General features: G+C 39.8%; 1 protein-coding gene across 1 annotated transcript; it reads right to left on the bottom strand.

Moving 5' to 3' along the window:
• Window positions 1–385: 385 nt before the first annotated feature.
• Window positions 386–27,265, bottom strand: SGMS2 (sphingomyelin synthase 2). The gene is made up of 6 exons (XM_009821711.2): window positions 27,231–27,265; window positions 7,473–8,134; window positions 6,577–6,694; window positions 4,583–4,736; window positions 1,616–1,782; window positions 386–787 (listed from the first exon to the last, which is right to left on the bottom strand). The coding sequence occupies exons 2-6, from the start codon at window positions 7,925–7,927 to the stop codon at window positions 584–586; spliced, it is 1,098 nt and encodes a 365-aa protein (XP_009820013.1). The 5' UTR covers window positions 7,928–8,134; window positions 27,231–27,265; the 3' UTR covers window positions 386–583.
• Window positions 27,266–52,088: the final 24,823 nt, after the last annotated feature.

Raw genomic sequence — 52,088 nt, 5'->3', positions numbered from 1 at the left:
GTAGTATTTTAGGGTCATAAGATATTCATACCCACAGAGTGTAAAAAAAGTCAAGACTTGCTTCCAGCTGTACCAGTCACGCAAAGGCCTTACCTTCATTAGCAAGAATAATGCAACAAACCACTTCCCACAACTGTGTTTTGTTTTGTTTTTTTTTTTATATACCTCAATACGCCGATATCGTGCCTTTACATTTTAGCATGTTTTTGCCCTTACGCACTCCAGAACTCTGAAGATGAGATTTTTGGGTGCTTCTGTGGATGAGTGATAGTAATGAAAGTGTTAATGTGGTCTTTGGCACCTCTATCTCATTAGTAAAGCAAAGTCCTGCTCCATTTTTTCTTTAATAAAAACCCATCAGTGGTGCATTTTATTAGCACTGAAGAGTAGAATAGGTCTGTACAGCCTGCTGATAGGAAAATATATGAAATGGCAATATATGTGTGTCTAGAATTGTCTTTCCAATCAATTGCACAGAAGCTTGGTCCACTCCTTCAGTTACAGTGTAGTCCTCTTAAGAGCTTTGGTTACAGCATTAATGTTTTGGTAGAAAAAAACAGAGCAGATGCTTTCCTTCTTTTCTTCAGGTAGATTTTTCATTGTCCTCTCCTGTCTTCTGAACCCGTGAATACTTTTTGCATGAAGATTTGAAGCAGCTGGGAGGCCAAGATATCGGCCAGGAAAAGCTGCAAGGAACAGAGCCTTGCACATTCTTCTCAAAGAAATAAAATATTGGATACCACCATGCTCGAGAGAGAAAATTTGTCTGCGAAGAGACCTTTAAAGTCTGTATAGGCACAAGCAGGTAAAGAGGAAAAGGAAACAGACAATCAGTTTAAAGCATTATAATCAATTGTGCTGAGTCAAGACAACTACAAAAATGCAATATATTTGCATGCATTTCCACAAAGACTAGGTGCATTTAGCCTAGAAAAATCAGAGTGTTGAGATAGTGTATATATCAGTCCAAATGTATACTATAAACTGAACTACTTTAACACAAAGGGATGCTTTGTTGCTGTACAAAATTTAGGGAGACAAAAAAACTCAAGTCTTTTTCGAACGCAAGTCCTTTCAGGCATGTCATGTCTCCATTGATGACTAATAGTTGAAAACTAGATTAAAATGGCTTGAGAGTGTTATTGAAACAACAACTGCAGCAGACACCTTCTGAACAATGTACTTTTAGTGACATTTACAGAAGAACTGCCACTAGAATTTTAGTATGGTCTCGGTAATTTAGGTTGGTCAGAAATTTTATCACTCAACTACTGTTTATTCATAAGCTTCAAACAAACAAGGGCTATTCTATACATCCCCTACAGCAATAAAACCTTGAAGTTCAAACAAATGTTTTTAAGCCAAAATATCAGGAATTTCAAAAAATAACTTTTGTAAAAAAGAAATTTCTAAATAACTTAACAGGCACAGATCAAAAAACATCTTAATCCATTAAATACTTAAACCACAGGAAAGTGAAACTCCTTGCCCAATTTGTTTAAACTTCAATGTGGAACCTCTATTTTTATTTCCAAGTTAAGAACTAATTTTCACCTTTGAGCAGTATTAACAAATGCAGGCTATACATTGATTCTGAAAGGTATTTGCCACTCACCTTTTCATTAGCCATCGAGTGGTACCACCAGAAAAGCCGTGTGGTGATGTAGTACGCAATGATGACATCTATGGTATAGTGTTCATGAGCAACAAGGATACAAATTATGCCAGCAGCACTCATTAGCCAGCAGATTAAGTGATACCACCAGAAATGACGTGGTGAATCTGTGAAACAGGGAGGTGATGGGGAAAAAACACACACACAAAAAAGCCATATTCATTATTATAGCAATCCACAAAGGGAAGGGGAAAAGATTAAGTAATCTTTTTTTAATTAAGTAAGGCTACTAAAGTTTAAAACTAACTCCTTTATACCACACTGGTACAAGAACCCTGTTTTGACACAGAAAACAAGACTGAAGAATTATGCAAACTTACTGAGGTGTTCATACTTTGTAAAATTAATGGAAGATGAGGTTGCAGTTAGAGATAAACAGCAGCATCACATATTTTCTAGTCAAATTAAGTAAGTTTTCCAGTTAAATCACTTTAGGGTGTGAGGTGCAGGGGAAGGGACAGAATCGAGGCAAGACATACACTTTGATTATTTTACTTGGGTGTATTGAATCTCTGCTCCTTTTACAGTCTATGCTCAAGTAAGCTTACACTCAAGTAAGGTGCCTAGCATTGATTTAACCTGAGCAGAGATCACACATTAAACAGGAAAAGACACTCTTATTTTAATACCTAGGTTTTAACTACTCTGCATGAAACCTCTGTTCTGTGAACCAGAATACACTTTACGGGGAAGTACAGTATGTGAATTGATACCCTTTCATTAAAGATTAACAAATGGGAGTGAAACTATTCTTCAAAATGCATTTAAGCCACTTCAGTGGAAAAGTTCCTCTCCCCTTCTTTCCCCATTGAGAAATGCCTTGGGTGTCACAATGACCATTCATAACTTCTGACAGGCTAATGGGCTTCATTTCACTCGCAGTGGGAGGTTCTGGCACCCTTTGCCTGCTGGGGCAATGGTCAGCCTTTACTTTCACACAATACCGGCAGAAAAGTTACTGATCTCAACAAGCCTACCCAGTAGTAGTTTGAGAGGCCTGTGCAAAATAGTTACTGGAGGAGGACTTAAAAATTTTGGTGCAAGTGTCAAAACAGGAAATTCTCTTAACTCTCCCCAAAACATTACAGACAAATCTGATTTATATCCACTGATTATAAGTATCTACTGATTTCAAAAAAATAAGGAGCCAAGTCATCTCAAGAAGTTGATGAAAACAGCCCCAAGCAAGACAGACATACCGAGGCTAAAAATGTAAATAACTATTCCAGGCAAAAAAGCTGGAGTGTGAGGGCATAAGTGAAGTAGCAGCAAAGGATGAGAAGAAGAGAAGAGCAGAGCAAAAAATCCACTAAGCCAGAAATAATAAAAACCTCAGAATGCCTCTTGTACTGAAGATGTGTCATCAGAAGCGCAGAAAAGAATACCATAAGCAACCTCTAATTCAGAGCAATTATAGGGCTTAAGCCCTTGCTCAGACAACATTTTGCTAATTATATGGGAGGCAGAAAAAGGAAAGCTATGCATTTCTCATTTATAGAGCACAACTCCACTGAAACATATGTGTAAAAATTAGGCAGCCAAAGGGCTTCTTATAAGAATCTGTACAATACAATTTCTCCAACCCCTCAGGATAAAAGTACATGAGTTATACTAGCCCCAGAAATAATGGGTTATCTGCATATTTCCTGGTACTAAGATATTAAAGAGTATGTGACCAGCATTAAGCTGCAATAACATACACAAAACAAGGCAAACAACAAAACTGTTATTAGGTTATTTTCCCAATACTGTTCTGGTAACTTTGATGAGTTACACATGCCATTCCCCCAGTAACGTTCACTTTACACCAAGGATCTAGGCCTAAGAATCAGCAGACTATAATCAGCATCTTAAATCACTGTTTGAAGAAGCAGCTCTTGCATCCACAGATTTCAAGTCTGTCATATTAAACAGGCGTTTTTATATTGTGTTTTTTGTTTAAGGCAGAACGTAGCACTGCAACACTTCCCTCAACATTTTAATAAAAGGCAGGCATTCAGCTGATGCTGGCTAGTCTTACTTTTGTTTCAGTGAGAATTACACATTCCCATGAGCCAAGCTAGCATTTGCATAGTTTGCGATGCGACCGTAGGAGAGAAGATTCCCATTCCAAACATGTGACCTGGAAAGGGAACTCCCCACTACACATATGTGAGTGGCCAAGCTCCCAGGGTAGAAGCATTGCTTACTATGTATCAGATTCAGAAGTCTGTGCTCAGTTCTCTAAAGCTTCAATCGATGCTCTGTGTACAGCACAGATAGATTTCCCCGCCCCCCCCCCCCCCATGCCCCCTTGCAATGTAAAGCAAAGGGGGAAACCATAACCCCAACTGTATCTTCTGTGCACTTGCCAAATTCTTACCAACTTCAAAAGGCTTAAGTAGGAAACTCTAGCAGAAGACGTCCACGGAGCATGAATCAACTTTGCATTGTTTGGAGTACCTGATGTACAGCACACTTAAAAGAAATAATATTGCTTCTGGATGTAGTACAAGCATGTAATGGCGCTGTGCTTAAGCCACAAATTCTTTAACATCTAACGTATCTCCACCAAGCTGCACAGAGCTAATCTACGTAATTAACTACAGTATGTTTTACCCAAAATTTGAATAACCTGTCAGTGAATAATGAAAAGCTAGCATGCTTCAATCAACTGACAAAGACAGAAGTGACACGTCTAGTCATATTAAGCCCTTAAAGCCCACACCACTTTTACTATACCCGCGTTCCATTTTCGCTCAGCAATCAAAGTAATGTTTTGTATTTCAAACCCATACATGTACAGTCTATGTATAGCTGACCAGTAACTTTTGGAGGGCAATAGGTTTTTTACATGCACTTTTATCATGTGTTTTCCCGGTACAGCAGATTTGAACAAGAAAAGTGCACTGAAATACCATCACTTACACTCTTTGATGAACAAGTAGATCAGCGTTAATACCACAGTGTGACCACTAAACAGGAAGTCTCCGCATAGGATGTGTGATCCAGTTATGGATAGACCACCACCAGAAATTAGTCGTAGGATCCTCTGAACCTTTGCCTGAGAATCTCCGTTCAACTAGAACACCAGAAATAAGTACAAAAAGAAGATTAAGATACACCATAAGTGACTTGAGTAAGCTTCTTACCCAAACATAGGTGGATTCAGGGAGATAGGGAGAAGAATACACAAGTTATCTTCATTTTCTTTGGCTTTCTTTCACATATTCTTAAACAAATAAGCACGCGTATCAATGTTGACAGGTGCCGAAGATCAGCTTGATAACACCAGAATTCTGTCTATGTTTTCCCAGGCTATTTTAAAATACGCATTGTATGAGAATGAGATGCAGAATATACTGGAAAGGTAAACATTAAGAATTTGTAAGGTCAGGTATCTCATGATAGCCATTGACGGAACGGATAAAACCCATTCAAAACCAGTTCCAATACTGTACAGCCTTGCGTACCGCTTCTGCCATTCTGTTCAGAGCTGAGCAGTGTTTCTACAGGACAAAAACTTCAAACTCGCTTAATTTTAGATTTGGTTCCAAACTCAGTCAGGACTTATTCAGGTTTAGAGGATTTATTTTTTTTTTAAAACATGCATTAGGATCAGCTTTTGATTTCTCATAGATACTAGGCAAACACTCGGTTTCACCTAGCTGTTTAAAGATTAACTCTGGTAAAAGAACCAAACAAGATGAAGGGATAACTGAGTTTTTCATAATCAGAAAAATATTCACGTAGTTTGTGTGGACAAAGAAAAAAACAACCAGAAGAGTTATCAGGTTTTTCCAGAGTTCAAGTAATTCATCCTGTTTTAATGCTAGCAAAATGCACTTTCAAAGACATTTAAGTTTCCCTTTGCTCACCCCTTCCATTCCTCAATACACAGTCTACTACACACAAAGTCACTCCCCAAGCTACTAGAACAGAACAGTTCAGTCTTTACAATAGTGGTAGGTAAATAAAACTTTTTCAAATAGATACTGATTCATAAGAAAAGTAGTTCATCCACTATGTTGCTAAGCTGTCCCAATGTGAAAGAGTAAGACTGAACAGACATGATGCTGTACCTCAAGACCGATGAGATCCTACACAAGTGACAAATTTATCCCCCAAGCAAATTGGCAATATTTTTAGGTTTCAAAATGCTTATCTTCTCAATGCAAAACCAAACTGTTTCTTACTCTCAAGTGCACTGTTCTTTCAGTGCAGCCAACATGATACAATTTGTTCCAAGGCAATTATATGTCTACAACTTTTTATTAGTAACCTAAAATGGCAGTAACAGAATTCTTTTGCGTCACCACCTAACTACACTGTCACAAAATTTTTTCAATAGTCTTTTAGAAATATTAGCATGTACATGTTTCTATATGTATCAGCTCATTTAATTAGCTGAACTTGTTTTAGTCACATTTATATACACATTTTGCAGGTTGGAAGCCAGGACAGACAGCTGACCAGGTATTGCGACAGCTCTTGACAAAATAGTGGGAGAAACAGGAGAAAGCATATGGTAACACTGTGGGTTTTTTAAACGATACTGCACCACAAAGCTTGTTTATGAGCCTGTGAATTACAATATTGACCTTCGGTATCCCACCATGTAAGAAAAAATATTGCTGCAGTATTAGAGCGATTAGCTTGAGCCTCAGAAGCAAGTTTATTTGGTAGCAACACTATTTCAACATAGGTACTCTCCTTTAAAGCATCTTCACTGCAGCAACGGCTTGAGGCTCTTTCTGTATCACACAACTTTTGGTTTATCGCTATCTATGGTCCTGCAGACATCAGCTGAAAGTAATTTGTGTTATTTAATAACACCTGGAACATTATCTTCTATTTGCTCTGAAAAGCCATAAGGACTTAGGCATAGACTAAAGCAAGAATTAGGGAGCAAAGGCTCTTACCTTTGGCGCACACTGAAAATGCATTCCAGGCACAGGTAAGGTGGTAACGTACATAGTAACACAGCGGTACAGATACAAAGTTCCTATTATAAAAAAGAACCTGCGTCCCACTATTGATCTGAAAGCAAGGGAAGGGGGAGAAAAAGATTGAGTACAAAGTTCACATGCAGGATATACATATAACAGCTATGGAGCTCTAGCTTTATTATATAGCTAAATCCCTAGAAATGAAAGGGCAGCTCCACCCCCTGCTCTTCACCACACACTTCTCTAAATCAAATATTAAAAAAGTCTTTCTTCAGGTTTTAGTCTTGCTAGCTCATAACGGTAGGTAGCCTTGGTGGGAGCTTTGTGGTAGTTATTAACCAATTTAATGTGGCCTCAGTCTAACTTAAGTGTGCAGTCAGGCACAGTTTTTCTCAACTCAGTGACCGTCTCTTTTTAGTCCCGTATTATAACCACGTACTTGACTTAAATATGTCTAGTTTAAGCAAATGAAGACAAAGGAAAAAGCTTCTAGTCTAGCTGTAAAGCACAGTGGGTTCCCTCCTCAAATTTGGATCAGTTTTTACATCATTATTTCTTCTGTTTAAAACATCTCCATGTCAGTAAACACACTTAGAAAAGCCCAACCCCAGAATAAATTTGACTTGTACTACGTAGGTGTCAGAAATACAGATTTAAAAAACATTATTCAATAATCAGGAGAAGCCTGTGTTTCCGTATCCGGCATGGACACTGGAACATTTTCTAAAGAAGTCATCCCTTTGCCATTTCCCTGCCAGCCCTATCCTACAATATTGCTACAGATGCTACCATAAGATTTCTTCTACCCAAAGTGAAGAAGGGAAACCAACGTTCTGAAAACATAAAACAGAAAAAACATAGCTACTTACTTGTATCTAAGAAACAGCCACTGGAATATCCATAACCCAACTAGTATCATTCCATTGATTTCTGATACAGAAAAAGCCCATTTCACACGATCAATGTAATCAAAAAATTTGTCAGGCAAGGGAGGGCTTAGCTCCTTTGGAGGTACTCTCTCATGGACCACAGTGATCATGACAGTTGTTAGAATCAAGTTGAAAAGAGCGTAGACAAAGGCAATGCCTGTTTTCCACCATTCCAGAGGAAATTTGTTCCTAGACTCAGCAGGCATAGCAATCTGGATGTAATCAGGATATTTCTTTGTTGTTTTCCGCAAGCCATTAGACAAGCCCTTTGGTTTGCTAGTGCCATTTTTGTTCTCTTCACTGACTGAGAGAGTAGGTCGTGAGTAACCATTAGAAGTGTCATTGTTTTGACCCTCCATATGCTCTTCAAGCTTTGCTGTCTCAATGGTATTCATTCCCAAGCTGTATGGCCAAATCGGGTTTATCAGTGACCAATTTCTGGGCTCTCTAAAGTCTGTTATTCCTCAAAGTCCAATGTTCTTGTTCCTAGATGATTTTTGATTTCTGTAAAACTCTAAAAAGTGTCCATTGTGCTTTCACTCTTCAGATACTGTAAAGCAAGTCATGAAGACAAATCTTTCTTTCCTCTAGAGCTGTATCATCTGTAAAAAAATCAAACCAGATACTAAGAACCTTTAAAACTAGTAACATGACAGCAAACAAGTATCTTAAAAATGCTTATTCTAAGTTCCATCCAAGTCTATTTACATATACAGTCAAAAAGCAAACTAGAAACAGGTCATTACTGTGAAATAATTCAAGCCAGGTCCTACTGAGTAACTTGATAAATCTCTGACCAATTTAGGAATTGGTAGCAATTTAGGCTTTTTTTTTTAAAAAAGGACAAGAACCAAAGACTTTAATGATCATGACAGCACTTGCTTTATCAGTTGTCAGAATTAAGACTAATCCATGTTTGCAGCAATATTGAATCTTACTGCTTAGGGGCATTCCATACAAAAATATCTCCTTTTTGACCCTAGGCTTGCTACAGATACTAACATGGTTTGTCCATATAGATCAGGTAATCTTGTTAGTCCAGGTGATAGGACAGAAAACAGAAGGGCACTACAGGATTTGATTCTGTAAGGCATAAAGTAATTTAGATTCATCTAGAAAGCCTACTCAGTGGATAGCTCCATTAAATTTTCTTGGATCTAAATGAGTATTTCAACCAAAACAGTAAAAAAAAATTGTCATAGCTACTGTACATAGCTACTGTAGTACCCACTAAACACATCTGAAATTTCAGAGAACTGAAAAATATACCTCTGGATTAGATTCTAGTTATGGTAACCTATATGTAGAACAGACTACAAATGGATCTGTGTTTGGCCTCTAGTTACTTAAAAATACAGCTAAATAGATTTTTTTAAACATAAACAAATAGCAAGATTCATTATCGCACAGGATTTATTTCAGGCTGCATTTGTCAATTCAGTAAAATCTCATTAGATTAAAAAAAATAGGGAAATGCATAAATTTTCTAACAACATTTTCTACTAAGAGAAAAGAGTGCAGTTCATCTCTACAGAACTGACACTGCGCTAGTCGAAACAAAGGCAATTCCTGCCCCCCCCTTAAAGTTCTGAAACCACTTACTTACCATAGTTATGATGTACGTGTTTTTATTACTCTGATCAGCTCCTATGGCAAAAGTATCATGATCATATACAAACTGTTCACTATCTAGCAGCAAATTATAGTTATCTCTTTTTTTAGATTGTTCCTCTAAGAGAAGTTCAACAGTACCACCACCTCAAGTCTCTGCATGCCAACACAGGCTGACACAGTTTGCTGTACTATATGTACAATTAAGTCATCATGATGGAAACTAGAGCTGCCAGTCTCCCTAACCGTGTATCACAGAACTTGGCTAAAGAGAAAACAACCTGTTTAGGAAAAACCTGTCCAGTAACTAACCTCTTGATAGCAAGGACAACCTAAAGCCAAAACAGCCTGGAAAAGTCAGGTGTTTGTGTTTTGGTCCCTCCACCCTCGCCCCCCCCAAATAGAGAAGACATTTAACATAGTCAGCATATAAATCCCACTGAATTCCTGGCTGCTGCTCTTATTGCTGAAAGAGAGAAGAGGTAAAGCTTCAGATCATAAATGTGAGATTCATACAAATACTGAAATAGTCAAGAAGCATTTCTAAATTAACCTCTCAGCAGCATTTCTGAAATCCACTGTCAGTGGTTGACCTTTTTTAAATCCCTAATCAACAAGTGTATGAAAACTGAAACACACACACACCACCTGAACAAGAGCTCTCCACCCCCCAAAAAACCAACACCCAAGAAAACAAATGGTGATTTCATATGCTTTCTCTTTCTTACTAATCAGAGTGTAAACTCTGCTTCACTAAGAGAAGGGGATGTTTAACCCAGCAGCCAGGCAATGACCTCTCTGATGCTTCCTACAACAAAGAATAATCTTTTAGAGCAGCTGCAAAAGTAACAGCCTTAGTTAAAACTGTAGTAGAACAACATTTCAGCTTTCCAAGTCCCTTTCTTAACACACATGTTCTTCTATTCCCTCTGTCTACTAAAGATAAGCATACGACAGAACACTTAAGTGACAGTATAGAAAAAATCTGAACCTGTCTAATTGAAGCTAATAAAGCTTTGGAACACAAGTCTACCTAGCACTCACCTACTAAGTCAAGACCCTTCTTCTCAACATGTTATACACAGCAGTCACTGATGTAGAGATCAGCAATCAGAACTTGGTACATTTTATATCCTGTGCAGTTGAAACATTTTTAGAACTATCCATTTACTGAAGAGAGCACCACAGTAAGTAGCAACCTTAGTTATTTCCTTCTCTTCCCCACAAATACTTAACACCACTAGTAACATAAGTAAAAGGAAGATTTTTTCCAGATATTTTATGATATCCAAGTAAGCCTTAAAGATCAAAGAGCATCTGAACTACAGATTAACAATAACCTAACAACCTAAAAGTAGAGTGGCACTCAGGTTTTTATGTTAACTTATCAAGCAAAGCAATTATTCCTACAGCTTTGCAGGAAAAAGTTGTGTTCCTTCCCGGCACTTTTAAATGGTTTGTAAGGCATATTGATCTACCATTTCTGATGGTTCATCAAGATTATTTCAAGCAGAGTGCATACTGTGGTCAAACCTTTGTTTACATTGATAGTTCAAGGTGCTGTGTATCATCTGATCAGTGATCTGTAAGAACATAAAGGCTTTCCTTTATAGTACCTTTGCAACCTGTTTCTCACGTATTCTAAAAGAAAGCGGAAACTCTATTGATGAAAAAGACAAAAACACTCTGCTTGAAGCTTTCAGTCCCTTGCTGCTGATCTGGCTGGCCAGAGAAGTGATAGGTACAGAGCACCAACAGCCCAATCATCCTCTGCTACAAGCTGTAAAAGGAACTCCCCTCATCAGTACACAGGTTTTTCTGCCACCTTTCTGTCCCCAGTTCACATATCCATCCCAGTCCCCGTGAGTTCCTTTTAACTTCCATGTTGTCCTTATGTTAATTTAGGCAAAATAGCCCATTGCTTCTTTTGTCGCACCTGGAATGCCCCCACATCAAAAACAGGAGATGCCCACAAACTGCCTAGCAGCAGGCCTTAGACTTCTTCAGTAACCAGGCAGCAATGCTCAGACCTGGCCATCTTGCCAACATCTAGGGTGTGAAAAATCAAACCCAGTTGCTCTAAGCTATGGAACATCCACTCAAAGACTCACACAAAATTGGCCAAATAACAAAATGATAAATAAAATTCCTGTAAGAGTTACACCCAAGTTTTAGGAACAAGTTTTCTTTTCAGAACCTTCCAAAAATAGATATGTACCCTCATGAAGGAGCAGAGCTGTTTAACCAGCCATATTACAGCAAAAGTCTTAATTGCCACAAGGAACAACATATTTCAAGGAAAATCTTAAGAGTGAAGAAGATGCAAAAAGAGCAGGGGTCCTAACTGTTTATCCTGAGCTCCTACTTGCTCCCATGCAAATAGCTCCTTTAGTTTTCTGCATCCCCATTTGACTGTCATTCAAAAGAAAATAGTTGACTGGGGGTACAGCTTTGAGACAAATGTAAGAAAGCACGTCTACATTTGGCTCTTTATGCCAGAACTTAAGAATAACAAGCAGTTTTATTTAGCTTGTTAGTCATCCAAATTTCACATAAAGGTCATTTTCACATAGTTAGCTCACAATTGGTGTTTCTCATCCAGTATTTGGAACTCCTGTTAACATTTCTCAAAATATTTTAACTTTATTAATTTATCAAGGACTGAAGAGTCACAATTTGCACAGGCCTTCCAAATAAGTAGTTCTTAACCTGCTGTTCCAAATATGAACAATACTATTGCAACAAGAGCATCCAAAACAGTAAGACCAATCTACTTTGACATTAAGGAAAGCAAAACACTCATATACAAGATGGAAAAGGTCTCTAGGCAGTAATATTTTTAAACCTTGTTTACTTTTGTTAAGGTTGGGTCAAACATTTGATACAGCTGTAATATATTCCTGTATTTGGTAGCTGCAGAAAAAGGGTCCATAAATAAAGTACTGCAGAAAAAAAATTACACAATTGGAGATAACAATATGATAATACAACCTTCCCTCATGTTATCTGTATCACGGTTAGCAGGAAACAACTGTTACCTAGTTTGTATTTTCTTCAGTCAAATTTTTTAGGACTACCTATGAGACCAGAACTAGAAAAGAAGCTGGGTAGCCTCTGCTACTTTGACAGCAATGAATAAAAACTGGCTTTTAGAGCTTTCTCTTTTTATTTTTAAAAGCACTCCAGGTCTCTGTTTGTTTATATAGTACCCCTTCTTCCATGCTATATATGTGTGCCTCACAGCATGTAGACCACTGGGGAAAAGAAAAAACCCAAAACACAACTGCTAAACCAGATCTGAGCCAAGTATATTTAGGTATGAGATTAATAGGTTTGCTTATAATTTCTATTTCCCTACAGTAAAAAGATTTTTCAGAGTTTGTTCATCTTTCAGCTCTACAATGTTTATGCTTACAATATATAAATACATGCACAAAGTAAATTGCAGTTTATCTAAAAGTTACAAGTTTACCTACATTCTCTAATAAGGCTGCCAACACATTTTTGCTCATGTGATGCTAAAGAAATAAAAGACAAAGCTGTATTACACAAGTAGCATTCATTCAAATGCTCTCAGAACTGAGATTATCATCATATTGTCACTTGCAATAACTTTCAACTTCGTTAAAAAGCATTAACTACGTACCCTGCATACAATTCTTCTCAGTAGTAGAAATAGAGCAGATACTCCCTCTACCCCTTGAGAGGGGGATTTTGCAATTCTCTCATCTAGGGTTATTAACGTACCAACAGAAGCTGTCTTTTAAGGACTAAATCCCTACACTTTCCCAGATAGAGGGGGAAAAGCTTCAAGGTTACTGGTTATCTATTTGTACAACCCAAGTTTTACCAGTCCTGTGGCATTCTGTTTCTTCACACCTCTTAATAGTAAGAAGGATATGAGTTTCCATTTTCCTGGCATTTAGCATTCACTGTATTCCACAGCAGTGCCAGGTTTCTGAAACAGTATGTTCAAAAAGCATAGAAGTTATTCATACCCACATATGTGTAAATATGTAGATTATAAATAAAATGTATGTAAATTTCTCCTTAAGAGCACTCACCAGGACCCCTGTGACTACCTAAGCAAGGAAAAAAAAAAAAGAAATATCTTTGAGCTCTTCTATCATTCTGAACACTGCTGAGTAGGTTTGCCTTAATCATGTGAAGGCATCTTCAAACTCTTCAACTGTTTGGTCCCCAGACTCCAGAGGATCATATTTGGTGACTAAGAGCCTGGTGCCCTTTAAAGGTGCTTCGTATCCTGACACCATGACAGGCTTATATTTTTCCTCCTGGTTATTTACCCTTACCTTTTAAGAACCACGGTCATGATATCTGTTAAATAGCAATTATGTGTTATCTTTTAGTGCTGAAGTAACTCATTCCAGCAATAATCCACCTGCATATGCCATAAGAAAGACAGTTTTATTTACAGGTTAACAGTCCTTCCCAAAACAAAGGTTTTAGGAATGGTCAGAGTCCCACCTGTAGAATCGGAAGAGCTAACAGAATAATTCAGGTTAGGAGAAACCTCAGGAGATCTCCAAGGCCTCTGGCCAGCATCAGCTATGACATCAGATTAGGTTGTTCAGTGTTTCATCCAGCAGTACCTTTAACACCTCCGAAGATGCACCACCTCTCCAGGCAGCCTGTTCCACCACATGGTTGTTCTCTCAGTGAAAGGTTGGGGTGTTTTTAACCTACTTTTTTGTATCTACTTCTTACTACAAATTACGCCCCTTGTGTCTCATCCTCCCACCACTGTGAAAAGCCTGGCCCCATGTTCCTGATGACCTCTTTGCAGGTATGAAGGGGCTGCTGTTAGGTCCCCCTGAGCCTTCTTTTCTTCAGGCTGAAGCAACCCAGCTCCCTCAGCCTCCCGACCACCCTGACGGTCCCTCCGCTGGGCTCGCTTCCAGTTGACATTTTTCCTTGATCAAGGACCCCAAACCAGACACAGTATTCTAGATACAGCTAAGAAGTACTGAGCAAAGAGGAATAATCACTTCCCTATAAATAGTGGCTATGCTCCTATTAAACACAGCTCAGGATAGCACTGGCTGCCTTCACTGCCAATGCACATTGTAAATCCCTTTTCAACAGAGCAGAAAGAAATATTGACCTTTTTCCAAGAGGCTAAAGACTCCCTGACAACTTCTTCACGCCAGAAATATGAGACTGTCTTCTTTCTACTTAATCCATCCTCTCCAACATGAGCCTGTTTCAATATTTCAGATCTGGACAGAAAAGTCTGCTAACCTGAACTGATATTTAAGTTCTGAATCAGTTGCTTTTGAATAAAGGCAAAAAAGCTACTCTATCACCGCATATTTTTTAACATTGCAAAGAAATGTTGGGCTTACATCCTTTTTCCCACTCATTAAAAATGACTATTATAAACACTCTACAAAGAGTGGAAGCCACTGTACTACCTAGTCTTATCAGACAAAATAATTCCAAGAGAGTGCCAAAAGAAACCTCTCGACCATCAGGCTTTTATGTAGTTTGCTCTCTGAGCGTCTCAGACTTCTCGCTGCTAATTGCTTTCATTCTGCTATAGCTTTGCTGACACTGTTGAATAACCACTATCCAAAGCAAGATTCTTCTCAAAGAGACAGCAAGGTTTAAAAGATTTTTTTAAGAGCCTAGCAGCACATCTGATGCCCCACACATAAATTCCTAGCTTACACAAGTTGCAGATTACCGGCTGTGGGGTGGGGGGCCCAGCACCGAAGGCAGGAATGTTTTAGACTGTTTTGTGAAATCCTCCACCTAGTTAGCGACGGTGAAGGTTGCGCTTCATAATGGAAAGTCAGATCCAGCGATTAGTCACCGCTTTCAGTACAGGGTGGTGAGGAATCACAGTGACTCATGTGTGCTTTAAAGTGACTGTGCTAGAGTTTATCAGCCATCAGGCAGCTAGAAGAGGAAGTCACATACTTAGAGTAAATTTATCCATGATACACCCTAAAAATATTTGGGTAATTATTAAGAAGATAATGCCTGTCAAATTTTCCCCCTGTGCTACTCCCAAAGAGCAGCAGTACCAACTCCAACATAAGAGGTCGCATTTATAAGAACATTTTCTAATATTTCCTGCAGCAATAAGAACCCTCTTGCTAAAAGTTTAAAGTGAGAGGACAGTAACTGCTTCAATCTGCAGAGTATTTTACAACATTAGCAGGTAATAAGTAAGGAATACAGGCACAAGCTGTACAACCCAGACAAAAAGTATTTTAGCACTGAAGTATACACAGGGGTTCATACCTCATAACTCACATTTAACAAAAGTCTAATATAGACATTAGTCCTTGCAAGGCATGTGACATTAAAGAGACAACCATTAACTGTAATCCTCATCTAGCAATAGCAGAAAGACACCACATGAATTCTTAGGACAGGGCGTATTTAAAACTGATTAATATCATACTATAAGCTAGTTTCACATATCCCTCAGTTCAACTGGCACATTACAAGTTACAGATCTCTACATAGGAGCAACACTTGCTGTGTTCAGAGGCTCAAGCAATGAAAACATCGTTTTTCAGAAACACTAACACCTCCTTCCCCCCTCCCTTAAATAGGGTATCCTGGTATGTGTATCCTGAACAATGTTTTGCTCTCTGTGCCAACACTACAAGTCTAGCACACTACACGCTGTCAAACAAATCAGGAGAGAGTCACAGAATACCTTCTCCTCTCTCCCTCCCCAAAACTCCTAGACGGTTTTCAGCTTGCTCAACTCTGATGTAGGTGCCTGGAAAGCTTTGAGAGAGTATTAGTTAAGAGGGATGATACAGACACAACACAGCACAGAATCCTCTCGTAATATATTACTCAAGCTTCCAGTTTGCAGTAACCAAACTTATATCAAGTTTCCTGTGTGTAACTGGGTTTTTCACCGGAATTCTACCCATCAAGTTTAAGCACCACACAGTTAAAGCTGTTCAAAAAAAGTCATCACAACCTAAGCTTCCAATGCAGTCCCCATGGTCTTCCTTAGACTTGTTCAAGTGTTCTATTAATAGAAAATCTTGAGCTAATGGAAGAAAATACTTTCCACATTATGCTGACAAGAAAAAACATTTCCTTTTTATATTATTTAATTAGTCAGCAAAGAAGCCACTGTTTAGCTTTAAATACTAAACACTGAAGTACTGCGCACTTCAACACTTCCTTCTTCATTTTTGTTTCTGCCACAGATTGATGAACAGAACACACACATTTCCTTAGAATTATCTCTTCTTCTGCCTGGCACACTATGTCCCCACAACACAGGGAATCATTGTTAAATCAAGTTTCAAGAGGATGGTAACCATGGGACAGCAGTAGAAAGTAGAAAGTAATTACAAATTATCACCCACATTCTTTCTGTAATACCTGTCCCAGACTTTCTGCCATCTCCATTTGAGCCTCACCCTGCAGATCAGAAGAAAAGGCCGAGAATACTATTAGTGTGTTTTTACTGCCCCGCACAGAGCTACTATTTACCTCACTACCTAGCTAACCATCTCCAAAATAATGCAAACCTCTCTTCATTATTCCCTGCCTTGGGTAAGAAATATATTTTCTATGCTCTAGCATTTAACAACCCTGCATTGAACATCAAGGCAATAACAAGATCTTTTTACGCCAAGCCTCTCATGAGGCTCAGCATAGAGGCTTTTACCATTCACAATCCTTTCATTTATTTTCCTTTCCCTTCTCACCTAATAGTTTGACAAGTTTATTGCTTTTTCGAAGGTTTTAAAAAGGATTTAAAGAACAAAGTTGGTGATGCTCATCCCAAATTCCCATTTACTAAAACTGCAAGATTAAAACAAATCCTACAGGAAAACAGCCAAGTACCATCTTCAGCATGGCTCCTAGAAAAGCCATTATTAGATTCTCTCATTGTAGCATTAGACAGCTGCTTTCTAACATCTACATCTTGTCCATGCACACACAGCACAACTGAAAAGGTAGAAATGAAATTAATCACTGGAGTTATACTGATCTTATCCTACCAACTGGTAAAATCCAGTGTGAAAGTACTGAGGTTACTCTGAATCTACATAGAATGCTTTTATAATACACTGTACCACGTACCTCAGGTAGCAACTTCCACTCCATCAGCTACCTGCTATGCCCAAGGGAAGCTTCTAGTCATCACTGAACCTGTTATAAGTAAATGATCGTTCAAACTAACCAAGCATGAATGTGAGGTGGAAATACAAGCTGGCCAATCAAACCGTCTGCTAAATGGCATTGGTATCAATCACACAGTGTGCTGCAGCTGAATATTGTTTATTTCTTCGTTTAAAGACTTGAACAGTAACGCTACTGTAACACTACTATCACTTTAAATTTTGAGTCAAGATACTACTTCCACAGTAAAAAACACAAACTGGAACCCAAGTCCACTTCTGGCATTTGTCTTACTGTTCATGAGAAATATCGGCAGGGGGGAGCGCAGAAAAGAATGTGTGCTCAAAGAAGATGTTTCAGAAGGGACATTTGGAAGAATTTCTTTCCAAATATAATTTCATAGTTCTTGGTCACATTTTCATGTGAGGTCCTAGAGCTCCAAAATGTCTTTCAAAATAGAAAGCATTTTATAAAAATTATTCAAAAAGCATTCTTATCCCATGTCCAGCCAGACATCTATATATACATTGATTTGCGAGAGGAAAGGGAGGACATATAGGTGTCACGTAGACTAGTGAAATGTGGAAAGACTGTAACCACAAGGTGACAAACAGATTCTATAAACTGTCCCCCCAAACCACACTGCAGCAGCCAGAACTGCAAACAACAAGAAATTTATCCTCTTAACTGTCTCATCTCTAGATTCACCAAGACCAGTGATGTTGTCAATGTGTGCTAAGTAACCATGGTGTATCGTAAATAAGCGGTGAATCAACTAATTCCATGTGATCTGTTACAAAAGTCTAAGGAAAGAACTAAGTGTTCAACTGGAAATAGTGTAATCAGTTGTAAAAGAAAAAAACGCAGAAGTCTGCAAAATTAGGGCACAGTAAAAACAATTATTTTGGTCTACCAACTGGTGTCTTCTCATGAAGAAGGACATCTGATTACATATTGCTATTTCTGCTGTGCTCCTGCATGACTCTTCCCCGAAAATACCAATTATGCCAGAAGAGATTTGCATGTATCAGCAAGGACAGTTCACGTAGCGGCTTCGGAAGTGACATTCTGACTTTAGGGCAAATTGACACAATTTGAGAGAATTGTTGTCTAGAGCAGAACTTGAAAGCTAGACGCTATAGCAGCTTGGATTTCAAGAGCTTTCATCAACACAGCACTACAGCAATCCAGGCCACTTGTTAAGGTCCCTACCTAGCTAAACACAGGCCAGCACAAGGGCTTGCAGAATCTGGCCTCTGCTAAAATCGGCTGTTCCAGGAACTGCTGCTGCATGGCTGTTTCACAGCTAGAGCCAGAGCACACGCCTCTGCCCTTTTAACTACTCTCCCCTCCTTGCCAGGAGCAGGACAGTGCATCCAATTATCCGTGGTGCCAATACTACCCTAAGAACTCACATCTATTCTAGAGAGACAGCAAAGGTCATGAAGGGGAGTCTCACAGGGACTTAATCTAGAAGGTCAACCATGCCAGTTTCACTTGGTAGTCACTACTTTGAAAAGTAACTTCACAATTTCATAGCAGCGTAAGTGAAGCACAGAAGATAACACTTCACCTCACAACATGACAAGGACAATATTAAATATGTGAATACCAACTGCCTTGAATGACAGACACTGTACAATAAGAAACACCTCCACAGTAGCAGTTATGGGACTGCAAAGGAGAGAGACAAAAGCCCTCTCAACTAATGCAAACCAATTAGGAAGAAAACAAAAGGCCCCTGTACGTTAGGCTACAAACCTAACATCCAAGTGGTACTAAGAAGTTAATGACAGCTGGGGCGGCCCAAGAAGATGGCCTGAAACATTCTACACTAATCCCAGCTCGTGCAACCTCTTAAAACTGCTTTATCAAGACAAGATACAAACATGGGGCTAGTTCAGGACTTGCCATACAAGCTGCCACCCAGAAGGGCATCCTTGATATAGCTAGAAGCAGAAGTCAAGCTGGGATACTAGCAAATTCCACCCCATGTTAAGCTCCTCCACTCCCCTCAGTGCAGCAGTCTTAACTGGAGTTACTTCATGCAAACAGTCTAGGCCACACAATTTTAACTCCCATTACAAGTCAACGTTAGTTTTATTTAACTGCATTTAGTACAGTTATCTCTATTTTATATCTGTATAAACAAAGATTGTGGACCACAAGTTACCCATGTATCGCGTGGTTTTTGTTTTGGGTTGGTGTTTGTTTTTTGTGGTTTTTTTTTTTAAGAACAGAAGGGATTTATTTGAAGTCCCAGAGCCAGTCTATTTTTTCCCCTTCCTAATACTTTGACTTTTAAGAAGTCAGAGTCTTTGTTGTTTTTTTTTTTAATAACCAGAAGCTCTTTTAATAGTATGCATATATAAAGAAGTGTAAAGAAACTGTCTAAAAAAGTCTTTACACCACAAGGAATGCAAAATGCTGCTCTGGCATAAGATTAAGAGTTAGAATTTCATAGTTTAAGTCCTTAGAAAGCAGGATCTACACCCTACAGCAGATATATTGTCCCTTCTTAAAACTTCCCAGGTGAGTTACTATCATTCAGTATCTCACTCAAAACAAAGAACACACAAGAAACAGGTTTTCTACATAGTAGTGTTAGCATTCCAGCAAAGACTGGGAAACAAGTCAGCCTGAAAAAAAAAAATCACGTCCAGCCTCTGAGCAAATCTGATTTCCTTTTATTTAAGATAATGCACATTGTGAGCTGCTTTAAGTATCGAATACTCAGATGTGTGGGCCATAAGCAGAAAAGGAGTGTTGCATCTTTTGAGTAAAGAATCTTCCAAAGCCAAAAATGCTTCTTCCTATATTCCTAGGATAGCTATATTAAAAGCATACACTCAAAAAAGTTGTATCATCTTCAACTCTGAAATAGTTCAATTCCAACAAAGTCGTTTACTATCCTAGTCTATAAAGGATATTTTGGGAAGCTCTCGGCTTCCCAAAGTTTCCTCATGTGTGACAGTAAGATTTATGAAACAGATTTGGACAGAATTGAGACCTATTCAACTCTGCTTCTATGGGGCAACAGCACAAGCCCTGTGACAGCACAAGCTGTGATCTCTTATTCTGCAAGGAATCAGTCAGGGCAGTCACCTGAAGTGTCCAGGGTCAGAATTTACAGTAGCAATTCTTAAGCATGTTCAAACACCAAAACACTGAATATTCATAAACACATATTGAGACACTTTCCAGCAAGAGCTCACATTTCCACTAACCCTCAACATTTGAGCTAAAGCGTGACTTCACAGCAGGCACTTGAAAAAGAAAAAAGAAATCACCAAAACCAAACAAAAAACTAGGGAACAAGTTACTATTCAGTATGACTTTACAAACCATTTTTATCACACATACAGGAGGCAGAATAACACAAGACAAGAGAGTGCTCACCCAGCTACATACCTTCCCTAAACTAGTAACTCCGTTCTGAACTGTTAGGTAAGAGGCTATATGTTGTTTGACATGTACCAGCGTGAAGATCTATTTGAAATATAGCTTGATTATCAGCAACCATACTCTCACTCTGTAGGTGCTGCCTGGCTAAGAGGTAAACACAGACAAAAAGGTCCTCTCAGACAAGGCTAGACTTAAGTTACATCAGGCTGTACATCAAACGTTAGCCCAAAACCGATTACCCAGTTTTGATGCCTTGATCTCCTCAGGAAGAAGGTCCTGTTGAGCTAAGGCATAGATCAATTCACAAGTACATCTGGCCTACATGCCTTCAACTCCCCAAACAGACTTGCTTTGGGTAAAGCATTTCAATCTGTTCCCTCAGACTAAGTCTGATATTTTGCTCATAATGAGTTTGTGTCAAAGACAGTGAGACTTAGTAGAGAAACAAGCAGCAGCCACTTCACAGTTCAAACAATGCCCAAGAAATTCTAAACTAAGAAAGTGGAGAGGTTTCCTAAATGTAGACACACTTCCAATTCACATACCTGGAATTATGCAGCGACACAGCACTGGCAAAAAAAAGGAAGGGGAGGCTGCCTTTGCTCTTTTAACTCTATCTGCAAACTGTCCTAAACCTACAGGAGTCAGGAAAAGAGGAAATGAGAGGTGTGGAAACAGACTGTTTTAAAACTGTCATAATAGTGACAAGACAAAAAAGTCATCCTAAATAACAATACATTTTCTGTCCACTAAGACTGTCTTTTACTCCATTGAATCACACTATTACAAATATACAACAACAAAAATACTGTGTCCTGCAGTTTACAAGCCTTTTGATGTAAGAAGGCTTGTAACCCGACTCTAATTGAAAACACTATAGAATATCACTATAAATGCATGTTTAAGTAGATTTTTTCCCTGTTCCATTCTCAGCAATGTATGACCAAATCATAAGCTATGTAATATCAGTCCAACACCTGCTGAGTAAAACAAACTATTAAAACCGGAGTAAGCATTTTCATAGTAGTAAGTGTTATGAAGATTAATCAAGATAGTAGTTCTTTGAGCAAATTATGTGAGGCCTAAGTACAATACTCCTCTTGTAGCTGTCCTTTAATTGCAATACAGACTTTGATAGCCAACAACCTTTTCTGCACGTTATATGCATCACAGTCAAATTTTGACTAAACTGTGTTGCCTTAAACACATGTTCTAGAAAGGCTTGCAGTACTAAAAGCTTTTGTCTGACTTCACTACAACAGGATGGGGGGGGGGGGGAAATACGAAGAAAGCACACATACAGGCACACTCAAAAAAGTTGCGGGTAAGGTAAAAAACATAGTTTGAGTGTTTGCCCTTGACGCAGCACAATAGAACAGAGAGCTCCTGCTTTTCCGCAGCTCTTCTCTGCACTCCAGGCCTTTGAGGGGGAATAGTGTCCCATTTTAACTTCGGTCATTCAGTACTGACCTCCTCAAATGTAAGAGAGCTAAAGAGTTTAGTCCAAACCCTATGATGTTTAAGAGTTTATTTTAAACTTCCTCTAAGTCCGTATTAAGAAAAAAGAAAAAACAAACTGTTTATGGGAACATTCATCCTACAAAGTAAAACTAAGCCAGGCAGCTACTTATCTTCTTCAGATTGTCCAATGACTAGAAGGCAGTGTACACAAGAAAGCATAAACTGCCTGCAATCTGTGGAATTATACTTTTAAAAAAGAAACACTACATATCAATGAAAAATACTTATAGAGCAAGAAGTGTAATAATTTAGATTTTATTTATTATTATTTAGAAAATTTCTTTAGCCCAACTACTTTAGCTTTGATATTTGACAGGCATTGTGCCTTGTCCCATGGTTGGTCAGCAGAGATGTATTTCATCCATCTTTCTAACTTTTAAAGTTACTGACTTTTACCATAGACATACACATTATTCCACCCTACTTTACACAGACTAGTTGTTCTACACAGAAGAAATGACTACTTATCATAATACTTACGCCTGCTTGCACGTATGAAAATAGCTTAGCCCATTTTTTTTTTTTTTTTAAAGAACTGCATAAAAGAAGCTAATGACCATAGTTACCACACAAAAAACAGCTATCCTCAGTGGAGAGAGCGCTTGCTATTCAACTGTATTGCATGTGTAGTATTCAATTTAATGGTGGTAAATACTGTTAAGATGAGAAATTTTAAATAGCGTCTGCAAATTCAGGATACAATCACTGCAGCGGACAGAACTTTAAACCCCTAACACTCAAGTCTTCAGTAAGCTTTCTTCATATTAACTTCCAAATTCACTTTGGCACCTTAGAAGGAGCAATGCCTTTAATACTCCTTGCTTCAGGGCCAAACAGGATGCCACAGCCCTTCCTCTCAAGACAGGCAGCTTTAGTGGGCACCTGGCATCCAGCCAGGGTGAACCCACAGGGGACATACTGCTTTAAGACAAGTAACAGGTCAACCTACCTCTGAAACATCTCACTAAGAACATTACCAACTGCCTGGGGAGTTTCTGAAAACCAGTGATTATGAACTGCTGCAGGTAGTTTAGAAATTCTCAGATTGGGGATTAGAACGAACAGCTTAAATGCTTTTAGCTTCCTGGTTTTGTCTTGCTCGCTGTGTTTGATTTCTTTCATGATGTCCATCTCTTTCACCATCAAAGTAACATTATGTAATTTTAAACACACATTTAATCATTATTTGTACTCCAAACTTCTCTATTCAGTTTCAGCCATCGTATGCTTACGTCTTGTCTAAGAAACTGACTTCAACTGTACACACTCCATTTAAGATTCCAGATTACTGTAAAATCAAAAATAATCCTGAATTAATTTAAAATAAGTTTAGCCATTCTTAAGCAAAAGTGTCCATTAATGCCCTGCATCAGTTCAGCTTAAACCACCCAAGGCAAGCTGATGCAACTTTCCAAAACATTCAGTGCTGCACCCAAGAGGCTCAGCATCTTTTCCTCAAGGAAGAGCAGGTGTACAACCCCAGTCCACTTTGCATCAGTAACCACAGACACATAAAAATACTGCTAACCTTAGTGTGAAGCTTACTGCATCACATGGGATTCTAGTAAGATTCAGCCTAAGGAAATCTGAATATATACAGAAAAGGAAACAGAAGACCACGGAAGGGAGCGGCAAGAAATTAACTCTAGAAGCCAGGAACAGTTAAGACATTGCTTTGTAAGGCAGCAAAGCTCACCCCTTGGAAGCCTCACAGTTCCACCAATAGCAGCGACTGAGTTTTTCTTTGTGAAATTTGTAAAGAATAAGTGGGATGTCCTCGAAACTTAAACACAGCAGTTGCAAGTTAGCCCACATAAACTGGGGAAGGTAAGTGAAAGCATGACACCTGCTTTTTTGTTCAGGTACCTTCCAGTGAAGAGGATGTTCTCCTTTTCTAGGGTTACACATCTGAGAAAAAGTATTTTAGAGTGAAAAAGCACATATCCAATATTTAACCATTTAATTTTCCAGATGAAACTGTCTTGTCAGAGTGAATGCAATGAAGTTTTCCCTGAGTAATCATGTTGAAGAATTATTTTCTTTGAGGATTTAGACCTGAACACTGTTCTATTAAGAACCATTCTATTTGCAATGATTAACTCAACAGTTTCAGATACTCTGACAAACTATTTTAATTTCTTCATCCATACAACAGACTAGACTTCAGTCTTTTTTAATGCCATCAGACTGCAAACAACAAGAGGACCCACACTTGACACTGCATATTTTGAAAGGGAGTTAACACACAGTAAGGCAGGAAGTTTTACTCAGCAACCATAAGCATGACCTCAAGGCACAGTAGTCCCCTTGTATTACAGGCACTACATATATGTTAGCTAGAGGGTAAGTAACAGGTTTTCCTGAAGCTGTTTTAGTATACAGTTTAGTCCTAAAATTCCTATCAACAGCTAAAAAGCAGACTTCCAAAACCAACTATATTGGTAAGAAGTACTTTATCCTCTGTATTACACACCTCCACACAAGAGCTATTCTGGGGAAGACGACACTTGCTTATGTTATCGCTGTTTCTCATATAGAAGATACTTGTTGTTGAAGTTCTGGAGCCTCACTAAAACAGTCGGTTTCAGTGTAGTTAAGAAATATCTTTCAAACAGGTGCAGAATGGACAAGACAAGAGCTATCTGTGTTACATAAAACTTCCCCATCAGCAGCTCTGAAGGTCTTCAGCATCTGCTGTGACAGTGGTGCCTGGGTCCCTGACATTCTTAGTGTCCGCAGCATCTTCGGGGACAGTGGTGTCTGTGGTACAAACAATTCTCCCAGCAGACACACATCTCTGAAGACAGTGGACCTAGTGTTACATTAATCTTTCCAGCATCTGTTTGGACTACTGCAATACCATATCCATACTAAATAAAATGTCACAGCATCTGTATTGTCCACTCCCCACAAACAGTATTTAAGAACACTGTAGGCCAACAGCCTATCAAAATTAGAAAAAAATCCAAACAGAAGAAGTATGCAATTTTGTTACAAATATCTGCATCTTCAAAGTCCATTTCTATACTAGGACACTTAACTGTAATGAGCTTTTTTTTTGAAAACCTTCTTTTACATTCCCTGGTCCTTAAGAACAACTACTCTTTTTTTTAAAATCCATCACTTGTTTCAATATTACTTTTTTTTGTTAATCCTTAAAAATCAATACACTACCTTCCAGTCTTCACATTTTTATTTGGTATATAATACACTGTAAATAAAGAATTCTCTGGTTTTTAGAATGAAAAATACTTGAGGTGAAGTCTCTTATTCAGCTCTCCCAGAGACAGGGAGGTGTGTGTGTTGGTTGTTTTTAATTGATAAGGAAATATGAAGTTTTCCAGAATACTGCATCCAAGATATAATGTTCTAAGTAGACATCAGAAGTATTAAGTTTTGAATTCAGAAGAAAACTAATTGATGGAAACAGGATTGTTAAGCCCTGTCATTTATGTGTCTTACAATATTACAATCACAAGGTGCTTTTATGATCCAGAAAAATAAATGCTTATCAACACACCACCCATGGCTCAATATTTAAAATTCAGGCATACATAAAGTCATTCTAGACACAGATTACCAGCCTAAGAGTAGAAAAAAGAATTCCTCTTTGTTCTCCTCAAGTTCTCATTTCTCCATCGTGTAAGTTGACTTCAAGGACAGTACAGAAATCAGTCTCATTATGGGCCTTTACCTACATACTATGTCATCACCTTACAATTTCACGTAAGGTTTCCCCCACCACCGTCACTTTGATTTGTCCAAATACCCCTTGTGACTGTGACTGCACATACTACACAGGTTACACTTGAAGAGTATTTTTCTGAAGGACAGAGATGCCAAGTATATGCTTCTCTAAAATCAGACATGGATTGTAAATTTTTTTTTTTTTCAGAAAAGCAACGTAAATCCTATCCAAAAGGAAAAATAAATAAATATGGAAGCAAGCACATTGACCTTTCTAGTACATTAAGCCCTAGATCATTTAAGTTAGGTTAAAATAAAGAGTAAGTTATTGATTTCATAGAGGAAAAATTATCTAAGGCTATACAGTCTCCAAAAACCTGCCCTGTCAAATAATAATACACATAAGCAACTACCTTAAATATAATGTAAAAAGCAGTTTGGGTTTTTTAGGCAAACCATTTAATAAATGCAACTTGAAGCGAAGCTTGCCAAAACTCCTCTTAGGCCCACTGTCCCAGAAAATATTGTGCACCTGCTCGGTTTATGCTAATACCTCTCTGGAACAATTCACCTATGTAATTAACTGTATCAATTAACAGCTGTTAAGTGGTTTGAGGATAGATATTTGATTTCCTAAGGTCTTTTAAAAAATCAAATAAAAATATTAGAAATGGATTGAACTGAACAACAGCTAGTCTACATTTATTCTAGGAGCTTCATTATCTTGCCAGAAGATGATGCATTAACGACTTTTCACAAGGATTTTGAGCTAAATTTAAGCCAGAAACCATGCAATGTTAATAGAAATGTACTCTGCCACAAAGTCAAGAAGTTTAGTTCAGCTGCACTTCAGGAAGTTTAAGAGTGGCTTCAACGGAGCGTACAGCAACAGAAAACCCAAACCCTACAGCAACACACCTCTATACCACCATTACGATCCTTACAGTAATCCTTTACCTTCCTGAGCTGAAATCAGGCATTTTGAAGTCCCCTCCTGTTCAGTTAGGTATACGGTACTGCTCTAAGAGGTACGCACACATTGCCCACATCAAGAACATACAATTTTACTAGCAAACTAAGTGTGTTCCGTGCATTACGTATTTGCAAGAGAAATGAAACCAGCAGCTGCCCTCCCTAGTTAGAGGGGCCTCTTCAAGAGTCAAGTTAAGACTATTTCACAGGTAAAACATACACACTCGAGAAACGGAAGAGACAGCAAGCGTAGGGTTGCTCTTTCCAGCCTCCGTCCAGTTCACATGTAGAGGTCTTCTGTGAAAGAGGTTCTCTAAGTGCGTACCTGTGGTATGCCATGCTTTTAACCCACCTGTGCCGTTCCCAACTTACCTCCTCAGCTGTACAGGCAAAAGCTTGCACTGCTGGCAGTTCCTCCTCTAAAGGCAGCTGGCAGTCTTTTTTGGAGCCTCAGGGCTCTTAGGTTTGGGCTCCGCAGTTCCTTGAGGGCAGGCACTCCCACCACCGAGGTAGCAGCAGGCAGAAGCAGCTGGAAAGTTTGCCACAACCTCTTACCTTCCCCTGCAATTTGCTCCTCTCACAGCCTCAGACTCCTCTCCTTCCTGGCGAAAGGGACTGGCTTTAAGGGCGTCAGCGCAGGCGACACTCCTCGGAGAGGTTTCCTGCCCGCAGCGCTGCCTCAGCAGCGCCGCAGCTGGACGCGCTCCCCCGCTGGAGGGCGGCTCCGGGGCGCGGGGCGCCGGGGGGCAGCGCTGGCTCGGGGCTGGGGCCGCCGCCGTGTTTACCGGCAGTCTCATGCTCGCCGCGAGAGCCGCGGTCCTCCCTGACATCATTCATTCTCTTACACGCGCACCCGCCCACTCCATTTCCAAACAGTGACTCACCCCGGCGCTGCTGCTAGTCACAGGCAGGGCTAGAAAAACCGGCAGGACCTCTACCGAGCCCCCGCCCGCCGCTAAAGGTGGCGGGTGACGGCGCGGCCCCGCCCGCTCGCTCCCGGCCGCCCGCCCCGGCCTCAACCCGCGCCTCTGCGCGCGCGCGCGGCCCGCCGCCCCGTGCGGCCGGGCCCGGCGGCGGGGGGGGCGCCGCCTGCGGGGTACGCGAGGTCTCGGCAGAGGCGGAGATGCCGGTGCCCTCCCGCGGCCTCCCCTCCCTGCAGCCTCTGCCCGCATCCCGTCTGCCATGCCCACAGCCGCCTTCTCCTCCTCAAACCATATACGCCTCTCCGCGGGGGGAGGGGCGGCTTAGCACCCCCCTGCCGCGGGGGAAGGGTTAAGTTAGCTCGCAAAACGGGATACCGGCACCTCCGCTGCCCCCACAAACCCCGTTAAAGACAAGCGCTGCCCGCCCCGGCAGCCAGTGCGCTGGCGGAGGCGCGGCCCCGGCAGCGGCGCAGGTGCTCGGGGCCGCCCCGCCCCGCGCCCCCACCGCCAGCCAGGCCCGAGCGCCGCGGGCCGCCGCAGGGAAGGGCTTCCCCGTTTGGCCCGGGGATGTAGTGCCCCGAACCCTGTTCTCGGATGGAGGATGACTGCGGCCGAAACCCCCTGCTTCTCATGGGTTTCACCCCTCTCTTTGGACTTGGCTTTAAAAAAAAAGGGAAAAAAAGGGGAAAAAAAAGAAAAAGGGAAAAAAAAAAGAAAAAAAGAGTTCCCCATCGTTGTGAAGCAACCAGATTTTGTTGGCAGTCTTCCAGCGCCCCGAACAGGGGATTGGCGGGGGGAGGGAGGGGGAAGGCGGTGCCGGCTCTCCCACCCGACAGGGCCGTGGCCGAGGCACACCTCGGCCCCAAAGCCGCACGGCGCCGGCCGCCGCTCACGGCCGAGAAGGGCGGCCCGGCTCCAGCCCCGCATTCGAGGAAGGCACCTGACCCTGTGTTTGTTACCCCCCTGGAAAGCCCCCTTCGCCCGGCTATTGGCTATTCTGCTTGGGTTGCTCACACTTTTGTTTTTTCCACAAAAGCTTGGGGGAAGGGAGGGGGAAATCTGCTTTATTCCAGCACAGGGTGGAAACGTTCTCTGCACTCTCAGAGTTCTGTGGGACAGGGGAAAAACTCTGCCCTGACCGAAGAGCGACAGGCAGAGCGCTGGTATGGAGGGGATGCCGGGATTTTAAGTTTTCCCTCCTGCAGGCTGAACACAAGTAGTACATTATAACCAGATAAACGATCCAGCTAGGCTGCTGCTGTTCCCGTTGCTAGGTGAACACGCTTACACCTGCGGTGCTGAATCAAAGGGATCTGTTGGAACCTCGCAGCATTCCTCACTGCCTGCTCCGATCCCCCCCCCCCAATTCCTATAACTGGGTAATGCCTTTAAAACAAATCTGAAAGAACGGTAGAGGTACAGGGCAGGGTGTTTGCTTTTAACGGGTTACAAAGACATAGACATATGCTCAATTGCATACACTTAATTACATGCAAGTCTGCAGAATTGGGTTTTGCTTGAAGATGTTATACAAAGAGGATAACGACTGATGGAGTAACAGTTCAAGAGTAGAAATAGTAACCAGAGTTAAACGTTTCTACAGACAAACATACATATAGATACAGAAAATGCTAGACAGAGGCCTCCCCCTCTTTTTTTCCAAATGAAAAAAGCCATTTAAGCAAGGAAAGTTAGAGGGAAAAGTTACTGGCATTTTTCTAAATTATTTAGATACAACAGTCATCCGAAATGTGGTCTTTACTTTTAAATATTATTCTTTGAAGCACTGCATTTGAGAGAGCCAAAAATACCAGTACATTAGCTCACTCTGTTCAAGGCTGCATTCCACATCCAACCCTACAAGCCCATCCTCGCAGATGACCTGTTGAAGAAGTGCAGAACTTGGTCACGGAGCTCCCGTTGAGCTCGGAGGTGCATCTGAAGAGTAGCTTGCAGGAGATGGTCTGTAACCAATTTGGTAACTACTGTTTGCGAGTCTTGCATAGCAACAAACTTTTGCAAGCAAGTGGCATATTTGTGAAGTCACAAAACTTGGCAGAGGAATTAGCAGCACATCTCTTGATCATTACTTTAAACTAGATTAACTGCACAAGGTCCTTTTCAGACAGGAATTATGAGGGAGAGAACTTCAGACTCGCAGAACGATGACTTATGAGGAAAAAGAAACCTCTCTCATACGTACTAGTCACATTCCCTCTCACCTCCCAGGGAGGCAGATGGGAGGGAGGGAGGGGAAAAAAAAAAAATTACTGTTCCTTCCAGCTGGAACAAACCCAGCATCTTTTTCATTACTGTTTATTTTTTCCCCCCTTTCATGAGATCAGCAGGGATATTACTGGAAACAGTAATTCTATAAACGAACACAGCCAGCCTGTGCATTAAAATTCTGACTATTTCCAAAGAGACACCCAGGCAGTTTTCAAAGGCAGCTACCACCAGAATCCTGCTTAGTTCTGCCATGGGACAGAACTGAAGCTGCAAGACAGGGTTTGTGTGGGGGAAGCAAGAACCATATAGGGATTTCTAGTTCAAGCTGACTTTACAGTTCATAGACAGAGTAAACAGTAGTACAAAAAAGAAAAAGCCTGCTTGTGTAGCCAAGCCATAGCAGACATCTATGCAGAAATTTGATAGGGAAGAACTATATATCTGTGCTCAGCCTAAGTAGTTTCTGAACTAATGAATTGTAAAAGCACATGTGTTCTAATGAGCTCACACATGTTTGCAGCCTTTATTACAGCTGCGTTAAGGGCAGATGTAAACATACATGGCTATTTTACACTGAAGTGTCCCGTACACCCCCATAAGTATAGTCCCTCATAATTGTTCCTTGCTTTTTCTTCAAGTAGCATATAAATCGGAGTAATCCCAGAAACTAGTTCTATACAGGCCAATTATATTCGGTACCCTGGTTCTCACAGCAGCCTTATTATATCTATGAAGGTGCTAGTTGATACTCCTACCTTGAAACAGATGAAATAACTCCAGAATGATTTGTTATTCCCATCCAATTATGAAAGAATAAAATACACTAAAGCCAAAGGTATGCAGAATATCAATTCATAAAGAGATTCTTCAGCATACACTCACTAAATACTTAACAACACCTAATAAAAGCAAGTTTCACAATTTTGGAATTAGATGCGTTTCAGCAATGACATCCAGCTCATTATTTTAATCAATTCACTAGTCCTTTTTCATCATCAAGGGCTTTAGAACAAGAAAAAAACCAAGCCTTACCTTACAGGTTCACCATTAACATCCCTATTTTTTGGCAACTGAAGAAGTAGATGAAAAGATAACCCACAAAAGAAATTGTAAGGCAAGTTTCTCTATTACTAATCCATAAGCATCACAGTTCAAAAGTACACAGTACCACCCTACTATTGTAGGAGTTAGGACCTTAAGAAACACGTTTGTAAATCGTCACCACAAGTTCGGCTGCTGAGATAGCAAGCCCACCTCAACAAGTCAGCAGAAGCTGAACCCCAATAATCACACAAAGAACAAGAATACCACCCACCCTAAAGGACTAAGCTGTCAAGACAAGCACTGCTCTACTAAGCGTACAAACTTAGAAGGCTTTGAGTAACGCTACCGCCTTGGAGGACGACCCGCGAGCAAGGAAACCTCAGCGAAGCCCGCTACAGACAGCCGAACCCGCGGAGGGAACACTGCGGGAAGCAAGCCGCCCGCTGACTGCCCGGGGATTACCTGCGCCTCCCGCTCCGGCCCGGCCCGGCGCCGCCGCCCCTGCGCTGCCGCCTCACTGCCGAGGCGCCGCTGCCGCCCGCCCTGCTCCCGCTTTCAAAGGAGGCGGGAAGCGGCGGCAGGCCAATGGCAGGCCAATGGCAGGCCAATGGCAGGCGGGCGGCCCGAGGCAGCCAGCCCGCCGCGCCCCGCAGGTGCCCGGCTGCGGGTCCGCCTGCTGCCGGGAGGGAAGGGGCCCCGGCGGCCTCTGGCCGCCGTTGTTGGCGGGGCTGGTCCTCGGGAATAGCCTGTCCGGCTGGAAGCGTCTCTGACGGGTGGGGGCTTCCTCCAGCTACTCTCTTTTAATTTCTGAGACTACGAAACCTGTGATTATTGTTTCCCATTTGTCTGATCGTAGTACTTCATACCGTTTACATGCCTCAGAAATTGCTGTATTAGCCGTTTTCATAACCAAAAGCTGAGCAGAGATACTGAGTTTTCCAAACGGTTTTTCCATAGGCTTGCATGTTATTGAGAGCATCCCTGGATCATCTCAGGAAAAAAATGCTTTGTGGAATTTATACTCCCCACTAAAGCTCATGGGAAAGAGAAAAACTGATTTCGACTGCAGTGATTTTTTTTTTTTTTTAAAAACAAAGCAATAACTGAAAACAAACTTTGCGCTTTCTCCGCAATGTTTCACTTACATAAGCAGGAAAAGCTGAATCACAAAGTTACCCTATTTTTTCCTTTGGATACTACGGTGGGGCAAGGTGTGAGGAGGGGGGCTGTTTGCTTGTTCGGTTTTGGTAATGCTTTTAATACTCAAACGATCTGAAATCAGACATGCTTTAGAAGCTGTGAAATAAGAGAACTGGTTCGGTTTCTTTAAACCGGTTTCCCCGATAGCTGAAGCCAAAAATTGATTTTCTGTCTAAAAATACACGCATCCAAAATCACTGACTCCAGCTTCAGAGCTCTTTCTATACACAACAGCAGCATTTGAAGAAATGCTTTTCTTGTATGAAACAAGGCTTCAGAAGAAACTGTAAGAGTGCAGGTACTTACTTGACAGAGGGTGTAGGATGGAAACGAGAGATCAGGGAACAATAAAAATAAATTCTAGTTTATCGTCTCTACCTGCAAGTTTGAAAATCAAGGTGATTCTAGGAGATTGCGTCAAGCAGAAGTATGGGAAATATTCTCAACCTCTTTAGGAAAAGAGGTAACATTTTTGGAAACAACTACTAGATCAGAAGAATGATGCCAGGCAGCTGAAAAGGCTTAATAAGGCCTTATCATAAGGACATCATCATAAGAATGACGTTAAATTCATGAAAATTAAGAAAATACTGCTTAGCTGTAACAATTATCGCAAAGTCAACTGACAGCCGAATTAGCCCATTTTCTTTGCTGCTCAGCCTTACTTACTTTATCTTCTCCTGAATAGTTCTCTAACTTCTCTGATCCCATCTTTCCCATGTATCTTCCTTTTAATTTCTCAGCCTTAGGATTTTTTGCAGCAGGCCCATCTGAAGCAGAATAGTTGTGCTAAAGCTTTGACTGCTAGTGACCATCCTCTTCAACAAAAAGTTTATAGGTCTTTTCCCCGATAATGCAAAACAGAAAGCCCCTGAATTTTAATACAAACTAACAGTAGCTGGACAGGAGTTGCTAGATGATCTCTTTTTGTCTCTGTGTGTGCTTTTTCTATGAAGGAGAATTTTATCTTATTCAGCTGGGAAAGGAGAAAAAAAATAGAGGGAAAATAAAGCAAGACTGGAATGTGAATGAGCAGTCCAACACTGCTAAGATTTACCCCTCCCCACTGAAGTTTATCAGCAATATAATTTTAATCTCACTATCTTACATTTTAGGATTCTATTAGTATGAAGACTTTTTTTTTAGCCAAAACTATTTTTAAACCTAAGCTGCTGACACAATTGCATGAGGGACAGGTGGCCTACTTAAAAAAAAAAGTGACTACTGTTACCATCTGAATGTAAATTCAGTATGAAACATATGGAGAGATCTATCATACTAGGGTAACCTCCTATCTAATCTGCTGTCCTGCCTCTGGTAGCAGGCGATTCAAGAAGCTTCCGAAGAGGCACAACGGCAATACCAATAAAAGTGGGAAAAGGACAGAAAAGAGTAAAGGATCCTCCTGTTCTAGCTGCTTATCTACTTACCCTTCCACAGTACTCGCTTTTTGGTTTTTTGGTACACAAAACATGAGAAGGAACTTCAGAATCAGAAAGTGCTGGAAAAATCCTTTTATCATGGCCATATTATAACATTGTTCCAAGAATGCTACGGAGGGAAAGAAGACCACGTAAGCCCACAGTGTTATGCTAAATTTTGTGCGCCTGCCAAAAAAAAATAATCCCAAACTGTATAGAAGATAGGGAACACTGTAAATCTAGTGTTTATCTTAGGATCTTTAAATAGAAGACTGGAATTCTGTTTCCAGCTCTGCATTGTGATGTTGGGCAAGTTGCTTCTAATTACATTTTATGAGTGTTCACTGTATTTTGACAGCCCAGTTACAAGAGACCTGTGACCAGCCTCCTCTATCAAAGACTTTGATGGGTTGGGATTGTATTTTGAAACGCCTAAATAAGTTTAGACATATATTTTTGGGTAAAAAAACCCTATTTTTTCTCCCCATATATCGGTCCTTTTTTTTAAATACTTTTGGGATCCTCACCTAAAAGTGAAAACCTGGAAAACTGACTCTGTGTCTGGACTTGTATTACCAAGTACGGGTGAAAAGTTAAGTTTGTCTGTATTATGTATTTATTGACTTCCCGGAGTTTTGCATGGTTAAATACTAAATAGGTTGCTTTTTTTTTTTAATACAGGTATATTGCTTGTATTGTTTAAATACTGCTAATGTTAGCTCAGCTAAGATACGGCCATAACATCCTAAGCCCTAATGGATATACACTTGTATTAGTTGCAACCAGTTCAGCTTTTTGAAAAACCCATCTTAATCTACAGAAATTAACTGTGTAAGAGAAACTGCAGGGACCTCTTTATGTTTCAATAACATACGCCGTATTGTTTTCAGAAAAAAAAAAATTCTTAACATCCCTCATACCAAATACAAATAACATCCATAATAGTAATGGGAAAAATGTGGACTAAAATACTGTTTCTTTAACTATTTGAAGATTTCATTGGTTTCCATCTGAAATCTTGTTTTGTACAGTAGTTGTGTGTATTTCCTAAAATTATATTGACAGAAGCACTGAAAAAACAGAGATTCACCTTGCTAATGACCTCTGCTTTTGGCAAGATAGTAAGTATGAGGAAAAGAGAAGATCTGTTCTTACCATAAACAGGAAAAGAGCCGTTATAACAGCAGCATTTGCTAGCACCTCTAAAATTAACTCTGGGTCAAGCTTTCCATGATAAATGCCTTTTTTTAGAGTTAATACAGAGCAGGTCAGCCTATAAACACATTAAAAAATGTATTTCAAACAAGTCAGTCTGGAAACTAAGTTTTAAAATAGTACAAGTGGAAACAAAAACATAACTTTATACTGAGTATCCATTTTCTATTATAAATTGTCTGCCCTATAGTATTGCCATCTTTTCCTGCGATTGAAACACAAGGTAATTGAGGGCACAGACAGTTGACTGTAAATCATAGCAGAGGTTAGGTTAGAAGGCACCTCTGGAGGTCATGCAGTCCAACCCTTTATCAAAGCAAGGCTAAATGTAAGCTCTGTCAAGTTGCTTAGGACTGTCCACTCAAGGTTTGAATATCTCCAAGGATGTAGATTCCATGGGGTTTTGGTCAAGAAATTCCAGTGCTTAACCTCTTCAGCGGGACATTTTTCTCCTTCTATCTATTTGGCATTTCCCTCTTCTACTTCTAACAATCCCCATTTGTAATCATCACCAGACAATTACAGTGTGAAGGAAAAGTTATTTTACACCATCTTCCACAGTATTTTACGCAAACACATTTTACTAAACATTGCAGCAAGCCAGGAATGCATGTTTGCTGAGTAAGCAGTAGCCCCTCAGACCACATTAACCAATGTCAAATCTCTAGTAACCGTCTGATCAAAACTTTAATTACTTTTGATCATAAATTTATTTGTGTTAGACAATATAAAAATATTGTCAGGTAGTTAAAGCTGAGAAAAGAGCTCTGATAGACAATTTTGACATTTAATAACTGATACGCTTTCTTATTAAAATCAAAAAATATTTTTTTGGATTCTAAGTTTTCCTGAAGTCGGCATACACCAAGCACCAGGAGAAAATATTAATGCATGGAAAAAAAGAAACAGAAAGCACAGCTAACTGTGTGCACTTTGTGCATACTTTGCATAACACATCAAGTGCAGATAACAGATAGTACAGGTAGGGAAAGGCAACTTAACTTTTTAAATTGTTCAGTTTTAATGGTAATTATTACCTTATATATGTGACCAATACGGAAGTTTGCTGGGCTTTGTCAAGTTTTCTCAAGTTTTGTCAATTGCGAAGATGTTCTCATCTCTAAAAACTGGATGCAAGGTAAGGGTAAAAATGCTTTTATTCTGAAGAACTAGCATTTTATACCATCAGCTAAATTTGACATTACAGTTTCTTTCAATGGCAAAGCCAATTAAAGAGGTTCTTGCTACCCTCTGCCCCCAAACCCCTCCTCCCCTGGTACTCATTCCTACCTAAGTGCTCCAATTTAATGCTTCCTTTGCTGTGAGAAAAAAACCTATTTGTTTCTGTACTTCAAATCAACTCAGTGAAATGGTCCAAGTTAAAAACCCTTTTAAGCTGGATTAAACCCTTTTAAATTGGATTAAACTCCTAGGAAAAACCCTAAGAGTAGAGTGTATGAACAACATTACATTCGTGTTGTGTTCTCTTTGTGTGAGGCTGATTGATGACAATGGGTAAAAATGAGGCAAGAAAGAAGCTCCTTTCTTTAATAAATTGAGACTACTTTTTGTGCTATCCAAGCTAAGTTCACAGAAAGAAGATTCACATTTGCAGAGAACAAGCAACATTACTAGTGCTGATGTCTGTTTCCACATTTTTTTTTTCTGAATTATCAACTTCTTCAGTCTTTAATGCAAGAGTACGAGTGGCTGCATCAACTCCAGTTTGTACCAGAGTGTGGAAACCCTCCGTCCACCCATTTCTTTTGGCCAGTGTATGGCAAATGGCATCGTGACCACTTCTGCTCACCTGACCCTCACAAATAGTGATCAGGCGCTTTTGTGCTGACAGAAACACTGCCACAAACGTTATGTCCATTACAGTTTAGGATGCTATAGCCCATTACTGAAGCTCAGCTACCGCTAGCACTGCATTTTGAAGTATGTGGAAGTTAGCTAAGTATTAGAGACATGTTGTGCCACAGTGTCTAAAAAGGGGGGTTCCTGAGATGCAAATCTGTGTATATTGATGTAGAAACAGAAAGCATAGTATGTTAGAACAAAATGAGGCAATAATTCTTAAATAAGGACAAGCATGGATAGGAAATAGACTATGAAAAGATTAAAATAACACAATAGAACAGACACAGCAGAATCCAACTTCAAGACAACTAAAAGATGTATTAGTAGTCTGTGCAAGAATTGTCCATTTGCCTAATAATGATTAAAACATTTCCCTATATTTCTGCCATGTACCACTGCAGTTAGAAAATGTAGGAAATTGTTCATCCCTGATATTCAAGAAACAATACTCAACAGGCTCATATGCATCGTATTTAACTATCCCAGTAGAAGGTGGTTTAGCACACTGCAGCATAGAGACATTTAATACATTTTATCGTAGCTCAAATGAAACTTAAGGAACTTCTTGAAGGTCTACCAGACTATGGGAGTGTAAATTGAAGACTTTTCTAGTCTTATCATATCTAGTATTTAAAAATAATTATAGTCTTTTTAGTAGGAAAAAAAAAGTAGCGTTCTTTATTTTGGTGTGGCACATCAAAAGGCATACTTTCTGCTCTGTCCTTAGAATAGGAGTTGCCAATAGGAATTTCTGTGGTATGTGCACTGCTCTTGGTCAGTGAGTGATTTCAAAATGATGCAGAATCTAACACAGGGACAAGAGCTGCCACTGCCAGTGGTGGCCTGCTGTCACTCCAGCTGTTGCTACAGCTGCCGGTGTCTCTGAACCCCTAACGCTGAAAAGGAAGTTAATGAATACCTTCCAAAGGTAGGAAAAGCCATGCATTTCTCTGATGACATTGCAAATGAAACTAAACTGTCCCAAGTGAAGAGAAGTGAGGTTGGGCTTTTTAAACTTTTCCCTCCACTATAGATAATGGGAATGGGGAGAGGTAAAATGGACAAATGATTCTGAAGGATATTTTTAAGTTTTAAAGGAAAAAGTACAAGTTAGACACATCACTAGATCCTAACGGTAGCTGCCTAGGTTCTAAGACCCTGCACAGGGAGTGCTGAGTCATTCCCATGTTATACAGAAGAATACCACCCGTAAGGGCAACTGGGTAACATTAGTTTTAATCCAGAATATAAAATGCACTGGAGAATCCCTCAGGAGCAGAGGCAGCAGAGGAATGTGGTTTAAAACACTGACAGCAGCCAAGGTCAAATGAAAGTGTAGGTGCATATTACTTTGTTATTTAAATTTTAACAATAGTGGCCGGACCTGGGGAAGGGTAAGTTTGTATTTTACTCCACATAGTCGCATATTTGACATTATACAAACTGTTTACCCCAATGGTAAATCCTGTGTTGGTTCATCACTGAAACTTGAAGACAAGACTAGTAAAACCTGTCAGAGTTGGGAGTCTGGCAAAATTTATGTTTTGATTATAAACTAAGCGTAACTTCTAAATATTTTCGCCAAACATAAAGACATTAAAAAATACATATTTTATGCTATTTTTGGAACCAGGTATACCTTGACTACGATGTTATCTTGTTTTGGTGGGTGGTAAACTCTGCATATACATATTCTAGAAAAAAATTTTGAGGTTTCACAGTAAAAACCATGAATGCTGGGTGTGTGGGAAATGTAATCTATCTTAAGATGTTGCTGTTTACAGCAGCTAACCACTTACACATGTTTCTGTCCACTTTTTGAGATTAATCAACTAGATTCCAGTTAGATATTAATGTCAATTAAATTTTCAGGTTATATGCTAGGGCATCACTGTATTCTAGATTCTCCTGAATTCTGTTTATGTGAATTGCTTCAGTTACAAAACTTAACGTTTCAAATGTAAAACTTTCAAATCAGATCCAAATCATTCTAGACAGAGCCAGCTATCATCATTCACATCAATATCAATTTCTGAAGCCTAATTATAACGGTGTAAGACTGATCTATGTACTTTGCAGAACTTAAATTTTCAGAGACAAAGGCATTTCTATGCATTTTGCTGCCTATTTGTAACTGTAGAGCCAAATAAGTATTGGCCATCTAAATAACTGCATTTCCTGTTGTCCAATTTTCTTTTGTGCATAAGTACATAAAAGCATAAATACGCCAAAATATGTATCAAACACCTTGCTGCCCCCATTATGGAAGCAGAGGTTCTATTAGCATATGTACACAGATTTAAAATAGAAATAAACCCTGAGAAACTAATAGCCATTATTGTTCCCTAAGCTGAGCACTGAAAAAACAACTTTCTTTTTTGTTGGTATTTGACTTTGTAATTAGAAGAAAGATAAAAGAACTAAAAATCACTATTAGCTACTGAATTTATGAATAGCTTGTATGATTTAAAGAAGATAATCTGTATTGAATTGGTGCATATGTTTGCAATTTGTTCTGTGAAAAGAACAGCGTGACATTTTGCAATAGCTGGCATATACAGTAGTGGGTATGTTTTATATCTGTATTGATCCTTTGTGCTGTCTCGTAAAAGAAGCTTGTAAATTATTCATGTCTAAACCCAATTAGATTCTAGAAAAAAAACTTTACTGAAATCCGTTTTAAGGGCAGCAGAATTGTAGAGTCAGCTGGCTTAGCTATAGTGATTTCTAACAATCATTCGGCTGCTAATAATACCTCAATCACCATGTAAAAACCATCCTCAGACACTGAATGTAAGAGAAGTAGTGCAAAGTAAGTTTAGATACCAGGCCTCAGAAGGCACCTTAGTGGGATACCCCTTGGGCCCAGAAGTGCTAGCCTGCTTATGTTGTGTCAGGGCAGGAAACAAAACCATGTGGATATTAAACAATTAGTTTTAGAGGCTTGAGACTAACACTCTTCAACACATTGAATAGTGTCTTCCCACATGTATATTCCCCTGAATAGGGGCTGCACTATAAAGCAACTTAGTGAAATGATCCAGGTCTGCAATCTTCAAAAGGAATGGAATCGGGCCTTCAATGGGCACTCTGAAACAGTACTGGCCAAAGTCACTAGTCTTCTTGGACTCCTCGGTTTAGCAGTGCAGAAACAAAAGTAAGTTTGTAAAGTGATCATCTGAATAATTAGATGAATATGTAAACACATTGTTTATAGAAAACAGATACATACAAGAACTGGTGATATTCATTGGATACACTGATAATCATTATCACTTCCTCTGTAATGTGGGATACTTGAGTGCTGGGGAGGGAAAAGGTACTGACAGCTCAAGACTAGGAATGAGCATCTGTTACAGTCTCACATTTTTGACTAAAAGATTACTACACAGATACTCGTAAAGAGCTGGTATAGTTTTTCTTTTCTTTTTCATTTCATGAGCGCTTCCAAGTTGAGCAGCCAACAGGTACAGCTATGCTGTTTTCTTAGGCTGAGGTCATCCTGAGCAGCATATAAAATAGCGAAGTAGTCTAACTGTTGTAGTGCAAAAACTCTGTGCCAGCAAGTTGTCCAAATATTTACTTACCTTTACAGGCAGATTTTACAGCTGACAGTGAACTGCTTGCTGCCATGGCTACACTGTTTCCAGTAGCTGAGCTAGTTCATTTGAATCTAGCTTGAGTTTCTCTTCAAAACACTGCAGACAGAACTCTGCAGCTCTACAACATATATGACTGCACTTACCAATACACAAATTTTTCTGTTCACTTTCTGTAGCATATAAGACATTGGAGGATTAGGTTAAGTATATCAATGAGAAAAAAAATCTTACACATAAAGCAAAATTACTCCGTGACGACGGTAAAGGGATTACATGCTAAAGCATGTAAAACCAGCTGGATTTAAAGGTGTTTCTCAAGATGCCTTAACACCATTAACTTTTCAGGAAACACTCAAGGCATTCCAGGATTTTAGTTTGTGCTATGGAGAGTCTTTTGGAGTTTAGAGTCTGCAAGTTAAACCCGCGTTGTTCTTTTTTTTCTTTTTTTTTTTAACTTTCTTGTTATGTATTGCTTCAGATCTAGCATAGCCTTTCCTACTCCTTTAACGTATTGCAAATCATGTTACTGTAATTAAAGCTGTACTGTTGAACTGTTGAATTGGTAAATGGATTAGATGCTGGGAAATGGAGTTCAGCTTGGACTGTTTGATTTCAGTTTACTACTCTGTACCAAATCCAGATGTATTTACTCACCCTCTGTTTTAATGAAGCATGTCTGGAAAGACCTGTAAAGAGGGAGGAGGCCAATAAAATTTATGTTAATAATTACAATACAAAGCCCACTATTTTTAGTTGCCCCATAAACTCCCATGTAACATGCCTTTAGATAGATCACATTTATGAAGATAAAAATAGATCAACCTTATTCAAATAGTTATGGTTTATTATTTGACTTAAATGTCCTGTTGCAACCTTCCCTTGGATTGTCTGATTCCACATATTCTTCACTATAAAGCCCTAAATATTTACATATTAAATATTTATTATTTATTATTAAATATTTATACACACACACATTCATGCGGCTAACTCTTGAAGGATTAAAGCTGTGCTCCAAAATTGTTAATCTTTATGTGAAAGAGATGCAGCCAAGTTGCAGACTATGAAATTCATCTTGTCTGGTTTGGCTTTCTAAAACTTTGGTATTTACTGTAAGTCATGTAGGCTTTCTTTAGCCGGCCTAAAAAAACAGAAATTAACACACCCCATTCAAAAGCAGCTTGGATAAATAATTTCTCTTCTCTTTCTGAGAACTAGAGAAGAGCAGGCAACTAGCTTAGTTCTGATACAAACCCAGCTAAAGTTAAATGAGATTAATCTTACCTTATCAGACAGATCTGGGTTCTCTGAAGAACATGTTAAAGCTAGTTTATTTTCTGTGTCCTGAAAGAGGCAATGATGTACAGCTTCAAATTAAAATAATCTGACACTGAAATTGGTGAACAGTAACGTACAATCTCTCATTTCAAATTTAGTTTTACTTTTTTCCTCACAGTCTGTAGCACCTACTCAATTTTTGGTATTGGGAGAAGACGCTTATCATTTGGATTGCTGTCAGTGGTGTTTTTCGAAGAAACAACACAAAGCATTTCTCCTGACTGTTCTTAAAGTGGTGCAGCCTGCACATACATACCACATAATGTTTTGCCTGCACTGATGATCGAGTCAAGCAGTTTTTAGGCAGGATCTGTATTTGGGGGAGTATTACATCTCAAAAAACTACCTTCTTCGGGCATCTAATAAGGAACATTGAAAGACATAAGGACAATATTGTTCCTGAAGCCTGCCTTTCCACATCGTGGAGGGTCTTCTTCATTTCATCTTCATTGCTACAGTTGAAGAAGTTCAAATATTCCTCAATGATTTTAGGCAGTGAACTGATATGCAGTATTAGTAGCATGCCATAATTCCATTAAGCCAGTGTTGACCCTAATACATACATGGTATGGGGAAAGCAATACTATTGGAAAATTCTGCTTTGTTCCTTGGAAACTGAGAGCTGGGATGAGAACTCTTTCTGGGTATGGTAAATCCTACGGCACATTCACAAGTACCCACACTTACGCTCTTGAGTAATCTCAGTAAATTACTTGAGTAATTGCAGTTGGCTTAGTGGTTTTAACTGGTTTAGTGTTACTCCCTTCTTGTCTAAAATTACAGAAGAGACAAATTGTGTGCTCTTTGCTAGCTGCAACTCTGCATTGCAGAAACACTATATTTCAGGTTAGCTTGCCTATAAATACCTCCTTTTAAAAAAAAGGTTGTAGCAGGTTCACAAAACTTACACTTTACAACTTCAGTTATCTCGTGGCGTATGGGGGTGCCTCTGGAGCACATCAGTACATATCTATCAATGCTGCTACACACCTAGTACAAATTTTAGATGCATAGACACTTGAGTAATTGTTAGAACTGTTTAAAATGAGACAACATAGATTCTATTAATATTAGGAAGAACTTATTATATAGTACCGTAGAATGATTTGTACTAAGAATCCCATCCAATGCATAGTAGCCATCTGATGGAAATACTTGAAATTTACTGTTAATGCTTTTCTGTAGACACAGGGGTTCAAACAGGCATCACAGACTCAGTGTGGTTTCCCCTGTGATTAAAAATATTTTCATTTAATAGCAAAATATTTTTTGTTCTTGTTCCAAGAACACACCACTGCAATCCAGTGTTTAAACCAAATGTTTTCTTTTAGCTTTCCTCAAATCCTTAGCAGCCAAACCACACATGACTTCAGTGGATTTGACTCAAGCTTTCCCATATAAACCGAATGGCTTTCTTATAAATGTATCAGAGAAGCTGCATTACATGATAAATATCAAGTCCACTCCTACTGGAAAAGTTTACCATTTGTTCCTGAGAAATAAGCATCCTGATCCTTCAGCCAGCACCTGGCTGAGATAATTCAGATCCATTAAGGTGTCTCGATAAACTTCAGTAGACCAAACTATACAAGAAGAGATTTGAGATTTAACTCATTCTACATATGCTGATAATGCTCTAAAGTGAAATCACTATGTAGGATGTCTATCTGAAGCAAGAGTACAATTTTGTTTAGGTTGGGAACATCACAGAGAACTGCAAATGCGATACACTTTGGAAAAAACAGATTAAAACGCGAAGTAGGCAGTGCAACCTGACAAATTCCTAACACAAAAAAAAAATCTGGTCTTCAGATATAATTCCATCAGCTGCAATAACAGAATCTGGTTTTGGAAGGCATGAGGTATTATAATCCAGATGATAGAGAAGGAAATCTTCCTAATCCTCAGTATTGCTTTATTATAACATTTGGTTAAATTAGATCATCTGTACCAACTGCTGCCTTCAATGCGCTCCCAAATGAGCACAAATAACTACTACTAATCTGTCTTTTTGTGTTTTGCTATGTTTATTTAATGGGATCCAAGGTCAAAATTACTTTTAAAAAAGTTTCTTGCTAGAATCATAGGAAAAACATTCAGTGGGAGGAAAATAATTAAGGAGAAAATAGGTGTATCAGATCAAAGGCTTCCTTCCCCTGCCCCCAAATAGATTAAAAGCAGATCTTGATTTTATCATGCAAGTACAAGTCAAAGATACATTGTTAGCGTGAATTTGCTTTCATTTACTGTTTTTGTAATGCAAATAACTTGAAAATACAACTCCCCTTAATATTGTGTTTTTCTATATAGCAAACAAATGGGTTTAAAACTTGGTAAGGGAGTGGTAGGTGGCTAAATAAATACATAGAAACCCCAGTGTTTTGTCATATAACAAACTATAATAGCACTTCAAAGTTTTGGACAGATTTCCATATATTATTGGTTTAGGGTGTAGCTGTGTGGAAAATTGTAAATGTTGTCTTTTGGTATTTACTTTACAACCCTTTGTAATCTTCAGCCATATTTATAGCTTAAAGTGGGAAGAAATCAAAATTAAAGAGGCCGGTTTGAGCATCCTTTGTAATCGAATGCTTTTCCCATTTCTCCTTAAAATAAAAGCACAGCCTGCGCGTTTGGCTGCCTGAGGAGACCACCCCAAGAGTTTACAAGTCATGACCTTGCAGTGAAGTATCCTTGTGGAAAAGCCTAAGTTGCCGGAACACAGGGGATAAACTAGCTGAGTTTTGTGGGGAGAAGGGGGCTACTTTGTTTTGAATTGGAGGGTTTAACCAGAAATATGAGGGTGAGGGTGAGGTTTTGGCGCCTGGGGACAACACACGGGTGATGAGAGTTGTTTCCCAGGCGCTGGGGTTGCCACTCACACTGGTTCACCGGCGCGGTCCATCCCCGCGGCCCGCTCCCGGCCAGCCTGAGGCAAAGGTTTCAGGCCCCCGGCAAGGCCGTGGCGGCCCCGGGCCCCTCTGCCCCGGCTCCTGCTCTCCCCCTGGGCTGCCCCCGCCGAGGGGCTCCCCGACGCCGGCTGTCCCCCCTCGGCTCCTGCCCCAAAGGCCAAGGCCAAGGGCCGCCGGAGGGGCCGGCGCCCGCAGTGCCCTCCGCTGTCCCCCACGCGCCACCTAACGGCCGCCCAACGGCCACCGGGGCCTTCGCCCGCGGGAGCCCACGATTGCCGCCCGCCGAAGAGCAGCCTTGCCCCCGTTAACCGAGCGTCAGGACTACCTCTGAGGCCTCCCGCACTCGCCCGGGCGCAGGGGGCTGTGAGGGGGTCGTGGTGAGGTGGGTGCTGGTCTTTTCTCCCGCGTAACTAGCGATAGAACGAGAGGAAATGGGCTCAAGTTGTGCCAGGGGAGGTTCAGGCTGGATATTAGGAAAAAATTATTTCCTGAGGGAGCGGTGAAGCACTGGAAGAGGCTGCCCAGGGAGGTGGTGGAGTCACCATCACTGGAGGTGTTCAAGGAACGTGTGGACGTGGCACTGCAGGACATGGTTTAGTGGGCATGGTGGGGTTGGGGTGATGGTTGGACTTGGTGACCTTACAGGTCTTTTCCAACCTTAATGATTCCATGATTCTGTGACAAGTGGCATCTGGCCTGCAGCGGGGGTGAGGCCTGACTGCCAGGCACCCGGAAAGGCCCCCGAGCCCCGAAGCTGAGAGCTGCCCCCTCGGGGCTGCTGTAGAAGGCTCTGGCCTGAGGCAGATACTGGTCCAAGTGAATTCGGCGTACCCTGGGCTCACCCGTGCTGGGGAGATGGGAGAAAAGCCCGTCCAAGGGGAGGTTGCTCCAGTGAGGGCATGGCTATTGCAAGGGAACGAATCCAGTTACTGGCAGTGATAGAGGCAGCACAGCTGTGGCAGTCGGTTGTAACCAGAGACGAGCATCCAGCCAAACAAGGGCACCAAAATGCAGAACCCAAGACTCGGGGTGAAAAATTGGCTATGAGTTACTTTATTTAGACTTTTGAAAATGGTTTCCATCATAAATTAGGTGGTCCAAGAACTGCTTTTAGGTTTTAATTTTCCCCTGTGTTTACCAGATGCTCAAGGCGAGGTTTATAAAGAGAATTGCTTTTTATTGGACTAACTGCTCTTTTGGCAAAAACAGCTAAGCTTTAGGGCAAACAAAACCTTCAGGTTTGTGCAGCTGTAGAAAGGTGTTGTGCAGCTGTAGAAAGGTGTCATAGGTACATATGTTACAGGAACTCCTTTCCATTCTGCCAAACACTCTCGAGCTAAGACTTGAAAGCCGTTGCTGCGTAAGGAATATCCCGGGGGAGCAAAGTGGATTTTTTAGGGGGTCTACAGGAGCCTTACCAAAAGAGTTTCTGGTTCTGGACTATCAGTATAGTGAAAACAGGCCCTCATTTGCTATACCTGAAACAAAATTAGAACTGCTCAGAGAGGACTCAAATCTATCTCCCGCAGCAGCTTTGGAAACATCCCAGAACTGTAGTTGTAACAGCAGCTGGGTATGCTGTAAAAGAAACAGAATAGTAGTATTTTCCAAAATTTCAAGTAAAACAGTTTGCCTTATTACCAGCTAACTTAATTCCTGGTGATCAGATCACAGCTGCATTTCATTTAAATGTTGTTCCTTTATATTTGGACTGAAATCTTCTTGTTGCCTTTTGCTTCCTTCATTGCTTAAGCCTTCTCATCTGCTTTTTTCTAAATAGAACACAGGATCGGAAAAGATTTCATGGACTATGGAGTCTAGTTTCTTCCTGCAGCAGTTAAACAGGTCATATAATCCCATTTGTAAATTTAGCAAGCTTTCATCTTAAAACAGGTTTGGGGTTTTTGCCTCTGTACTCCTATTGGGAAGCTGTTGCAGTACTTTATCTCCCTGAGAGTTGGAAACTTTTCTAATCTCCATGATAAATTTTCATGGCAATTTACTCAGGTGATCTTATGCTGATACTGAGTTCTACTTTAAGTATCTTTCCTTTCAGTGTTTCTCTTATCCTCCTTTATCCCCAGTATATTTGGAGAGCAATAATAAACCTTTTCTCAGATATTCTTTAAATAATGAAATAAGGTAATAAGCTAAATAAGGTAAATCCTTTTAATCTCCTCTATCAAGATTGTCACCCATTTTACATTATTTCAGAAAAGGTCATAACAAATTCTTACATAATAGCTTGTACACCTGCCTGTCTGTAGGAAAACTGAGGGTTTCATAGCTTCATCTCCCCAGTAGTACATAGTTCATCTGCAACAGATGAACATACTAGTTTTTTTACCTAAGTGTCTTTTCTAGATTATGAACTATTAGCTGGTAATAGAAAATTCCTGTTATGAATTCCAAAGTGTACAACCTTGCACTTTGTACATTTTAACCTCATCCCCCTTCAGTAACTGAAGTTCAATGACCTTTATGATATTCCAAGCCTTTTTCAGTTTGATACTCTTTCCAGACTTTGTCATCAGAACATGTCATAAGCACACACTTACGCTGTGCCAAAATTAGCTATGATACTATGCGCTATTTTTAGTCTCCAAACTAATCCTAGAGAATTCTGCTGGTAACTTTCCTCCGAACATACACTTCCCCTTTCAACGCAACAGGTTGAATCTTTGTATTTTTGCCCTGGTAGTGAAGACAGTACAATCCATCCAACACCAAGGAATTTGTGGTTTTCTCTGTGATTTCGATCTGATTCCAGTTCATTTCCTACCTCTAAATTCTTATTTTCTCTCACAGTGAAGCCTTTTTCCCATTGTGGGTGGATTTTGATGATCTAATGTATAAATGGCTTAATAAGGTACATCAAAATTAGTCTTATTTGGCTTCTTTTAACTCAAGAAGGACTTGCTTTTATCTGAAAAAAGGCAACTAGGTAGATCTCATACAGTCTGCTTCACATAAAATGATTTTTTACTCTTCACTGTTTTTCAAATTTCCATTTACCTAGATGTGTTAATTGTTCTTTCCTATGCTGTGTGTTTTAAAACCTTGCATACTATTAAAGTAAGTTTAATAGGGTTTAGTCTACTTGGCTACTTCCTCTTCTCTCCCCATATTCCATTTGCTGATCTTTAGTAATATGATACAATAGTTGCCTCGTTTACTTAATTAACCAACCCTCTGCTTTTCAGTTTACCATTTCGGGCAAAGCAACAGATTTTTTAAAATTTTGTCATTCCAAAAATAAGCTGGGTAAGGAGTACTGTGCTGTTAGGAGCAGAACTGAGGTGCCTAAAGCAACAACTATACAGGACTTATTTGGCTGTCTGCCTAATGGTCAGCAAATCCACAGGGGTTGTATCTAAACTAGGGATAAAAGGAGGAGCCTCGCTGTAACTATATCTCATTTAAGTTAATCGCTGAAATGCCTGTTTCTCCTTGTCTTTGTTATTAGAAGTCACTGTGATTTACCATAACAATTACGAATCAGTTTGGTCTGAATCATCCTTCTCTGTCACATGCTATGTTCTTAAAAAGTGATACTTTTTTCAGTTGTTTATATTATCTTGACCTTCTCAGATACATTTCCTAATTAACACGTGATGTTTTTTCCTATATCTACAACAAAACAGGAAGGATGCATCAACTGCACAGTATTCTGACTGACCAACATTCTGGAGAATGTCAGAATTTGCAAAGGGCACAAGCAAAAACAAAGATCAGGGTATTCCCATAAGGAATGGTACAAATCCTACTGCATAACAGATACTTGAAATTTAATTTTTCCATGTTGGCAGAGCACTGCAGAGCTGAAATCTCTAAAGCATCTGAAACTGTCGTCCTTATATCCTTTATTTTAATGTGAAAAAATAAAACTTGTAGTTTAGATCCTTACAACATCCATCTCAAACTTATTTAAAAAATACCATTCCAGGATGAAACAATAATTTCATTGTTTGCCCTGTGCAATAGAAAGGGATCATGAAGGAGAATTGCAAAAATTTCAAGAAGGAATCTGAACTCCTGCTCCTTGCGTAGGGAACTGGATTTTTCGTTGCAGTATCTGCTGTAAATGAATCCATTTAGCATACCCAGTAATGACTCCAGAGAAATCTGGTTTATGTTTAGTAAAGAAAGCACTTCAACTGACAATTTCTGTAAAGCATGGGTTTAAAGTTTGACCATTTATCTGGAAATAGGGAAGGCCTTAATATTTCCCACTAGGTTCTGGCTCTCCCATATTTGTCTGTCTTACTCTCTTAACACTCATAGTACAAAGCTTTGGCCACAGAGATACTTTGGAGCTGTTTCTCCTGAAGCCAGAGCATCCGAAAGGAAAGCACTCCTGGTCTGATGCCTTCCTTTTTTAACAGTGGTATTCAAGGAGATGCAGTAGCTTATCCTACATCTTTGAAAACAATGTCTCCTGGTTGTTGGGTTTTTTCGGTTAATGTCCTTCTGAAATGTAAATAGGTGGTCAATGTGTAGCATGTCTGCTATTTCAGGGACATGCCTATTAAGATGGAGGAAGGCCTCTGCTTTCCTAGGCATCAGATAGATTGATCAAAAGGGCCAAAAGCCTGTGGGTTTCCTTATTCCCAAGGAGTGCATTTTGCTTCAAAGTTTTTTTTAAACCACAATGAATCAAGGCCTTCAAATATGAGCTCTGAAGTGAGAGACTACAGACTCTGAAGAGAGGCCAGTCTTGCCTAGATATATCACGAGGGTTGCTATAAATGTTAGGTCTACAACAGAGTCTTTCAAGCCAGTGGCCTGAAAATTGCAGTCTTAGATGGAAAGGGTGAGGCTGAAGTGAGGAGCAAAGGAAATCATCCAAACCTGCCAAATTATGTAGATTCTGACAAGCATGGAGTGTGGAGGAGTGTTCTTGAGTTACTTTGTATGGAGAGTGTCGATGCCATGTTTTCCTTCAGTCAGAAGATACACCACTGTGTCACCTCAGAACAAGATGGTTGCTCTTTTTTTTCTTTGAGCTGCAAATCTTACACAGTGTGAAGCCATGGAAAACCACCTGCTGGATCTCAATTACATTTTTCTGAATAAATAACATTAAAAGTTTGCATTGTTTAAAGTGCAGGGGAAAGTCTGTGAGAAGTTTGTTTGTGTTCTACGCGTTGAACAAATTGTTCTTCTGTATGAAAGGTTTGGCAGTCAGCATTGTGCCTCGAGCCCTCTCATGACACAGTATCTGTAGAGAAGAAATGACTGGTTTTATACTTTGTTTTAATACAAAGTTTCAGGTTCTACACTTCCCTGATATACACAGACAGACACAGAGATCGTTTAAAAGACAAGTGTGTAAGTTGCTTATCTTGGTTTTCTCTTTTTTCTCTTCTTCTGTTTTTGACAGGTTAGCCCATCCCTCCTTAGTTATATCTCTGGGAAATTTCCCAAGGAACCCATGAAATTCTCTTGAGAAGAATGTGTTCACTGAGCTAAAAAAGGTACATTAAACTCTACTTCTACAATTTCAAATTACACAGGAAAATTATGGAGGACATATGAGTATGTCAGATCAGAATGAAACTTTATAGGGCGCTGTGTAAATATACACAGAGTGGTTCTTGATGTGGTTTCCCACAATAGTTGCTCTAGGCTTTCATCTTGTGCAATTCAACTGGGTGCCATAATGACAGGTTCTACAAAGCCCCCCTCATTCATTTTTAGCTCTACCAAACCAAAACAGAAGAAATCAGAAGAGAACAGCCAGTAGTTAAAACCAAGCTCAGAAACAAGAACTTCTGCTGGTAAATCCTGTCTCTACACACCGGGGACTGGTCACTATAACTCTGCTGAAAAACTGTATGTATAGACAACTATTTAGGATCCAAGTAGATGGAGATGGTTCCAGGCACATGCAGCAAGGTGAATGTGAGTGGCAGCAAATGAAGTAGTTTTATGGTACAGGTCAGTTTGACCAGATCAAAGGGACTAAGCACAAAGGCTCAGGATCACATGCAGCTACCCCCACAGCAGGAAGCCAGCTGCTCACCTGCAGCTTTGAAACCATGTTCTGGATGAAGTCAAGTAACAACTTTACCAAGCTAAGGGACTAAAATCAATGTGAGTTGAAACAAAGTCTAATAAGTTTGCTGTGAAGATACTATCCCTAATTAAAAGCATTTTAATAAAGCAGTAAAGATGCTCTGAAGGATAAAGAAAAACTTAATAAACAAAATTAAAATTATTCCGTTAGAAGGAACTTAATTTCCATCTCTGTCTGAGCTGTGTTTTTGGTTAATTGGAGGAGTTTGAAATCATAAATAGCAACATGAACAACAAATGTGTTTCCTGTCATGATCCTTCCCCTGATCATTGCACGTTACCTTTCTATGACAAAATTCTACATTACAACCTCCCCCCCCCCCAAAAAAAAAAAAAGAGTTTGTTCAAATATGGATAAAATAGTCCTTTGGCAATATTCCATCTTGTTCTAGTAACGAGACCATGCTCTTCACTCTGCTCCACTGCCCAGGGCTTCTACAGAGAGGGAGTTTAAAGCTGCTTACCTCAAGGTAGTCAATGTAAGTATCTAGGTAAATTATTGAAGTCAGACCTCTATGTAGAAGCATTTTGACTTAGAACCTAACCAACTAAATCCTCACGCTTCTTCCCCTCTGTACTGTAGACTGACTTTAGGTAGCACTCTGTTGATTGACTGCCGATTGAAGTATATAGATTGTGTTTACATATGGTAAGCTAAACCTAGATGTAACCATTTCATCTAGTCAAAACAACTATGGTGTTTATTACCCTAAATCATTAGTGAATATGTAAACACTGGAAGCTTTGCGGGGATGTTTATGGAGCACTGACGTTTGTCTCTAAAATGTACTTGGGAAGAACAATTTTCTTGAAAGGGTGACTCTGTATATGAATGCCTGCATTTCAAGTAATTTCATCTTGATCATCTGCTTTCATTTCCAGACTAACAGAAGGTGGAAATGGGAGGCTTTGTATAAAGGCAAATTTGGATATGAATACTGTGATGATTCTGCCAGAGGTACACCTTGCTTTACAAATTCAAAGCTTTCTTTGTTTTCTACCTCATTTAACTTCTTCCGTTCTGCTTCTTTGTCCTTCCTATTCAGATGTTCTCTTTTTTCAAATTACTGTGAGCTTTCTTTTTCATTCTCTCATAACATCTTGAAAGGTGATTCTGCAGCACAATTTTTTAGAGAACAAAAGCACACTGTTAAAACATTCTTTCTCCTGCATGGCTGTATTTTATATCATTACAATCCAACTCTGAGTAATACTGTTAACATGAAAAATTATTCATCATGCTAATAAATCTCATAAGATTTCTCTAATTACTATTAGGCATTCTCTTGAAGATAACTTGAGTCCTTTGTGTGAATTAACATGTAAGTGAATACATATTAAACCATGGATTTTGAAGGCTGTATACATACATAACCTTTATAAGGATTTAGAAATGCTAAACAAA

The sequence above is a fragment of the Gavia stellata genome, chromosome 5, assembly GCF_030936135.1.
Source record: "Gavia stellata isolate bGavSte3 chromosome 5, bGavSte3.hap2, whole genome shotgun sequence".
NCBI lineage: Eukaryota > Metazoa > Chordata > Aves > Gaviiformes > Gaviidae > Gavia > Gavia stellata.
Note: the sequence above shows the minus strand (reverse complement) of the source record. Positions and strands in the feature narration are given on the sequence as shown.

What these genes read in the sequence shown, in the direction of transcription:
- SGMS2 (XM_009821711.2), bottom strand. Translation starts at nt 7,927, where the DNA reads ATGAATACCATTGAGACAGCAAAGCTTGAAGAGCATATGGAGGGTCAA. An exon ending in ATTTTCAGTGTGCGCCAAAG is followed by an intron (nt 4,737 to 6,576) that starts GTAAGAGCCTTT and finishes CTGGTGTTCTAG; the next exon opens with TTGAACGGAGATTCTCAGGC. An exon ending in ACTCGATGGCTAATGAAAAG is followed by an intron (nt 788 to 1,615) that starts GTGAGTGGCAAA and finishes GTGCCTATACAG; the next exon opens with ACTTTAAAGGTCTCTTCGCA.